This window comes from Rutidosis leptorrhynchoides, chromosome 4, assembly GCF_046630445.1.
Source record: "Rutidosis leptorrhynchoides isolate AG116_Rl617_1_P2 chromosome 4, CSIRO_AGI_Rlap_v1, whole genome shotgun sequence".
NCBI classification, from domain to species: domain Eukaryota; kingdom Viridiplantae; phylum Streptophyta; class Magnoliopsida; order Asterales; family Asteraceae; genus Rutidosis; species Rutidosis leptorrhynchoides.
Window position 1 is genome coordinate 547,826,004 of NC_092336.1, and position 72,089 is coordinate 547,898,092.

The 72,089-nt window shown below is 35.3% G+C and overlaps 1 pseudogene; it reads left to right on the forward strand.

Moving 5' to 3' along the window:
* The first annotated feature begins 3,017 nt into the window (after window positions 1-3,017).
* On the forward strand, window positions 3,018-28,316 carry LOC139845179 (cysteine-rich receptor-like protein kinase 26; annotated as a pseudogene).
* Window positions 28,317-72,089: the final 43,773 nt, after the last annotated feature.

A 72,089-nucleotide genomic window follows, 5' to 3' on the forward strand; every position in this document is an offset into this window, starting at 1 on the left:
GGAAAAATACAACGAAGATCTGAGATAATCATCCACAATTCTTAATTCAATCGTCTAAAACTAGATCACGATTTCGGAGATGATTTATTTAATTTGAATCAAAATTTTGTTTTGTTATTTATTCGTTAATACATTTTGAATTTTAAAAATTTGAATCCCCTATAAAACATTTGGTTTAATGTTCATCATAGACTTAATAATAGTTCGTTAGTACATTTTGAAAGTTTAAAATTTCAAGCCCCTAAAAAACATTTGGTTTAATGTTCATCTAAACATAATAATAATTTTTTAATTCATATATTTAATTTTATAGCTTAAATAATTAGACCCTTCAAAAATCCCGCGAAACCGCGGGTCTTTAACTAGTGCATACTAAAACTAAATAAAGGAAAATATATCATGTGTGGTCTTCTTTTGTTTCCCAAGCATTAACCTTTTTCTATGCGAAGAAAAATATACAACTAACCACAACCTTTGTACGATAACATATAACAGGGCTAGTCCAGCAACATCAGTGTCAAGAAAACCTGCTGCTGGAAGGACATTCGGTGTTGATAGTAGAAAAAAGAAATAAGTGTGCCGTTGGTCCCTCCATTTTACCCCAAAAAGCTAACAGTGTCCCTCAAGTTTTTTTTTGGCTTTCAGCGTCCCTCTATTATCAATTTTTTTGATTACGCGTCCCTCCGTCGACTTTCTGTTAAAAAAATCCGTTAAGTCATGCCATGTGCCTTGCATGTGAGGGTAATTTCGTCTTTTTACTCTTTTCTTCACTAAAATTGAGGGACCACCAGTGCAAAAATTCTTATAATTTAGTGAAGAAATTTGAGTGAAGAAAAGAGTAAAAAATCGGGGGATGCTGTTAGCTTTTTGGGGTAAAATGGAGGGACCAACGGCACAATTATTTCTAGAAAAAAAGTTGGAAGTAAATATTTATTTATTGTATGATGAATCCACTGCAGTTATTAGTTAATAATGTTTCAGTATCTAGAATCATTACTAGATAGGTGATCTGAATGTACCTGATATGATGTACACACATTTCTGCAATGTACGTGATATGTGTTAATAGAGGATATTTCCGATATGTTAAACTTTCAAGTATACTTAAAATACATAAGTGAATAATATAGTTATGCTTACTACATTAGATTAGTCATGTTGATATGTTATTAATTAATTAATCATATAAATGACATCAATTAGTAGTAGGTAAAATGGACGTTTTGTTATTCGTGAATGGTTGTTTCCAACCCAAGGTTTAGGAGCGTTGTGAAATCCATAATAAAGTGTAAGCGGAGGTATGCAAAACCTGGCTTCGTTAGCGTTACAATTTCGTTGGGTTTAAAAATGTTGGCTTAAATTAGTGTAGCTATTGAGAATGCTAGTCTGATCGATCGATCACAAATAAAATTCTTAGAGGCTGCCATTTTTGAAGATCGGTTGAGATCGAATACACATTCAGAATACATTCAAACACTGTACAATACTTTTTACTTGCACTGTTTTCTTGACTAGAACGTTATATTACTCTTTTATATGACTGTCAATTGGGTCGGGTCAAAATGGCTTCGGGTTCAAATGGGATCATTCTTAAAAGTATACATTTTCAATAATCAATAATTGCACATGGTCATTCTTTATTAGGGATCTATTCAGATCCTGTTCCACAAAAATGCGAGATTACTTTTCTTCATTCTACTAGTAATCCGCTTGAAAATTCAAACTTGAATCTCTTAAAATAATACAGTTACATTCGTCATTGATAATTATACAGCTCACAGTTGTAGTATCAGGTTCTGTTTCTTAATCAATATTCCAGAGGTTTAATCATATGTTAGAACAGTCCAACAGGTTTAATGATCAGAAAATGTAAAAGTTCACTGGTCGAATTGATGCTTGTAGCGGGTTTCACAAAATGTTATTACAGTTCAACGGGTTTAACAATTACTCGCATATTAGTATATCACACAATCTAATAATTTATGAATAATTTACCCAATGGACCCTTATAGAATACGCGGGTATGGAAGTTTTCTAAGATGGAAAGAAATTAATAAAGGCTCTCCTGATTGACATATTTCCAAATTTGAATCGATAATTAGTTGATGTGTTCAATTTTTATATACTCTCTACGTCATCCCGATTTAATTGTAAAAAAAATAAGTATTGTATAAAATATCATTATTAAACTCTGTTTTTTTAATCAATTTAACAATTTATTCCTTACTTTTTAATTATATTCTCGTCTCCTACATTTATACATTATGAGTATAAAATATTTTTATCTATTTATATAAAAGTAGATAATCAATTTATACAACTTGAAATAAATATTACTCCGTGGATAATTGAACTGGAACAAAGTGAGTTTTTTTTTTTTTCAAACATATTGAATCAAGGGTGCAGATATTCGACTTCAAACCTCTATCCAAATGCTAAACCAAATTAAAATCGAAAAGCTTAAAAGGTTGAATTATTGACAGAAGTATTGATGGATGGATGGATGGATGGATGGATGGATGGTTATCAGATGATGAGATTTTAAATGAAAAAAGAAAATTAACAAAAAAAGGCAGCTTACATTTTTCTTCACTAATGGAGTAATATAAGTTTTGTCACTTGTCAGTTGTCACTAAGTACTTTGTTGACAATGACTTTAAAACTTGAGAGTACGTAGGCAAGTCAGTAAGTCACTCTCATCCTAACTTTGAAACCGCCTAATCAAGTAGCATGTGGTTACACATACGAAACAAACTTTATTCTTTCCTAGGAAATAAGGAGATAAAAGACAAAATAAAATATTACTAAGTTAAAGACAATTATTTTATGTCAAGGTTTGGCTGCTCGAGAAAGTCTATACGCTGAGTCAGTCGTTCCTAAAGTTATCTATATTGAAATTTGGTACGCGTTCCTACACATATGAGTCAACGTGTGTCGAACAGGTTGACTTTTCAAGACTTTTATCTATAAGATATGATGCATACCAAGTCTTCAGTTTTAGTTTCGTACCATTTATTTCCTCGCTCTTGTTTTAGAACTAAAACATGATAACGGTAATTAGAACTACTCTTTTATGGTTGTCTCTCATTTTCATATCCTTATTAATTAGTACTAATACAACTTTAGCTCAACCCTATTGTGGAAGAACCATTGGTAATTTTTCCGAAAACAGTACGTTTGCTAGAAATCTACAAACCACATATTCAAACCTCCCATCAACCAACAACGGTTTTGGTTTCTTCAATTTCTCGACCGGCTCAGGCACGGATGATGTCAGCTCCATGGCCCTATGTCGAGGTGACGTCACTCCAGATGCATGTCGAACTTGCTTGAATGATTCCATTGTAAAAGTTCAACAAGTTTGCCCCAACAAAGTTGAAGTAATAGCTTACTACGCATACTGTTCGTTAAATTACAAGAACGAAACTCTACTAGGAAACACCAAAATAGACTTTTATACGTACAACTCTGTTGTACGTAACGTAACAGATATTTCAGGGTTTAATGGGGCACTGAGACCGTTATTAGAGAGATTGCAAAGTGAGGCTGCGTCTGGTGGTGCGCTACGAAAGTTTGCCACTGGGACCACCAGAGGACCGGATTTTTCAAACATTTATGCGCTTGTGCAATGCACTCCTGACTTATCGACTCAGGAGTGTACTGATTGTGTACAATATTTATTCGATCAGATATCGACTTACTTTTATGGAAAAGCTGTTCTTACAATTCGTGCACCTATCTGTAATTTGCGGTACGGTACACATAAATTTTTCAACGACACTGCTCTAGTAATACTTCCGCCTGCACCATCTTCGCCGCCACCATCAAATTCATCGACATCCTCAGGTGTGCATTAATCATTAATGATGTAGTAAGATTTGTGTATTCTTGTTATGTGCAATTACCGTGACAAACTCACACTTATAATTGTGTTCACAGGTAAAAAGAAAAACACGGTCCGAAATGTGATCATAGCAATCGTTAGTGTGATTGCAGTCATAACAATTGCTTCATGTTGTATCTTCATGAGATTGAGGAACAAGAAGGAACACAAACATCGAGAGAGTAAGAGCGAAGCTAGCATATACGCCTCTCATTAATTATGATCAGCTTCATTCTTTTGTTGAACATCGTTAATATATATAATTGTTTGAGCTGTTATCTCTAACTCGGTCGTTTTTTCCATTCTACTAGCTGAAACATTGGAAATGGGCGTTATTGAATCTTTACAGTACAACTTTAATACAGTGAAAGCTGTAACAAATGACTTTTCAGAAGATAACATGCTTGGACGAGGTGGTTTTGTGGGAGTTTACAAGGTATGTATAAACAATTAGATACATTTAGAAAGTTCTAAGGTTTTCCGTGTTCGGATACCCTAATCCAACCCCATACTCAACTGTACCCAGCCCATTAGGATTACTCCGTGGCTACTTCTAACCTTTCCCTGATCACCCTAAGATTCGAACCTTGAGACCTCTTGCAAGGATGTTAGGGCCCAACCACTCGGCTACCTTGGGATGGTTATATGCAAAAAGTGGATATGTAATTGGTATATTACTTAACTGTTTATAAATATAGGGTGTGCTTGAAGATGGTCGTGAGATAGCAGTAAAGAGGCTTGCAACCGGTTCCGGACAAGGAGATACAGAGTTCAAGAATGAAGTTCTTCTGGTTGCAAAGCTTCAACATAGAAATTTGGTTAGGCTGCTTGGTTTTAGCATAAAAGGAAGCGAACGATTACTTGTTTATGAGTTCTTGCCAAACGCAAGTCTTGATCAATTTCTATTTGGTAAGTTGCATAGTGTAATTCAGCTATGAATGTTGTAACTAATATAAAAGTTATCTACAATGTCACTAATTGCATCAAGTTATGAATAACTTTTCGAATGAAGGACACACAAGTTTGTGACCAACATAACATTTGTAGAAATACTTTAATAAATACTCCGTAGCTGCTAATATAGTAATATATGTAAATATTTAATACTGTTGTTTGTAGATCATGTGAAATGTTGTTGAGAAAAGCGACACCGAATTATAGCAAACCGCTAGTAGTAATTGAAATAACGACAATAATAGGACACCGAGATTTAACGTGAAAAACCCCAATAGGGTAAAAACCACGGGCAAGGAAAGAAACGCTTCACTAATAAGAATAATAGGAATTACACTTCTCTCTAATTACAAGGATAAACATTAATCTTTATATCTCTTGTAATTAGGAGATTACTCACAAATTCTCTATTTCACTCTTTTAGTACATGAAAGAAAGAAATGATTTTGGGATACATAAATGAGCATGCTTATTGTTCTATTTATACTTGAAATGAACCATGCATTCTACCAACTCATTCATGCATTCATACGCATGTATATGTAGATAAACCATGTGGTCAAAACAAATGGTAGGTTGCGTACCAAAAGTGTTAGGTATGTTTTGCCAACTTTGACTAATGAGGAAAGTCATCCACCTACTGATCAACATCCACCAACCATTCCATATTTGACAATCTCCCACTTGAAGATTTGATTGAAGCTCAGTCAGTCTTCACACGATAATCCTTCCTTGCCAATGATGTTGCTTACGTCTCTGCTAGGCCGCATGAGGAACGGCACCAAATAAACTTGTCACGGTTGATTGACTTTGTTAGAAAATCAGCCACATTATTATCAGTATGAATTTTCTGCACATCCACGGTTCATTCTTCCACTTTCTCACGAACGAAGTGATACTGAACTCGTATATGCTTTGTCTTTGAATGAAATGTCGGATTCCTTGCAAGATGCAATGCACTCTGGTTGTCACAAAATAAAGTGATATTCTTTTGTTTGTGCCCGAGTTCCTCCAACAACATCTTCAACCATACTGCCTCTTTCGTAGCGTGAGTAGCTGCTACATATTCTGCTTCTGTCGTTGACGTCGCCACAACTGACTACTGATGTCAAAGCTAATGTATACGAAATAGTTTATATTTTACTAGGAAAAACTATTAAATACGATACAATTTTACACAAGATATTTATTTATTTATAGAATGGATATACTTAAACCTTGCTACAACACTTATAGGCAGTGTACCTAATCGTACAGTAGTGTAGTTTTTAGTAAGTCCGGTTCGTTCCACAGGGAAATCTTTAAACAAAGCTTAACGCTATATTAGTTTACTTTTATAAAAATACAAATATATATATAAGTAATATTATTATTATAAATGGGGGTTTTTACCGTTTAATGACCGGTTTGTCGATTTTAAAACTTTAGTCGCAGTTAAAACCAAATGTAAAATATTAAAAATAAATACAAGACTTAAATTAAAGCGTAAAGTAAATAACGATAATGAAATTGCGAATAATAAAAGTGCGATAAAATAAACTTGCGATAATTAAAGAGTACGATAATTAAAAGTGCAATTAAATAAAATAACAATAAAAATGCGATAATTAGAAGTGCAATTAAATATAAAATAAAGGAAATTAAATATGAAATAAAAGAATTATGCTTATTTAAACTTCCGTAATCATGATGTTTGACGTGTTGATTTTAGTTTTATGCCCATGGGTTAATTGTCCTTTGTCCTGGATTATTTAATATGTCCGTCTGGTTTTTGTCCATAACAGTCCATCAGTCATAAATATAAAGTGCGAGTGTCCTCGTCAAATTATCCTTATACCCGAAGTTAAATATTTCAACTAATTGGGGATTCGAATTGTAACAAGGTTTTAATACTTTGTTTAATGAATACACCAGGTTATCGACTGCGTGTAAACCAAGGTTTTACTACTTTGTTAACAATTATACCAATTACCCTTGAATGTAATTTCACCCCTGTTTTAATTATTCTAGTGGCTATTAATCCATTCCCGTGTCCGGTTAAATGAACGATTATTCGTACATATAAATACCCCGCCCATCGTATCCGATTGAGTGTATATGGTAATTTATAGGGACGCCCAATTGTAAATCTTTATATTAACATTAACAAACTTTCATTTAGTTAAACAAATATAAAGCCCATTAATAGCCCATAGCCTAATTTCCACAAGTGTCGTTCTTTTGTCCAAACCCCAATTATGGTACAAAGCCCAATTACCCAATTTTAGTAATTAGCCCAACATCATGATTACTTCGTTTTAAATAAGCATAATAATAACTTAGCTACGAGACATTAATGTAAAAAGGTTGAACATAACTTACAATGATTAAAAATAGCGTAGCGTTACACGGACAGAATTTCGACTTACACCCTTACAACATTCGCTAACATACCCTTATTATTAGAATTATAATTAAAATTAAAATTAAAATATAAATTATATATATATATATATATATCGTATGAATGAGGAGAAAAAAGATTATGTTTTGCGATCAAAATTCGGTTGGCTTTATAGGCAGAATTTCATTTTGGGGCTCCGCGACTCGCGGTGAAATCCTCTTCAAACTCCGCGAGTTGCGGAGAATGAATTTACAGCTCAGTCCCTTTGGAGTCTTTCTCTGCCGACGGTTTTTATTTATAAATATAATATATATATATAATTAATATAATTAATTATATATTATATTATATTTATATACATAGTTAACTTGTAATTTTTAGTCCGTTGCGTCGAGCGTTAAGAGTTGACTCTGGTCCCGGTTCCGGATTTTCGAACGTCCTTGCGTACAATTTAATATCTTGTACTTTGCGTTTTGAATCTTGTACTCTTGTAATTTCGAGACGTTTTTTTATCAATAATTGAAACCTTTTTTATTGTCTTTTGTACTTTTGAGCTTTTTGGTCGTTTGCGTCTTCAATTCGTCGAATCTGTCTTTTGTCTTCACCTTTTATTATTTAAACGAATATCACTTGTAAATAGAACAATTGCAACTAAAAGCTTGTCTTTCTTGAGGAATAATGCTATGAAATATATGTTCGTTTTTAGCATTATCAAATATTCCCACACTTGAGCGTTGCTTGTCCTCAAGCAATATCGTCTTGAAATACTAGAATCACTTCTTTATTCTTCACACTTTGTACATCAGTGATTTCTATACGGTGGTATGAACAATGGTAGTAACGATATGGTTTACAGTCCCACATGACTATAAAAATTTAGATCCATTAAGGAAATTGGATCTTTATGAAAACATTTGATCTTTTGAAAATTAAATCTAGTTTTTACCCTAGATAAGTTTTTCGGGATAACCCTTTACCGGTGTTTGCAAAATATTTTTGTGGGTTTGGTGGGTTTCAGATTTGAAAATTTTAGCTCAAAACTTATGGTTTTGTGTCACCCACTTGCTAACCTTGTATTTGGAAAGCAACACGTCCAGTTTACTTGTTCCGTATATTACCTTCCGGTAAACTACCGTCCGGTTGTAAAGGAAAGCGTTGAACAAGCAACTGTTAAGGCAATGTCCCCTGACATGCTTTTAATTATGGTCTATAATGTGTCGGACGCAATTACTATCCTTGGTAGGAGCAATAGTAAAGCTCACCCTTATAATTTTTCGGTATGGCACAAGGTCCTGTCTTTGACCATGCTATGCAACCACCGTTCTTACGGTTGACACCCGATTTAGTTCAGGTGACCTAATGAATTCCAGGTGAATTCCTAGGATTTTTCGTTCAATGATAATGAACGCATTAAAAATAGGGTTTTCAGAAAACAAATCGGTTTGTAATTTTGATCAAAATATTTTCTCGTTCAAGCTCGAGTTTAGATATCATTGAATTCCATGAGTTTGTAATTCTCAATCTTTAAGGTCAATCTCTAGGATTGAGTAATATCAGTCTTAAAAGCTGATTTTTAATCTTTAAGGAGATTATCCTTTCTGGGGATCTGATTCATTAGTCTTATCCAGCTAATTTGCATGGTGCCCCCCCATTTTACAAGATAAATCCTTCTCATGGTTAGGATAAATCTGACCACTTGGCGACCCTGTTTAATGCTGAGGTCCGTGGATTTCCTGCTGATTTTAGTGATGACTTTTCTAGATTTTTCGTCAACCTACAGCTGGTCTGGACGACAACTTCTTGACCTAAATCAAGAAGCGCGTGTCTTTTTCGGAAGACTTTACTTCCTTTTAATGATGGAATTGATTCATCGTGTAGATCCATCTCTTCTTTTCTTTCATCGGGTAAAACAGTTTAGTTGAGTCCAAAGCAAAAGTATTTTCAGTTATTTGTTACAGATATATGTGACATATGTTTAAGATAACTTGGTAAATTTTCCCACACTTGGCTTTTATTTTCCTTTTTATCGTCCTCTATTCCATTTTAAATGAATTTTAACATTTTAGTTTGTTTCTCAATTTATGTCCTTTCCGAGGTAACAATAATTTCGGTGTTAAAACCTAGTTTTATCGTTCATAAATATGTATAAACATGATTTTTAGTTCATTTAATTGAAAATTTTAAAAAATTTTACTAGAATTGGGTAGTCAGTATATAAGACTAGGGCTGTTCTTTTTTTATCAGAGAGCACTAGATTCTAATACAACTACTGCTTTACTAGTATTTTTAATGGTAACCAAGTGTTTAAGATAAAAATTTTAAAATCCGAAAGAATTTAACCCCTTCCCACACTTAAGATCTTGCAATGCCCTCATTTGCAAGAAATCAGTAACAATTTAAATTATTGAGGGTGATTTGTGTGAAAATGATTAAATTTTTACCAAAGTTTCCAAATATATTGGCGTTTGTTTGCTGAATGATAAATGGTGCACATCATTTGTTCATTCCGTCTTGTTGTTATTTCACATATATTTTGCATCTTGTCGTCAAAATTAGTTGCTTTTGCTGAACTTAATGCCAGTCTTTGAAAATGCGTTGTTTTACCCTGTTGTGTACATAAGATAAACTTGCAAACATATATACATATTTTTGAAGTTTGGTATATTACCCCACATTCAAAAATTATTAAAATCTAAGAATAAAAGTTAGATAATTATAAAAATGATTACAATATTAACAAAAGTATTAAACGTATCAATCATTACAAATTACAAAATAAAAAAAATAAGTAAACTAAGGATGATATTGGTACCAATAGGGGTTCCAGGCATAACCATAGGTGCTATAGAATGCTTCGGCAGGGTCATACGTAGGATACGGTGGCTGCATCTCTATAGACCAGGGAGGGAAGATGGGTTTCGGTGTAGGAATATAGTTTCTACCTATATGTTGGCAATGAGCTATGATTTGGTTCTGATGAACTTGCCAATCTTCAAATGCTCTCTGTCTAGCATTTTCGTATTCCTGAGAAGCTATAAACCTATGCATTTCTTGCATCTCATTCCCCCCTCCTACATTACCTTGCTGTTGGTTTCTCTCCACCTGTGGATGTCTACCATGTATCGTACTGCGGCGTTATTTCGCCTCTTCAAAACTTTCGCACCATGGTATACATTTAAACCTATAGTATCGCGGGGTTCCGGTTCTTCTACTAATAATCCCCCCCGACTTATATCCACACCGAGATATTCACCAATCAAAGTAATAAAAATACCACCTCCTATTATGCTATGTGGTCGCATCCCCCGAACCATAGCTGATAAATAATAACCCACACAATATGGTATACTTACAGCGCTTTGTGGGTCTCGAATACACATATGGTAAAACAAATCCTGTTCATTTACTTTTTCCTTGTTCTTACCCCTTTGTGTAATCGAATTGGCTAAAAACCTATGAATCACTCTTAATTCGGCTCTATCTATATCCAAATAAGAGTAATTTCCCCCTTTGAAACGGTGATGGCTTGTCATTTGACTCCACACACCGTGTGTATCAAAATTTTCATCTATCTTTCTACCGTTTAGTATCAACCCTCTACAATCGGCAGATGCTAACTCCTCAGGTGTATATATACGTAAAGCCTGAGCCATGTCTAGTAAAGACATGTGGCGCATCGAACCGCCTAACAAAAATCTAATAAAAGAACGATCGGTTAAACTAGCTACCCGATCATTCAACTCTATACTACATAATAATTCTTCACACCATACTTTATATACAGGTCTACGTATGGTGAATAAACGTACCCAGTCATTAAAAGAAGAATTACCATACCTCTGTACAAGTAATTCCCTAATTGGCCCGGCCAATTCTACAGCTTCTAAGGGTCCCCATTCTATGACCCTCGGTACCTCAACAATCTTAGAATGAAGAGTATGCAAACCCCTTTGATATTTTGGATAATCTATCCAAAGTCTGTCAAATCTCAGGTTCGGGTGCAACTCTTCCAAGTGCATATCAGAAAAGGTCATGACTGGATGAGGTATATCCTGCTTGTAGTAGTTATCCACCTCCTGTTGTTCCAAATTCTCAGCAGGAGCATTGCGGGCTTGGGATGAAGATTCACCCCTTTCATTCTGCAAAACACATCAAACACAATTTTTGTGCATCCAAATATGCATTAGTGTCAGCAAAATCATCAATCAAAATAATTACAATGACATTATCAATTTATATCAAACTTTAAGCTTATTTTCATATTTTCATCAAATCTACACTTTTTCAAATAAGCATATACGAAAATGTTCACCAAGTTCATAAGCATTCAACTCAAATAACATGTCAAAATAATCATTACTAGCAATTAAACAAGTCTCAAATGGCATTATCTTTCAAAAATCAAGTTCATGAATTTTTAGACTTGAAAAAGTCCACTTTAATTCTCAAAATCATATTTAGGCTCAAAGTTTGGATCATTTAATTACCTAAACATGTTACACTACTCAATTTAGCAACAATTCATGACAAAAATCGGCCATAACCTGTTTATATCAAAAAGCCCCAAATTGCTCAAGAACACAAACCCTAGATTATTCAAAATTTGAAGTTTAAGGCTTCTAATCATGTTAAACAGCATCAATCTAGGTTATACAAGCATAATACATAAACAATTTAAGCATAATTACACTAAAAAGCATCAAAATCAAATTGGGGAAAAAATTGCTCAAGAATACTAAATTTCGGATTAAATGGTGTTTAGGTGTAGAAATTTACCGTTTTTCTTGAGTAATTCTTAGATAGCATCCTTCTCAACATGATTTTAGCAAAAGATTTGATGATTAACGGTTAAAAATTGTGATTTTTGGGGTGTTTTTGGGTGGTTTTTCGGAGTATTTCGCAGCTGTGTTTTTGAGTTATGGAGTTGGGACTGATCTGTTCCAGCTCTTTATTTTTTTTTCTGTAAATTGGTCCCTCCGCGAGTCGTGGAGATTTAAGCTCCAAACTCCGCGAGTCGCGGAGTTTTTTATTTTTTTTATTTTTTTTATTTTTTTTTTTAATAATCATTAACTTATTAGAACAATTAAGTAATTAATTTTAAAATTTTGTTTCCCTTGTTATTTAGGACGAGGTCGTTTCGGATCGATGTCCTAGTCCGTCCTTTGACAAAATTTTAAAATTTGTCTTTTTGTAGCGATTGTTTTAAAAGCTAAGATTTTTGGGTTTTTTTTAATATTTTTGGCATACTTTAAATCAATAAGATTAAAAATAATGATAATAAAAGTTCTCGTCCCTCCCTTGGGTAAAGCAATTTCGGTTCAAAGACCTAGTCTTCAACTTACGACGAATTTTAAAAATCATATTTTAACTTAATGAGATAAAGTAAATTTTTGTTTTTAAATTCACACAACTTAAATATAAAATTCAAAATTAATATTAAAATTTCACACCAAACTTGAAATTTGAAATGCATAAAATTAAAAATTCATATTTTAAAAATTAAAAATTCACACCAAACTTAATTTAAAAATTCATATTATAAATTCATACCAAACTTATATTAATTTTTCAAATATTTACAATTTTAAATATATTGTTTTTACAAAGTTTACAATATTAATTTAAGATTTAAATATTAATTTTAAAAACATGGTAAAAATAAATTTAAAAATCTTTTTGTCTTTTTATCCCACTTTAATCAATCAAATATTATCAAAAATATGCGCCCCTCTTTTCGGTAAAGTAATTTCGGTTCCAAGACCTAATTTAACTCATGATGAATTTTTGAAATATTTTGGGTTGATTGTTTAAAGATATTTATACCTTAAGAATAAACGTTAAATTTCGCAGTGATGTAATAAATTTTTGAATGATATCAATAATTTCGGTCGCCAAACCTAATTTTATTCAATACCAATTTAATACTTTTTAGCGAACAAATTAGCGTTTATTATCAAAAGGTTAAAAATAAAAATAAAAATAAAAACTGTACAGACATACCTGTGGAATAGATTTCTTAGTGATATGATCTATCTCATTCATAAGATAGTCGGTTTAATTGGTTTTCCATGGCTACATAGGCGTAACCTTGAGCATTCAGTGTCTTTTCTTCTAAACATATGAACGGTCCGTCTCTGCATAAAGTAACAAATTCGGTATTTGAATAGGTTTGATTATTTGAACATTTACCTCCATGTGACCATTTTCCGCATTTGTGACATCGTTCTAGGTGTCGTGCTCTTCTTTTCGCTGCGGATTTTGATTTTCCTTTACCAAATTGTAACTTATTATCTTCGCATCTAGATTCTTTTCTAACTCCGTCCATTCTTTCTCTGATTACTGATACTAATTCACTCGGTAGTATGTCATTATTTCTTTTACTGATCAAAGCGTGTAGCATTAGACCATGGTTTAGTTCACAGGCAGTCTTCATTTCGTAAAAACCTAAAAAAAATAAAAATTCAGAATGGGGGGAGAAGACTAGTTCTTTAGGGTCTGCTAGGGAAAGACCATTCGGGTTCCATTTTCGAGAACTACAAGAAAACAGACAATCTAACTCTAACAGAAATACATATTATCCTTTAAAGACTTGATTCTCCCCACACTTAGTTAGCTGTGGTGTCGAAATTGTGATTAACTTCGTTGTCAACTTCCATCGGACCATGTATGTAATGTTTAACTCTGTGACCATTAACTTTAAATTCAATCCCTTTTGAATTTATTAATTCTATCGTTCCGTATGGGAAAACTCTTTTGACTATGAATGGTCCAGACCATCTTGATTTCAATTTTCCAGGAAATAGCTTGAATCGTGAATTGAAAAGAAGAACTCTGTCTCCTTCTTTAAATTCTTTTGAACTTCTGATTCTTTTATCATGCCATTTCTTCGTTCTTTTTTATAGATTAACGAATTTTCGTATGCTTCATGTCTTAATTCTTCTAATTCGTTTAGTTGACTTAATCGTAGACGTCCAGCTTCATGTAAATCAAGATTACATGTTTTCAAAGCCCAAAATGCTTTGTGTTCAATTTCTACTGGAAGATGACATGCTTTTCCATAAACAAGTCTAAAAGGTGTGGTTCCAATTGGAGTTTTGTAGGCTGTTCTAAAAGCCCAGAGTGCATCCTCCAATTTAATGGACCATTCCTTTGGATTTGATCCTACGGTTTTCTCTAGAATACGTTTTAAAGCTCGGTTAGTATTTTCAACTTGTCCACTTGTTTGTGGATGATATGCGGTGGAGATTTTATGAGTTACTCCATATCTTTTAAGAACTTTCTCAAGTTGATTATTACAGAAATGAGTACCCCGATCACTTATTAAAGCTTTCGGTGTTCCAAACCTTGCAAAAAGACGTTTTAAAAAGTTGACTACAACTCGTGCATCGTTAGTTGGGAGAGCTTGTGCTTCCGCCCATTTAGATACATAATCAATGGCTACGAGTATATATAGATTATTTTGAGATTTTGGAAATGGACCCATAAAGTCAATACCCCAAATGTCAAATACTTCACATACTTGGATGACATTTTGTGGCATTTCATCACGTTGACTTATTTTTCCGGCCCTTTGACAAGCATCACAGGATTTGCAAAGAAGGTGTGCGTCTTTGTAAATTGTAGGCCAATAGAATCCAGCATCATAAACTTTTCTTGCTGTTAGTTGAGGCCCATAATGCCCTCCTGTTGGTCCTGTGTGACAATGGTTTAAAATTTTACTAGCTTCATCTCCAAATACACATCGGCGTATTATTCCATCGGGACAACTTTTAAACAGGTGTGGATCTTCCCAGAAATAGTGTTTTATATCACTGAAGAATTTCTTTCGTCTTTGGTACGATAATCCTTTTTCAAGGAATCCACAAACTAAGTAGTTTGCATAGTCTGCAAACCATGGGATTTCTTTATAATCTATCTTCAATAGATATTCATCAGGAAAGTTGTCTTGTATGGCTGATTCATTTAGAACTTCTAATTCGGGATTTTCAAGACGAGAAAGATGATCAGCGGCGAGATTTTCTGCTCCTCTTTTATCTTGGATTTCAATATCAAACTCTTGTAAGAGTAAGATCCAACGGATTAATCTTGGTTTAGCATCTTGTTTTGAAAATAGGTATCTAAGAGCAGAATGGTCGGTATAGACCACCGTTTTTGCTAGAACGAGATATGATCGAAATTTGTCAAAAGCAAAGACAATAGCAAGGAGTTCTTTTTCAGTAGTTGTATAGTTCGTTTGTGCTCCTTGTAATGTCTTACTAGCATAATATATAGGTTGAAATCGTTTTTCAATCCTTTGTCCTAAAACGGCTCCCATTGCAAAATCACTTGCATCGCACATGAGTTCAAATGGTAGATTCCAATTTGGCGTTATCATGATCGGCGCATTAGTGAGTTTCTCTTTAAGAATATTAAAAGATTTGATACACTCATCTGAAAAGATGAATGGCGCATCCTTTTCTAGGAGTTTATTCATAGGAGTGGCAATCTTAGAAAAATCTTTTATGAAACGTCGGTAAAAACCGGCATGCCCTAGAAAACTCCTAACTCCTCTAACATTGGTGGGATGTGGAAGTTTAGCAATTACATCTACTTTAGCTCTATCCACTTCAATTCCTTCTTTTGAAATTTTATGTCCAAGAACGATGCCTTCTTTAACCATGAAATGGCATTTCTCCCAATTAAGTACTAGATTTGATTTTTCGCATCTAATTAGCATTCGTTCCAGATTAACTAGACATGATTTAAATGTATCACCGAAGACTGAAAAGTCATCCATGAAAACTTCCATGCATTCTTCTATCATGTCGTGAAAAATCGCCATCATACACCTTTGAAAGGTTGCAGGGGCGTTACAAAGTCCAAATGGCATGCGTTTGTAAGCAAAAGTACCATAAGGGCACGTGAATGTGGTTTTCTCTTGGTCCTCGGGTGCTATTGGAATTTGAAAATATCCGGAAAATCCATCTAGAAAACAATAGTAACTATTTCCGGCTAATCTTTCCAACATTTGATCAATGAAAGGTAAGGGAAAGTGATCTTTTCTGGTGGCGTCATTTAATTTTCTATAATCAATACACACACGCCATCCTGTTACAGTCCTAGTAGGAATAAGCTCATTTTTCTCATTTGTAATGACAGTCATGCCACCCTTTTTAGGCACGCATTGAACTGGGCTTACCCATGGACTATCAGAGATTGGATAAATTAAACCTGCATCTAGCAGTTTAATAATCTCTTTCTTAACTACATCTTGCATATTAGGATTTAGTCTTCGTTGGCGTTGCACATACGTTTTATGACCTTCTTCCATAAGGATTTTATGTGTGCAATACGAAGGACTTATTCCTTTAATATCATGAATCTTCCATGCAATGGCTGGTTTATGAGCTTTCAACACAGAAATGAGTTGTGATTTCTCATTTTCAGTAAGAGAAGACGATATTATTACAGGTAATTCAGATTCACCATGTAAATAAGCATATTCCAAATGGTTTGGAAGTGGCTTTAACTCTAATTTCGGGGGTTCTTCTATCGATGATTTGTATCGATATCTGTCTTCTTCTTTTAGCATTTGAATTTCTTCTGTTGTTGGTTCATATCCATTAGCTATAAGTGTAGCTAACATTACAGCTTCATCAATTGGTTCATTACCTTCTCCTAAAGAGCATTCTCCTGTTCCTTGTAATTCTGGAAATTCTTCTAATAATTCTGCATGTGCATCTATAGTTTGAATATAATAACATGTATCATCTGCAGATTGTGGTTGTTGCATTGCTCTATCAACTGAAAAGGTAACACTCTCATCCTCTATACTTAAGGTCAGTTTCTTACCGAACACGTCTATCATTGCTTTAGCCGTGTTTAAGAATGGTCTTCCTAATATGAGAGGAACTTGAGAATCTTCTTCCATGTCCAAAACAACAAAATCTACTGGAAATACTAAAGTACCAACTTTAACTAGCATGTTCTCCATTATCCCTCTAGGATATTTTATTGATCTATCGGCTAGTTGTATGCTTATTCTGGTTGGTTTTAATTCTCCAAGGTCTAGTTTAGCATATAGTGAATACGGCATTAAATTTATACTAGCACCTAAATCTGCTAATGCTTCTATTGAACTAAGACTACCCAGAAAACATGGAATTGTGAAACTTCCTGGATCAGATAGTTTTTCTGGTATCTTATTCAACAGCACTGCTGAACAATTAGCATTCATAGTAACAGCCGAGAGTTCTTCCATTTTCTTTCTATTTGAGATTAGATCTTTCAAGAATTTAGCATATCTAGGCATTCCTGAAATCACATCAATGAAAGGAAGATTTACATTTATCTGTTTAAACATATCCAAGAATTTGGATTGCTCGGCTTCAAGTTTTTCTTTCTTCATTTTGCTCGGATAAGGAAGTGGTGGTTGATATGGTTTAACATAAGGTTTATCCTTAGCTGTGTTATCTTCATTAATCTTTTCAACTACCGGTTCTTTTTCCTTATCTTGATCAGGTTGTGGTTCTTGTGGAGTAGGAATGGCTTCATCAGAAGTTACAGGTATTTCAGGTGGTTTAAGTGTTGTGCCACTTCTTGTGGTAATGGCTTTAGCTGTTTCATTTCGGGGGTTAGCATTTGTATCGCTCGGTAAACTTCCCGGTTTTCTTTCACCTATTAACCTTGCTAGGTTACTTACTTCTTGTTCTAGATTTTGAATAGAAGCTTGTTGATTTCTAAATGCTTGAGCATTTTGTTCATTGGTTTGTTTCTGAGATGTGAAAAACTGCGTTTGAGTTTCAACTAGCTTTGTCATCATATCTTCTAAATTCGGCTTTTTATCATCGGTTTGTTGTGGTGGTTTGTTTTGAAAATTCGGTCTTTGCTGGTTGTAAGTATTATTGGATACTTGTTGATTGCTAGGACCTTGTTGGTTGTTGTATGGAATATTTCGGTTATAATTTTGGTTTTGATTGTAAATCGGTCTTGGCGGTTGATAATTATTCTGATAATTATTTCCAGGCCTTTGGTTTATGTATGAAATATTCTCTCTTTGTTCCATTGTTAATTCAATACTGAGACAATCTTTTGTCAAATGTGGTCCTCCACACTGCTCACAACTAATTCGTATTGAGTGAATATCCTTAGTCATCTTTTCTATTCGTCTCTCCACAGCATCTATCTTTGCGGAAATGGAATCTAAGTCATGGCTAGAATCGGCTCTAGCTGCTTTAGATGATCTAACGATATCTTTTTCTTGGTGCCACTCATGTGAGTGGGAAGCAGTGTTATCAATAATTTTGTAAGCATCAGTTTCGGTTTTCTTCATAATAGAACCACCAGCTGCTATATCTATGTCTTTCCTTGTAGTGATGTCGCATCCTTGGTAGAATATTTGTACTATTTGACAGGTGTCTAAACCATGTTGCGGACATCCTCTTAATAAATTCCATATCTTGTCCACGCCTCATATAGAGTTTCATTTGGTTTCTGTGTGAACGTAACAATTTCTGCTTGAAGTCTTACGGCTTTAGATGCAGGAAAGAATTGTTTAAGAAATTTGTCAACTAAAACATCCCATGTATCGATCGCCCCTTCAGGTAACGATTCCAACCAATCTTTGGCTTCTCCCTTTAAAGTCCAGGGAAATAACATGAGATATATCTGTTCATCCTCCACTTCTCGGATTTTAAATAGTGTGCAGATCCTATTAAAGGTACGTAGATGTTCATTTGGATCTTCCTTCGGCGCACCACTAAATTGGCATTGATTAGTCACCATGTGTAGAATTTGTCCTTTGATTTCATAATCTGGTGCATTAATGTCTGGATGAGTAATTGCGTGACCTTGGCCAGTGCGTTTAGCTCTCATTCGGTCTTCCATACTTAAAGGTTCCAGATTCTCCATAATTGAATTTGTTGAATCGGTATCACTAGATGATTCTGATTTAATGGTTCGTTCCTCAACAATCTCTGTTTGAATGATTGGTGGCTCAGGAGGAAAGTTTAGTGGTTCAGGATCTACGAACCGTTCCTGAATATTCTCCGGATTCTCAATTGTGAGGTTGGGTTCAAAAAATGGATTATCGGAAATTTGAACTGAAGTACTTGGTCTACTGGATGACGATTCTAAAGAAAAATCAACGGCGGTTATATTTGCTAAATGTCTTGATCTAGTTACAGGTGGTGAACGTACAAAAGGTGGTGAACGTCTTGCTCGGTGCATTCACTGAATATCCTATTAGTTTTAAAAAGGAAGAAAAATTATAATAAGTTATCCAATCAATAGACTTTTCTGATTTTGCCCACGTTTCGAATAGCCAAAAGATGCAGCAGAGGGGCAGGATTCGTTTGGTCTCAATATAATTGAGGACTGTTTGGCTCCAATAACCCGGTCCACGTACAAATCCAACTATTACTACGAACCAGAAAATTTTGATGTCTATCAATTTAACCACTTAAAATAAATTTTCGTAATTTTAAGAAAATTTAGATAAGAAGTAGAAAAAATTCTAAGTCCTAAAAACTAGAATGGCGAGAAATAAGAAAGAAAAAGAGTTCGTCGGAAAAAAAAAATCGAAAAAGAAAAATGGTTGAAAAATAAAAGGTGACGAAAAAAATAAAAGAAACTTATAAAACTTAAAAATACTTGACTAACCTAATCTTATTACTACAACTAACTTAAAATTATAATCGCAAATTGAAATTACTAACTGGAATGATAATTGATACATAGTAAAAGGTGTCTAAAAATATTAAAGCTTACAGGAAAAACTAAATCCCAAATGGAAATAACTTAAAAAGAAACTAAAACTTAAAAAGGCGTCGCAAAATTCTAAAGCACCTAAATCTTAGTCTAAAGAAAAAGCACTTAAGGAATTCTACGGCAAAGCCTAAAAATCTAGGAGTAAAAATGACTATAGCAAAAACTATGTTTAAAATTAAATATGAGCTAAAAATACAAATATTACGCTAAAACGATTAAAAAGGGACAAAATATAAAAATATACAAAAAGTTGTAAAAAGTACAATTTTTATAAAAATATTATTTTTATATTATTTATTTAATAAAACTACTAATTTTACAATTTAATTAAACTAATTTAACTAAAATATATAAATTAAATAAAAAGTAAAAGTAATTATAATAATAATAATTAGTTAGGGTTATAATAATAATAATTAATAATTAACCGTAATTAATGCTGAATTAGGGCTTCTGTCGGCGTGTCAGGTTATCTCCGCGAGTCGCGGTATTTATTGCATCAAACCCCGCGAGTCGCGGGGTTCAGAATTTCAACTGACAGGTTTAATTTCAACGCGTTTTTCTTTATTTATTTATTTATTTTATTTTTTCTGTTTTTATATAAATAAAAGATATTTAAATAAAACTTATATTTTTTATAAACTAAAATAAAAATAAAGAAACTTAATCAACTTAAATATTTAAAAAAATCTTAAAAATACTTATATTTTTGTTTTTCTTTTTATATTTTTGAATAATTAAAACGTATTTTTACAAAAACGAATTTTAATAAAAGTTAACTAAAAATCTTTTTTTTTTCTATTAGCGTTGCGCTTCCGGCGTTTAGAAAGTTCCCCGGCAGCGGCGCCAAAAATACTTGATGTCAAAGCTAAGGTATACGAAATAGTTTATATTTTACTAGGAAAAACTATTAAATACGATACAATTTTACACAAGATATTTATTTATTTATAGAATGGATATACTTAAACCTTGCTACAACACTTATAGGCAGTGTACCTAATCGTACAGTAGTGTAGTTTTTAGTAAGTCCGGTTCGTTCCACAGGGAAATCTTTAAACAAAGCTTAACGCTATATTAGTTTACTTTTATAAAAATACAAATATATATATAAGTAATATTATTATTATAAAGGGGGGTTTTTACCGTTTAATGACCGGTTTGTCGATTTTAAAACTTTAGTCGCAGTTAAAACCAAATGTAAAATATTAAAAATAAATACAAGACTTAAATTAAAGCGTAAAGTAAATAACGATAATGAAATTGCGAATAATAAAAGTGCGATAAAATAAACTTGCGATAATTAAAGAGTACGATAATTAAAAGTGCAATTAAATAAAATAACAATAAAAATGCGATAATTAGAAATGCAATTAAATATAAAATAAAGGAAATTAAATATGAAATAAAAGAATTATGCTTATTTAAACTTCCGTAATCATGATGTTTGACGTGTTGATTTTAGTTTTATGCCCATGGGTTAATTGTCCTTTGTCCTAGATTATTTAATATGTCCGTCTGGTTTTTGTCCATAACAGTCCATCAGTCATAAATATAAAGTGCGAGTGTCCTCGTCAAATTATCCTTATACCCGAAGTTAAATATTTCAACTAATTGGGGATTCGAATTGTAACAAGGTTTTAATACTTTGTTTAATGAATACACCAGGTTATCGACTGCGTGTAAACCAAGGTTTTACTACTTTGTTAACAATTACACCAATTACCCTTGAATGTAATTTCACCCCTGTTTTAATTATTCTAGTGGCTATTAATCCATTCCCGTGTTCGGTTAAATAAACGATTATTCGTACATATAAATACCCCGCCCATCGTGTCCGATTGAGTGTATATGGTAATTTATAGGGACGCCCAATTGTAAATCTTTATATTAACATTAACAAACTTTCATTTAGTTAAACAAATATAAAGCCCATTAATAGCCCATAGCCTAATTTCCACAAGTGTCGTTCTTTTGTCCAAACCCCAATTATGGTACAAAGCCCAATTACCCAATTTTAGTAATTAGCCCAACATCATGATTACTTCGTTTTAAATAAGCATAATAATAACTTAGCTACGAGACATTAATGTAAAAAGGTTGAACATAACTTACAATGATTAAAAATAGCGTAGCGTTACACGGACAGAATTTCGACCTACACCCTTACAACATTCGCTAACATACCCTTATTATTAGAATTATAATTAAAATTAAAATTAAAATATAAATTATATATATATATATATATATCGTATGAATGAGGAGAAAAAAGATTATGTTTTGCGATCAAAATTCGGTTGGCTTTATAGGCAGAATTTCATTTTGGGGCTCCGCGACTCGCGGTGAAATCCTCTTCAAACTCCGCGAGTCGCGGAGAATGAATTTACAGCTCAGTCCCTTTGGAGTCTTTCTCTGCCGACGGTTTTTATTTATAAATATAATATATATATAATTAATATAATTAATTATATATTATATTATATTTATATACATAGTTAACTTGTAATTTTTAGTCCGTTGCGTCGAGCGTTAAGAGTTGACTCTGGTCCCGGTTCCGGATTTTCGAACGTCCTTGCGTACAATTTAATATCTTGTACTTTGCGTTTTGAATCTTGTACTCTTGTAATTTCGAGACTTTTTTTATCAATAATTGAAACCTTTTTTATTGTCTTTTGTACTTTTGAGCTTTTTGGTCGTTTGCGTCTTCAATTCGTCGAATCTGTCTTTTGTCTTCACCTTTTATTATTTAAACGAATATCACTTGTAAATAGAACAATTGCAACTAAAAGCTTGTCTTTCTTGAGGAATAATGCTATGAAATATATGTTCGTTTTTAGCATTATCAACTACAGTTTTGAAACTCAGCGTACTATTCCACCACAAAGTGTGAAAACATATGCAGTGGTAGATTTACTTTTATCGATATCACTTGCATAATCTGAATCAACATACCCTTTGACAATAAATTTCGGTTCCCCATAACATAATGCAACATCTAAGGTTCCCTTGATGTATTTAAGGATCCTCTTTACCGCATTCCAATGCTCTTTACCAGGATTCGCCATGTACCGACTAACTACTCCCACTGCATGTGCAATGTCTGGTCTTGTACATATCATTGCGAACATTAAACTTTCCACTGCTGATGCATACGGTACGCGAGACATCTCTTTCCTCTCGTATTCACTGCTAGGACACATAACGGAGGATAACTTGAGATTAGTAGGAAGTGGGGTTGAGATTGGCTTACTATCTTGCATATTGAAGCGCCGCAAGACTTTCTTCAAATAATTCTTTTGAGAAAGCCAAATCTTCCTATTATCTCTGTCTCGGTGAATTTGCATCCCTGGAATCTTGTTTGCGGCACCCAAGTCTTTCATTTCAAACTCCCTAGCCAATTGAGCCTTCAGCTTATTAATACGATCTTTGTTGGGGCCTGCAACCAACATGTCGTCTACATATAACAGCAAAATGACAAAATCATTGTCCCCAAACCTCTTGAAATATGCACAAGGGTCTGCATAAAGTCTGTTATATTCAAGGCTCATTATGAAAGAATCAAATCTCTTATACCAACATCTCGGCGCATGTTTGAGACCATACAGAGATTTCTTTAACCTGCAAACCAAGTTCTTTTTTCCTTGTAGTTCAAAACCTTCAGGTTGAAGCATATAAATTTCTTCTTCAAGATTTCCATGAAGAAATGCAGTTTTCACATCTAGCTGCCCTAGATGCAAATCAAATGTAGCACACATCGCTAGAACTACTCGAATTGTTGTAAGTCGAACCACAGGAGAAAATATTTCATTAAAGTCCGTACCTTCTTTCTGAGCATATCCTTTAACCACCAGTCTTGCATGATACCGCTCCACTTGATCAACGCCATTTCACTTGATCTTATATACCCATTTATTTCCAATAGGTTTTCTACCTTTCGGCAATGGCACAAGTTCCCATGTTTGATTTTTATGAAGAGCTTCAATTTCTTCCTGCATATCCGTCATCTACTGAGATGCATCTGAATAATTCAGTGCCTCGCGAAGAGTTGTTGGCTCTCCTTCCTCTGTTAGAAGACAATATGCAACATTGCTTTCCATAATATAATCCGAGTGCCACCCTGGACGTTTTCGTTCCCGATTAGAAGTACGAGTTGCTGGAGCTTCATCAACGACTACTTGATTTTCATCGTGCTCTAGTACTGCTTCAGAAGAATCTTTATGAAATTCATTTCCAACCTGTATCGGTGTAGTTTCTTTTGAAGTGCTAACATCTTCAAGATCTTTGTCTTCCGTAAAGTCAACATCTCTGCTAATGACTACTTTGTGGGCTGTGGGATCCCACAAACGATACCCCTTAACTCCATCAGCATACCCCAAGAACAAACACTTTCTGGACTTTGGATCCAACTTTGTTGTTTCTTTAGAATTGTACATTGCGTACACAGGACTTCCAAATACATGAAGGTCAGAATAATCAACTGGTTTTCCAGTCCACATTTTCATCGGCTATTTTAACTCAATTGCAGTTGATGGTGACCGATTTATCACGTAACAGGCAGTACTTACTGCTTCTGCCCAGAATGATTTCCCCAAGCTTGCAGTTGCCAACATCGCCCTTGTTCTATCTAACAAGGTTCTGTTCATCCGCTCCTCCACTCCGTTTTGTTGAGGAGTGTATGTCGTCGTGAACTTCCTTTTGATACCTTCTTGTTTGCAGAACTTATCAAATTCATCACCAGTGTATTCTCCTCCATTATCAGTCCTTAAACACTTGATCTTTTTACCAGATTCAAGTTCAACCCGCGCTTTGTAAACTTTGAAAACTTCAAACACATCCGCCTTTCTCTTGATTGGGTACACCCAACATCTCCTAGTGTAATCATCAATAAATGATACAAAATACTTTGCTCCTCCTAGGGATTGAACTGGTGCTTGCCACACATCAGAGTGAACCAATTCTAGAATTAATTTACTTCTAGAATTTGATGTGTTAAACTTCAGGAGATGCTGCTTGCTGATTACACAATGCTCACAGAAAGGTAGCGATACCTTTGTAAGACCAGGAATAAGATTTCTTTCAACAAGAATCTTCATACCTTGCTCAGACATGTGTCCAAGCTTTTGATGCCATGTCATAACAACTTTATCACTTGAACTATTCGAAGCAACAGATGCTTCCGATTCCTGTACCGTCTCGCCTTTCAGAATGTATAAATTAGCACCCACCTTTTCTCCTTTCATAAGTACATCCGCGCCTTTCTTGATTATCATGATCTTCTCATGTATCACCATCTTACAACCAAGATCATCTAATTGTCCTAAAGACAATAAGTTCTTCTTTAAACCCTCCACGTGTCGTACACCATGAATAGTACGAATTGTACCGTCATGCATCTTCAGAATGATATCTCCAATCCCAATGATCTTTAGTTCATGCTCATTGCAACTGTATACAGATCCTCCTGAGATACGTTCATATTGTTTGAACCATTCTCTTCTAGGGGTCATGTGAAAAGTAGCTCCCGAGTCAAATAACCAGACATCAACAAATGTCTTTCTGCCTTCATTTGCTACCACTGGTTCACTAATCAAAGCAGTCCCATCTTCTGAAATGCTTGCAATATTTCCTTGAGGATTAGAGTTATTTAAACTCCGGCAATCCTTCTTCAGATGACATTTCTTGCCACAATTGTAGCATGTATAGGTCTTCTTCTTTTTAGACTACGCTTTACCATGATTGTGACTCCCACTTGGGCCACGTTCCGTTGATCTCCCTCCTGACACCAATAAGGCCTCCACTTGTCATGAGCCGGCCTGTTTGTCTTCCTTGTTATTGCACCGATTTTCTTCTTCTAGAATAGCAGCCGCAACTTCTTCATAGACTAGATACTCCGAGAGAACATTATTGGTTAAGTTAATAATGAGTTGATCATACGAGTCAGGTAGACTCTGAAGTAAAAGTTCAGCACGTTCTTTTGGCTCTATATTAAAACTTAATGAAGCGAGTTGAGAAAATAGAGTATTCAAAGAATTAATGTGCTCATTAACTGAAGTAGATTCATTCATGCGTAGCGCATAAAGTTTCCTCTTAAGGAATATCTTGTTGTGGAGTGATTTGGTCTCGTACAATTTTACGAGGTGATCCCAAATCTCTTTCGCCGTCTTCTTTTCTTCTATGCTAGACAAAATGCCATCTGCTAGTGCCAGATGAAGATTTGCGATAGCCTGGCCGTCCATCTCTTCCCATTTTTCATCAGTGACTTCAGCGGAACGTCCACTGATGGCTGCCAAACACTTATCCTTTCTCAGGATAGCTTTCATCTTTAGTTTCCATAACGAGAAGTTACTCCCGTTGAACTTTTCAATTTCAAATTTTGTAGACATTGCTATAATCACAATCTTCTTTTCGACAATACTATTTTTCTGAGAAATAGTACGCGGGAACTTTTATCGAGTGAAATTAATCTTACTTATTTTCTGATGTGGACGATCCACTCCTGTGGCAACCACAGAGCATACGATAAGTAAATTAATACACACTAGATATTAGAACCTTAGCTCTTGATACCACTTGTTGAGAAAAGCGACACCGAATTATAGCAAACCGCTAGTAATAATTGAAATAACGACAATAATAGAACACCGAGATTTAACGTGGAAAACCCCAGTAGGGTAAAAATCACGGGAAAGGAAAGAAACGCTTCACTAATAAGAATAATAAGAATTACACTTCTCTCTAATTACAAGGATAAACATTAATCTTTATATCTCTTGTAATTAGGAGATTACTCACAAACTCTCTATTTCACTCTTTTAGTACCTGAAAGAAAGAAATGATTTTGGGATCCATAAATGAGCATGCTTATGGTTCTATTTATACTTGAAATGAACCATGCATTCTACCTACCCATTCATGCATTCATACGCATGTATATGTAGATAAACCATGTGGTCAAAACAAATGGTAGGTTGCCTGCCAACTTTGACTAATGAGGAAAGTCATCCACCTACTGATCAACATCCACCAACCATTCCATATTTGACAAATGTTTGCGTCTTGATTGGAGAAAGCGATTTACGATCATCAAAGGTGTTGCCAAGTGTCTTTTATATCTTCATGAAGATTCCCGTCTAAGGATAATTCATCGTGATATGAAAGCTAGTAATGTTTTGCTAGATGCAGAGATAAACCCAAAAATCGCAGATTTTGGTATGGCAAAGGTTGTTTAAACCTGAAGAAACTCATGGTGACACAAGTAGAATAGTTGGAACCTAGTAAGTACAATATCTTTAGACGAATTCATTACAAAATATGTTGGAGTTGGTATAGCTATAATTGATGAACACTTCAATTCTAACACTACATTTAAATTGTGATTGGAACCAGACCAATTAAGGAAGGCCTTAGTGTTTACAACATTTTTCAATAAACAATTTATGATTACATCCCCGTAAGACTTTTCGTTCTTTTTAACGGCATAAGATTTTCTGTGGTTAATAAATGCTTTCTTATAGTGGTTATATGGCTCCGGAATAGGTCATGGAAGGCCAGTTCTCGGTGAAATCCGACATCTTTAGCTTTGGGGTATTAGTATTAGAGCTCGTAACGGGTCAAAAGAATCGATCTTTTCAAATTGGAGACAACATTGAAGATCTTCTTAGCTTTGTAAGTATCCACATCTATCATGTTAGTGATTTAGTATAAGTAAGGTATGTGGTTATTAGACGAGCCTTATTGCAGATGACATCCAACATCAAATGGTGTGGGTGGTAACTCTGACTCATTTGACATCAAACGGGTCGACTGATAATTTGACCCAGGCATCTAACCAGTCGGGTGGTAATTCTGACCCATTTTACTATACACAAGTTTCCCACCAACACAGCAGACTCTGAAAATGTTTATACACCAATGAAATGATCAGATAGATTTATATGCTAGAAATATATTTTGTTAATACTATGTTTCATTGTATAGCATGAATGCTGAAAGCAAATTTGTTATTACATTCAGGCATGGAAAAGCTGGAAAAATGGGAGGGCACAAGATCTGATAGATTCTAGATTGAATATGGGATCAGGTTCAATACACGACATCGTTAGAAGTATAAACATCGGGTTATTATGCGTTCAAGAAAATGTTATCAATAGGCCAACCATGGCTTCAGTTATTCTTATGATTAATAGTAGCTTATCTGTCACGCTTCCTGTACCATTAGAACCAACATTTTTCAGGCATAGTAACATTCATCCTGCAATGCCGCTATCTATAACAATAGAGTCAGAGTCAGGATCGTCTCAGTTATCAGTTAATGAGGTTTCAAAATCCGAGATCGTTGCTAGATAGATAGGTGTTCTGAATTCACTTGAGATATGTTACACACATTTGTTCAATGTATTCGATTGATATGCTAAAAAATTGTTGATGTTTTAATTTTTAAGTGTACTTTTTTGTATAACTTGTTAGGATATTAGGACCCAAACAACGCAAGTAATTCTACAAGATTACTTGGCTAGTAGTGATTCCAACAAGATCACTCAAACCCACTTAATGAACGAAAGATAATAAATGCGTAAATGTAAAGAACGACACAAGATATAACGTGGTTATATGCAATCGTTGTGATTGCTTTAGTCCACGGACCAACTAGAGATTGTATATTTACTGAATATTTGAGTGGTGTGTTACAATTGCATACAATGAGTTCTATATATAGAGAAAACAAGAACACCATGAAACTTCAACTTGATCTTCAAGTGTGCTAGCAATCATGAAAGATAAACCAACTAGCCATGATTTCCACCTTGTATTGGCATGATCACAGCCCTAATTTTAGGTGTAAAGTGATCAACTTTGCACCTAAAGTGAAAGGAGGCCAAAGCATGCTCGGATGTAAAGGTTGCAACTTGCCAAATTGCTGACAGAGGGGCGATGCTCCGCATCTCTACAGTTTCAAATGTCCAACAGATTCAAATCGCGATGCAGACTCAAGTGACAGCTCCAGAAGCGCCGCATCTGGATCTGTGTAAGACCAGTGTATTTATTGTAAATAGTGTATATATGTTAACAAAGTGACGGGGTACGTTTTATATTTAAAAAGGAGCAAGGAATCAGAATTTGCCCAGGTGCGCGCTGCGCGGCCTGGGGGCGCACCGCGCAAGTACGCACAGACAGCTCCTTTTGTTTTGTTTTATTATAAATGAGGGCATTTTGGTAAAAACACATTAAGGCCGGATTTAATGCTTGGGATCTGATATTGGAGTGTCATTTACTCCAAAATCCACCAACCTTATCCCTCCAATTCAATTTTAGAGAGAGAGTGATTATAGAGTGAGAAAGCTCACTTTGAAGGAGAAGAAGTTGCTCTCGAGTTTTATCGCAAGCTTTAAAGTTGTTCATCTCGTCATTTGCTACGTTTTGATAGTTGTGGTATGTCCTAACTTTAATTTCTTACTTTGATTTTGTGTATGGGTTAGGGTTTGTGTTGAAGATGAACACTAAGACCCATTTGTATGTAAATTGGGTGTTCTTGAGTAAATTGGGTCATGTAGACTCGATAATGGGTTAGCTAGGGTTTTAAAAGTGATAATTGTTGTTAATGAACCCTAATTGGCTAATAAATTGTTAGAACACTTTAATGATGTGTAAATGAGTGTTATTTGGGTGTAGATGACCCAAATGGGTGTATTGACTTTTAATTGGGTCAAATGGGTCAAAATAGACCAAGGTTGGTTAAGGTTAGTGATTAGTGTTAAAACCTAGTGATTTAATGTGTATGAAGGCCTTGAGTGCCAAGGGTTAGGGTTTTTGGTGAAGATGACCCAATTTAGGGTTAAGTGTTCAAATGGGTCGAGATGACCTAGGAATGGTGTGTAATGTGGGTTTGGATCAAATTGATTGATTTATCATATGCTTGTGAATTAGGTACGTTACCTTGGAGTTCAAGCTTGGTCTAATAATCACCAAAGGCATAAGGTGAGTGGAATAATTATGCGTTCATGTATATGGCGTATTTATTTGTAAATGTTATGGTATGAACCACGTGCCGGTAGTACCATAACATGTGTGTGATGTGGATTGTGAGTGTGAACCACGTGCCGGTAGCACTATGATGATAATGATGTGAACCACGTGCCGGTAGCATCGAGTGTGAACCACGTGCTGGTAGCACTATAAAATGAGGCGTGAACCACGTTCCGGTAGCGTCGAAGTGTGAACCATGTGCCGGTAGCACTATAAACGAGTGAGACTCAAATGCGTATGGTGTGAACCACATGCCGGTAGCACCATAGCGTTATGGTTAACCATATTGTGTTGTGATTGTATAGTATATATATATATATTGTGATGAGTACATGCTAATGTGGTTTTGGGATGGTGTACGACTTGTTAGTATTTACGAGTATGTTGATATACTAATTGTGTTACAAGTTCGTATGAGGTATTTGGTATTGTGAATGCGGATAGATAGGTTATATATATGTATGTATAATTATTGCATTCACTAAGCTTTGCTTACCCTCTCGTTGTTTACCATTTTATAGGTTCCGGTGTGGATAAAGGTAAGGGCATTGCTTTGGTTTAGAGATCCCGTCGTTGACTAGGGATGCTTTTGGGACGCGTTGAGTTTTGGAGTTTGACCGATAGATGGGTAGTTTAATCCCAAACGCCATGCTCGTAGTGTAGTTTGGAACTTAAACTTTTGTGGTCGAAACTCTTGTAATTTGTATTAACTTGGTATTTTGGGTTGTGTGGGCCCCTCTTGTGAAACTTCATTTTTATGTTTGAAACGTACTAGTTTTACTTATATGAACGCGTGACTAAAAGCGTTTTGGCTAAAAATGCCGGGAACCACTCGATCTTTTTCGCATTTAAAGACTTTTGGGACAGACCACTTCGGCGCGCCGCGCGGCCTTCCTGGCGCGCCGCGCCAGTTGCTGGACAGTTAATTTTTTTTAATTTTGTATTTTCACGTGGTTTGTTCGCGGGTTGGTTTGGGATGTTTCAAGTGGTATCAGAGCATGGCCTAAGGTATTTAGGTGACTTGAGATAGGCGCCTAGACTTAGACTTTTTGTGTGCGCATTTTGTGCGGGACTTGTAGGACTTTGGGTCGGACCGGGACTTGGTTAGTGCATAGGTTTATGTGAACTAATCATGCGTTATTTGTTGGTGTTGTGTAGCAATCATCAAGCGAGATGGACGTTGTACTAGCGAGTTAACGCGACGTGCTCGCGTAGTAATGACTAGCTACCATTACTACGGGTGCAAATCGTGTCAAACAAGCAATGTACGATGATTGTTGAGCGAGATGGGGCAGTGTGGGGCGTGTGTATATTTATGTGTTGTGTGTTTTTGTTTCGACGTTTAATCTCTTCCGTTTTATAGAATGAAGATGCGAAACGGACATGACACCGAACATGATAATGGGGGTACAAGTGAGGACCCCGAGTTCACGGCCAAGGTTGAGGCCATCTTTAAACGCCAAAAGGCGGAGTTTCTCGTAGATGTTAAGAAGATGTTTCTAGACACGATTGACGAATAAGTCGTCGATATGGTTAAGGAACAAATTAAGATTGTTCTTCAAGAAGAAAATGTGGGGAGGCGAGACTTTTTCTTTAAGAACTTCAAGGATGCTCAACCTCCTACCTTTGAGGGCGAACGAGACCCACTCAAGAGTGCCCGATTCATCTCCGATATGGAGGGGGCTTTTCGTACTTGTGAGTGCCCTCCCGATAAAAAGACTAGGTATGGTTGTAGCATGTTAAGGGGTGATGTGAAATTGTGGTGGGATGCAAAGATCCAGCTTTATGGTGAAGAACAATGTATGGACTTCACTTGGGATGAATTTAAAGCGGAGTTCTTCGATGAGTACCGAACTTCGGCCGATCTTACAAGGCTTAAGGATGAGCTACGTACCTTGAGGCAAGGGTCGATGGACTTGAACACTCTCAAATCCGTGTTTTTGTCCAAGACTCAATTTTGCCCGGAGTATGTCGGGAATGACAAGATGTTGAAGGAAGATTTCTATCGAACTTTGAATGATAGTTATCAAGAAAAGATTAGTGTGAATGTGGTGAAGAGCTTCGATGAATTGTTTAATATGGCGAAGGGTTTTGAAGCACTTGTGTTGAGAAAGAGAAAGTTTGAAGGTTCAAGTCATTCGAATTTTTCAAACAAGAAGTCAAAGAAAGGCACCGAAAGCGTGAATAGTGTAAAGAAGAGTACTTCCGGGAATTTCGGGCCCACGTGTTTCAATTGTAAACAAAGGGGACACATGGCCCGTGAATGTACCAATGGCCCGAACAAATTTACTTGCTTTAATTGTGGTAATGAAGGACACAAGAAGACGGAGTGTCCCGACTTGAATAATGATAAGGTTAAGCGGATCGAGAAGGTGGCGGGTACGGCTAGGGGTCGTAATTATTTGATGACCAATGAAGAGGCTAAACAATCCAATGAAGTCGTTTCAGGTACTTTCATGGTTAATTCTATTCCGGCACGGATACTTTTTAATAGTGGTGCTAATTTTTCTTTCGTATCTCCAAGATTTGTGCCTAAGTTAAATAAACCGCTAGTAAAGTTGAGTCGTCCGATAGAAGTTGAAATAGCGGATGGCAAAACGGCGCTAGTGGTTGATGTGTGTAAAAGTTGTAATGTTGTGTTTGGTGCCGAAAGTTTTGAAATTGATCTTATCCCGATGACCTTGGGTGATTTTGATGTTGTCGTTGGTATGGATTGGCTCGATCGTTATAGTGCCGATATCGCATGCCACGATAAGTTTATTCGTGTGAAGACCCCAAGTGGGGGAGAGATGATTATTCATGGTGATAAGCGAAGGAGACCGGTGCCGATATGCACTTTTGCACGGGCATGTCGTCACGTTGTTACCGGTGGTGTGGCTTTCCTTGCTCATGTTGTCGATACTCGTAATGATCCACCACCTATTCGTGAAATTCCAGTGGTTAATGAGTTTGAAGATGTTTTTCCGGATGAGTTACCGGGTGTTCTGGCGGAAAGACAAGTTGAGTTTCGCATTGAGTTGGTTCCGGGGGCTACCCCCATTGCTAAAACTCCTTATCGTTTAGCACCAACGGAAATGCAAGAGTTGTTGAATCAAATTCAAGAGTTGCTTGAGAAAGGTTTTATTCGACCGAGTGCTTCGCCATGGGGCGCTTCGGTTTTATTTGTGAAGAAGAAAGATGGTAGTATGCGTATGTGCATCGATTACCGTGAGTTGAATAAAGTGACGATCAAGAATCATTATCCGTTACCTAGGATTGACGATTTGTTTGATCAACTTCAAGGTGCAACACATTTCTCTAAGATCGACCTACGGTCCGGCTATCATCAAATGCGGGTCCGTGAGGAAGACATTGAGAAAACGGCTTTCCGAACGCGTTATGGGCATTTTGAGTTTGTGGTGATGCCTTTTGGTCTTACGAATGCACCGGCGGAATTCATGGATCTTATGAACCGAGTGTGACAACCTATGTTGGACAAGTCGGTTATTGTGTTCATTGACGACATACTAGTCTACTCAAAAAGTATGCACGAACATGAACGTCACTTGCGTGAAGTTTTAAAGACGCTAAGAAAAGAGAAGTTGTATGTAAAGTTCTCTAAATTTGAATTTTGGCTAAGGGAGGTTCAATTCCTTGGTCATATTGTGAAAGAAAGCGGTATCCAAGTAGATCTGGGGAAGATCGAGACGGTGAAAGGTTGGGGACGACCGACTACGCCTACGGAAATCCGAAGTTTTCTCGGATTGGCCGGTTATTATCGTCGGTTTATCCAAGACTTTTCTAAGATTGCTTCTCCGTTAACGAAATTGACAAGAAAGAGTGCTAATTTTAATTGGGATAACGAGCAAGAAATTGCTTTTCAATTGTTGAAAGAGAAGTTGTGTCAAGCTCCGGTGTTAGTGTTGCCGGAAGGTGTTGAAGATATGGTGGTTTATTGTGATGCTTTCTTAAATGGGCTCGGGTGTGTTCTTATGCAAAGGGGTAAAGTCATCGCTTATGCCTCTCGTCAATTAAAGGAACACGAAACGAGATACCCGACTCATGATCTCGAGATGGCGGCGGTCGTGCATGCGTTGAAAATTTGGCGCCATTACTTGTATGGTGTCAAGTGTACGATATATTCGGATCATAAGAATTTGAAACATCTTTTCACTCAAAGAGATTTGAATTATCGGCAACGTAGATGGATGGATGTGGTGAAAGACTATGATTGTGAGATACTTTATCATCCGGGTAAGGCTAATGTGGTTGCGGACGCGTTAAGTCGAAAGACTCAACATCCGGCGATACGTGTAGCATCGTTACGTTTGATTATTACAAATGATTTTCTTGAGAAGCTTGGTGAGATTCAAATCGAGGCTTATGTTCACAATAAACATGCGGAACGAATTGTGGGCCAATCGGAGTTCATTACCATGGGCCCGTGGGGTTTATTGTCTTTCCAAGGAAGGGTGTGGGTGCCTAAGATGGGTGATTATCGACGGGTGCTACTTGATGAAGCACATAAGTCAAGATATTCCATTCATCCGGGCGCGACGAAAATGTATCATGACTTGAAGAAAGATTATTGGTGGCCGGGCATGAAGCGCGATGTTGTAAAATATGTTGAACAATGTGTTACTTGTTTGCAAGTAAAGGCCGAGCACCAAAAGCCGTATGGTAAGTTGCAACCGTTAGAAATCCCGAAATGGAAATGGGAGCACATTACCATGGATTTCATAACAAAATTACCTAAGACGGCGAGAACTCAATATGATACGATTTGGGTGATTGTGGACCGGTTGACGAAAAGTGCTTTGTTTCTTCCTATTAAAGAAGCAATATTGTCGGAGGCCTTGGCTAAGTTGTTTAACAAGGAAGTGGTCTCGCGACATGGCGTTCCTATATCTATTATTTCGGATCGAGATACCCGTTTTACATCTCGGTTTTGGGAGAAGTTTCATGAAGATATGGGTACACAATTAAAGTTGAGCATGGCGTACCATCCTCAAACGGACGGTCAAACCGAACGTACGAACCAAACTTTGGAAGATATGCTACGGGCGTGCATTATTGACTTCGGTGGTAGTTGGGATGAGCACTTGCCTTTGGTGGAATTCTCGTACAATAATAGTTATCATACTAGTATTGGAATGCCACCATATGAGATGCTTTATGGGCGTAGGTGTCGAACTCCCGTTTGTTGGGGAGAAGTGGGTCAAAGGGAAATCGGGAGTACCAATTTGGTTTTGGAGATGAATAACAAGATCGATATTATTCGGGAACATTTGAAAAAGGCTCAAGATAGACAAAAGTCGTATGCCGACAAACGTAGACGAACGATCGAATTTCAAGAAGGCGACATGGTAATGCTTAAGGTTTCGCCATGGAAGGGTATTATTCGATTTCGAAAACGAGGAAAGTTGGCTCCTTGGTTTATTGGGCCGTTCAAGGTTTTAGCTCGTGTTGGTGAAGTTGCATATCGATTGGAATTACCCGAAGAGCTTGCGGGGATCCATAACACGTTTCATGTTTCCCATCTTCGTAAGTGTCTTGCGGATGATTCTTCATGGATGCCATTAGACGAAATTGAGCTAAACAATAAGTTGTAGTATGTGGAAGAGCCGATTGCTATACTCGATGAGAAGGTCAAAAGGTTGAGGCGTAAAGAGGTTAGGACCTATAAGGTTCAATGGCGACGGAATAAGGGTTCCGAGTTTACATGGGAACCCGAAGAGTTTGTGTTGGTTTATCTTCCCGCTTGTCATGCGGCTTGGATTGCGAGGACGCAATCCGAATAAGTGGGGGAGAGTTGTAAGACCCGTGTATTTATTGTAAATAGTGTATATATGTTAACAAAGTGACGGGGTACGTTTTATATTTAAAAAGGAGCAAGGAATCAGAATTTGCCCAGGTGCGCGCCGCGCGGCCTAGGGGCGCGCCGCGCAAGTACGCGCAGACAGCTCCTTTTGTTTTGTTTTATTATAAATGAGGGCATTTTGGTAAAAACACATTAAGGCCAGATTTAATGCTTGGGATCTGATATTGGAGTGTCATTTACTCCAAAATCCACCAACCTTATCCCTCCAATTCAATTTTAGAGAGAGAGTGATTGTAGAGTGAGAAAGCTCACTTTGAAGGAGAAGAAGTTGCTCTCGAGTTTTATCGCAAGCTTTAAAGTTGTTCATCTCGTCATTTGCTACGTTTTGATAGTTGTGGTATGTCCTAACTTTAATTTCTTACTTTGATTTTGTGTATGGGTTAGGGTTTGTGTTGAAGATGAACACTAAGACCCATTTGTAGGTAAATTGGGTGTTCTTGAGTAAATTGGGTCATGTAGACTCAATAATGGGTTAGCTAGGGTTTTAAAAGTGATAATTGTTATTAATGAACCCTAATTGGCTAATAAATTGTTAGAACACTTTAATGATGTGTAAATGGGTGTTATTTGGGTGTAGATGACCCAAATGGGTGTATTGACTTTTAATTGGGTCAAATGGGTCAAAATAGACCAAGGTTGGTTAAGGTTAGTGATTAGTGTTAAAACCTAGTGATTTAATGTGTATGAAGGCCTTGAGTGCCAAGGGTTAGGGTTTTTGGTGAAGATGACCCAATTTAGGGTTAAGTGTCCAAATGGGTCGAGATGACCTAGGAATGGTGTGTAATGTGGGTTTGGATCAAATTGATTGATTTATCATATGCTTGTGAATTAGGTACATTACCTTGGAGTTCAAGCTTGGTCTAATAATCACCAAAGGCGTAAGGTGAGTTGAATAATTATGCGTTCATGTATATGGCGTATTTATTTATAAATGTTATGGTATGAACCACGTGCCGGTAGTACCATAACATGTGTGTGATGTGGATTGTGAGTGTGAACCACGTGCCGGTAGCACTATGATGATAATGATGTGAACCACGTGCCGGTAGCATCGAGTGTGAACCACGTGCCGGTAGCACTATAAAATGAGGCGTGAACCACGTGCCGGTAGCGTCGAAGTGTGAACCATGTGCCGGTAGCACTATAAACGAGTGAGACTCAAATGCGTATGGTGTGAACCACATGCCGGTAGCACCATAGCGTTATGGTTAACCATATTGTGTTGTGATTGTATAGTATATATATATATATATATATTGTGATGAGTACATGCTAATGTGGTTTTGGGATGGTGTACGACTTGTTAGTATTTACGAGTATGTTGATATACTAATTGTGTTACAAGTTCGTATGAGGTATTTGGTATTGTGAATGCGGATAGATAGGTTATATATATGTATGTATAATTATTGCATTCACTAAGCTTTGCTTACCCTCTCGTTGTTTACCATTTTATAGGTTCCGGTGTGGATAAAGGTAAGGGCATTGCTTTGGTTTAGAGATCCCGTCGTTGACTAGGGATGCTTTTGGGACGCGTTGAGTTTTGGAGTTTGACCGATAGATGGGTAGTTTAATCCCAAACGCCATGCTCGTAGTGTAGTTTGGAACTTAAACTTTTGTGGTCGAAACTCTTGTAATTTGTATTAACTTGGTATTTTGGGTCGTGTGGGCCCCACTTGTGAAACTTCATTTTTATGTTTGAAACATACTAGTTTTACTTATATGAACGCGTGACTAAAAGCGTTTTGGCTAAAAATACCGGGAACCACTCGATCTTTTTCGCATTTAAAGACTTTTGGGACAGACCACTTCGGCGCGGCGCGCGGCCTTCCTGGCGCGCCGCGCCAGTTGCTGGACAGTTAAATTTTTTTTTATTTTGTATTTTCATGTGGTTTGTTCGCGGGTTGGTTTGGGATGTTACAATCTGGATGCGCCGCATCTGACCCCTTTGATGCGCCATTTCAACTCAATGCTCCTCATCTAAAACCTTCGGACAATTTTGCTCTATGAATGCGCCGCATCCATGTCATGATGCGCCGCATCGATGCTCAGAACCATGTTTCTTGTTGTTTAAACGTCTCCATACTTCAACAAATCTCCCACTTGGAGACTTTGAACAAAACTCCAATCATATCAATGAACTAACCAAGAACATTAAACCACCTTCGATTACCGCCAAATACCATTTGGGACACGCATGCTCGACACATACTTCGGATGAGTAGACTTTCGATAAAAGGTCTTCAATACTACTTGTTAAACTTGTAACACCATTCAAATCTCTAGTTGGGGTCTTCTCTCATCAAGTAATGAGAAGACCAATTGAGGTAATGCAAAACCTCAATTTCTCCGTCGTAACCACCTTAGTAAACATATTGGCAGGATTCTTCATACCAAGGATTTTCTCCAAGAATAAAGTGCCATCATTTATATGTTGTCAAATAAAATGATACATTATCTTGATGTGTTTCGTACGACTATGAAACACCGGATTCTTCCCAAGATGAACCGCACTTTGATTATCACAATACAAGACGCAATAGTGTTGTCTTTTACCCAACTCGCCTAAGAAGTTCTTCAACCACACTAGCTCTTTAGAAGCTTCCGCAATAGCCATGTATTCAGCTTCAGTGGTTGACAAAGCAACACTCTTTTGTAATCGAGATAACCAACTAATTGTTGTCTTCCCCATTGTGAAAACATAACCCATAGTGCTTTTTCCCGAATCATCACATCCACCCAAATCAGCATCCGCATAACCTCTAAGTATGAGATTGTTTTTAGAGAAACACAATCCCATATTAGAAGTATCTTTCAAATAACGAAGCAACCATTTGACTGCTTTCCAATGCTCTTTCCCCGGATTAGACATATAACGACTTACAACTCCCACTGCTTGAGCAATGTTAGGTCTTGTACAAACCATGGCATACATAATACTACCCACGGCCAATGCATATGGAACCTTTTCCATATCCATTTTGTCTTTTACCATCTTTGGTGATTGACTTTTAGATAATTTTAAGGTGCTTCCCAAAGGCATAGAACGAGCCTTTGAATCTTCCATGTTGAACCTCTCTACTACTTTCTCAATATATTTGGATTGAGACAAGTATAGAGTACCCTTCACACGATCACGCACAATACTCATGCCAAGTATTTGCTTAGCACCACCAAGATCCTTCATCTCGAATTCTCGGGAAAGTAATCCCTTCAACTTGTTAATTTCGGACATGTTAGAACCTGCAAGCAACATGTCATCAACATACAACAATAAGATTATGTAAGAAGACTTGAATTTCTTTAAGTAGCAACAGTGATCCGCTTCACATCTTAAGAAACCAATCTTCTTCATAAACTCGTCAAACTTTAAGTACCATTGTCGAGGTGCTTGCTTCAATCCATACAAACTTTTCTTTAGCTTACAAACCCACTTCTCTTTACCCTTTACCTCAAAGCCCTCGGGTTGCCTCATGTAGATCTCTTCAACAAGATCACCATGTAAGAATGCAGTTTTTACAACTAGTTGCTCAAGATGTAAGTCTTCGGATGCAACCATAGAAAGTACCAAACGGATAGTAGTCATTTTAACTACCGGTGAAAATATCTCTTTGTAGTCAACCCCTTCCTTTTGTTGAAAGCCTTTGACTACCAAACGAGCCTTGTACCTTCTCTTGCCATCTAACTCATCCTTGATTCTATACACCCATTTGCTTTGTGATGCCCTTTTATCATGAGGTAACTTCACTAGTGACCAAGTCTTGTTCTTCTCAAGTGATCCCATCTCTTCTTTCATGGAAAGCTCCCATTGTATGGATTCTTTTGTTTTTCTTGCCTCAATGTAACTTTCGGGTTCACCATTCTCGGTATAGAGCAAGTAGTTTGCTGATGGAGAATACCTAGGATTAGGTTTGGGCACTCTAGTCGAGCGTCTTGGTGTAGGAGTAACCGGAATGGTTGGACCGATTTCATTTGTGTCCTCCTCATCACTAGAACTCGCACTATGTTCGAAATCATCACCACTTTCCGAATTATCCCCATCATTAGCATTTTCCGACGCCTCACCGTTTGTTGGCAATTCATTGTTTCCCGTACTCCCACTAGAACCTGCAAGATCATCAATAGAAACATCGTCAAAAGTAACATGACCCGGTTTAGGACTCCCCGTTTTCGGTTTGCCATAGACCGAATCTTCATCAAAAGTAACATCGCGTGAACGAATTACTTTTCTAGCCTCGCTGTCCCAACAACGATAGCCCATTTCATCCGACCCGTAGCCTATGAAAATACACTTCTTTGACTTAGATTCAAGCTTGTCTTTATCCGCATCTTTGGTCTTCACATATGCATTACACCCAAAGATCCTAAGGTGACCATAACTCACCTTCTTACCTTGCCATTCTTCCTCGGGAATTCGGAAACCCAACGGTGTTGAGGGTCCCCTATTTATCAAATAAGCCGCCGTATTAACCGCATCCGCCCAAAACATTTTAGGCAAATCGGCATGTAGTCTCATACTCTTAGCCCTTTCATTTAACGTACAATTCATACGTTCGGCGACCCCATTGTGTTCCAGTGTCTCCGGTACCGTTTTCAACATTCTAATACCGAGCTTTGCACAATGGTCTTTAAACTCAAGACTACCATATTCTCCTCCATTATCCGACTTCAAGCACTTGACCTTCAAGTTAGTCTCATTTTCTACCATAGCTTTTCACTTCACAAAAGTATTAAATACATCAGATTTAGCTTTAAGAAAATAAACTCATACCTTTCGAGTGGAGTCATCAATGAAGGTGACATAATAGCGAGAACCTCCATGTGATTCAACATTGGTTGGACCAAACACATCCGTATGAACGAGCTCTAATTTCTCCAATTTAGGTGCATTCCCCGATTTCCCAAAAGTCACCTTCTTTTGCTTCCCATATACACATGGTTCGCAAAACCCAAGTTCTAGCTTTTTCAAATCCGGAATTTTCCCACTCGAAACAAGCATCTTCATACCCTTCTCACTCATATGCCCGAGTCTTCGGTGCCATAGAGTTGATTCGGACTCAACATTAACCGTAACAATCACCGTGTCTTCATCAAACACTTCAACCATATAAAGAGTTCCCTTTTTATGTCTACGAGCCACTACACAACTACCCTTAACCACCTTCCATTGGCGGTTTTCAAAAGTAACCGCGTTACCTTCATCATCTAATTTACCAACCGAAATAAGTTTCCTTTTCAATTTAGGAATGTACCTTACGTTCTTCAAAGTCCAATTAGAACCAAGAGTAGTCTTCAAAACAACATCTCCAATGCCCTGTATGTTGAGTTGCTTGTTGTCCGCCAATCTCACCTTGCCTTGATATGAACGAAAATTCTTCATCATGTTTTTGACATGAGTAGCATGAAACGAAGCTCCCGAATCCAAAATCCAAGACTCCATAGAATTTTCAACACTACACAAAAGTGCATCATCACTTTCCCCTTCGGCCAAGTTTACACCTTTCGCGGAACCATTTTTGCAATTTCTTTGAAAGTGCTCTTTTTGATTGCAACCCCAATAAGTAACTTCACTTCTATCTTTCGATGAATTCCTCCTCTTAGACTTCTTTCTACCCTTCTTCTCACCGCGTTCAAATTTCCTACCCCGGTTGTCGGTACTTAACAAAGAACCGGACGTTGATTCTCCCGAGTTTCTCCTACGAGTATCTTCACCAAGAATCAAATCCCTTATAGCTTCAAACGCTAGCTTAGTAGTTCCCGTAGAGCTACTAACCGCGGTAACCATACCCGACCAACTTTCTGGTAATGATGAAAGCAAGATAAGTGCTTTTAGTTTATCATCAAACTTAATATCTACCGATTCAAGCCTTGAAACGATATTATTAAATTCATTGATATGATCCGTTGCACTCGTACCTTCCTTCATCTTAGTATTAAACAATTGATGCATGAGAAATACCTTATTTGCAGCGGTAGGTTTCTCATACATGTTAGAGAGTGCTTTCAAGCAAGCAAACGTCGTCTTCTCATTCACAATGTTATATGCAACGTTCTTAGCAAGTGAAAGACGAATAGCCCCCAAAGCTTGACGATACAACAGCGTCCAATCGGCATTGTTCATGCTTTCGGGCTTGGTCTCTAACAATGGTTGGTGTAGCTTCTTTTGATACAAGTAATCTTCAATTTGCATCTTCCAAAAGCCAAAGTCTCTCCCATCGAATCGGTCGATTCTAAACTTTCCGTCTTCCGCCATTGTTCCCTTAACGAAACCTTGTGCTCTAGATACCAGTTGTTAGGATATTATGACCCAAACAACGCAAGTAATTCTACAAGATTACTTGCCTAGTAGTGATTCCAACAAGATCACTCAAACCCACTTAATGAACGAAAGATAATAAATGCGAAAATGTAAAGAACGACACAAGATATAAGGTGGTTATATGCAATCGTTGTGATTGCTTTAGCCCACGGACCAACTAGAGATTGTATATTTACTGAATATTTGAGAGTGGTGTGTTACAATTGCATACAATAAGTTCTATATATAGAGAAAACAAGAACACCATGAAACTTCAACTTGATCTTCAAGTGTGCTAGCAATCATGAAAGATAAACCAACTAGCCATGTTTTTCAACTTGTATTGGCATGATCACAGCCCTAATTTTAGGTGTAAAGTGATCAACTTTGCACCTAAAGTGAAAGGAGGCCAAAGCATGCTCGGATGTAAAGGTTGCAACTTGCCAAATTGCTGACAGAGGGGCGATGCTCCGCATCTGAAAGAGATGCGCCGCATCTCTACAGTTTCAAATGTCCAACAGATTCAAATCGCGATGCAGACTCAAGTGACAGCTCAAGATGCGCCGCATCTGGATCTGGATGCGCCGCATCTGACCCCTTTGATGCGTCATTTCAGCTCAATGCTCCGCATCTAAAACCTTCAGACAATTTTGCTCTATGAATGCGCTGCATCCATGTCATGATGCGCCGCATCGATGCTCAGAACCATGTTTCTTGTTGTTTAAACGTCTCCATACTCCAACATAACTAGCTAATGCAATTGAAAGATGGAGTATATTGAAGTAAAATGATAAAGAAAACACATATCGTGTAGCACTCATTTTACATTTGAGGATCAAATCATATGAGCACTAAAATTACATTACATTGCTTTTATCAGTGTCCTGCCCTAGCCTAGTGACCACTTGCTCCAAGAGTCACGTCTCTCAACCGAAAGACAAAGACGTTCTTTAACCCAGTGTTAGTTGTGCGCCATTGATGCGGCGTCAGGGGACGTTTTACGACTTTCCGGTGACAAAATACTCGAGTGAGTGGCAGTAGGTATTTTCTAACCAACTAAAATTCAGCACATCATATATTTATTATTAATTTATTTATATTTTCACCCAACTTCTAGTTGTCTTGCTTTGTTGTTATGTTTTTGTCAGTTTCTTGGTTTTATCTTTTGCGGTTCAGGGAGGCTCGGTTTAGATAGCAAGTATGTAGGGCCTTTAAGTAGTCGAGATTTCTATCCTGGAGCCTCCCCTTTTGGGTTTGTTTGTTGCACGTGCTCTCTTGTGCTTTGTTATAAAAGTTTTTGGTCTTATCGAAAAAAATTAACAATCGCCATTAGTTAACTTCACTTTCAGAAAACCACTTTTTTCCAAGAAAATATTGCAAAATCTGACTCCGCATCAGAGCTAGAGAGTCACGACAAGAACAACAACAACAACAACAACAACAACAAAAAATTTGATTTTACAACAACTCTATTTTATACTAACAATAGAAATAGAAATAGAAGCTTCAACTATTCAAATTTACGCATCCAATTGATTATCAACATCAACATTCAACATCACTATCAAACAAAACAATATTACGAAAAATATCCTCATCTACTACAATCGAAGTAGCAACACACATAGTAAAACCAAAATTCTTTCCTCGATAAATTACCCTGAATGAGAGATGCCAATTGTGACGTACTTGCCCAAATCAAGTGTTCTTTCCCAGGGTTTGCCTTCCCATGCCCTGTCAGCAACTGTAACAACTGTATACAAGATGACTGATGGTGCCAAACCAATCGCCAATTTTTTCATAAAAGGCCACCATGACCACTCACTTACTCCCTCCTCCTTTTTCTTTTCTCCTCCTCCTCCTGCTCTTCGATTCACTTCAATAAACAACAACAAGTATTCTTCAACATGTTACTTAATAATTAATTAATTACAAACTAAAAAAAACAAAAAACAAAAAAAACAACACACCAGAATCATCATCAGGAGGAGGATTTGGATTTCTTGGTACTGAATTCATGCTTGGAGCAACATATCTATTAAATCCACCACTACCATATGAAGAAGAAACAGACAGAGTGAGCAGACCACAAACTATATAAGTAAGTAAATTACATACATACATATTATTTATCATTAAATTGTTACTCAAAGAACTATAATTAAGTAAATTAAACGAGTATATAATTTTTATCATTAAGGATGTACAACAAAATTGATCACCTGGCAAAACATCTGAGAAGCCGAGGATTTCTTGCCATTTCTGAATACATAATATAAAACTTAACCACACCGGCATCAGCATCTTCTTGAAGATTTCTTGCAAAGTCTGAATACACGTTCGGGATACAATTTCTGTAAACATAAACCACCAGATATAAACTTTTAAGGTATACATTCTTTTTTTAAGATATAAATTTTATTTATCAGATTATTAATAGAAATTAATCACCTACGAAACTCTGGTTCCTCAAGAGGAGTTTGGAGACGCTGACAATTATGCATAAAAAATAAAAATATATATATATGAGATCATTGAAGCATAAATAAACAAGAAACAAGAATTAATAACGATGGATAATTAAGAGATTTTAAATAATTACCTCGGCACTCATAATTGACAAAGATTGATTCGTGATAATTCAATCAATTGATCCTTCGGGTCGATCACAGTAACTTGAGAATCTAATCAATTAATAGTCAAAAGGCATATAAATACGTGTGAGAGGGGAAAAGAGGAGAAGTTAGGGTTTCGTTATCTTGTTTGTTTTTTGGGCTTCCGGGTCAGCCCGTCGTTTCTCTGTATGTATTGTTGTCATATCTATTGTCCACTATATTATTTTTTTTTTTTTTTTTTTTTCCCGAAAGGCAGCAGATTTTATTAAAATTCAAACATAAATACATCGTTTGCCAAAAGGCATATCACAAGACAAGAATATGGACAATACTCAACGCACGACGACTAAGATGCTAAGGAATCAACCTAGCCAACTATAAACAAACTAGAAAAAGCTAAACTAGCAAAGCTTGAGGATTATGAAGCCAAATGTGCTAGTCGATATTCTTGTCTTTGCATCTTTTCGCAATTCACTCGAAACTCTTAACTTGAATATCGCTTAAAGCCACCAGTGGATTCCAACAAATATTTTTAAAAATCTTTTGGTTCCTATTTTTTCCAAATGAGGTAACCGCAAACCCATTCCACCGCTTGCCAAATCTTCGCACCAACATCCGAAACATGTTGACCCAAAATTCTCGAAAATAATTCACCCATACTAAGGTTATATGGACCATTTAAGCACCACCAATTAAGTACCTTAGACCAAATGTCGAACACAAGTTTGCAAAAAATAAGAGAATGTTCAATCGTCTCCACACTATCGTCACAAACCGGGCACCGAGTTGAGCGAAGGTCGATACCCCGTTTATCCAATTCCGTTATGACCGGTAAACGCCTTTTTCTCGCACGCCACACAAATACCTCCACTTTCTTTGGGACAAGATTGTTACGCAATGTCTCAAAGGTGTTAGTAACCGCGTGAATTAATTTGGAAGTAACCGCCTCCAAAAGCACTCTAGTTGTGAATCGCCCACTTGAACATCCAAGCCACCACCATGAGTCAGGGACGTCGCCCAAGGGAGAATGCGAATTGATAAGCCTATTCAAAAACTCACCAAGAGTGCGCCCAAGTAGCGGCCTGGCCCAGCACCAATGACCAACCCAACTCGAATCAGCATATGAAATTCTGTCTTGGACAGAAGCATCAATGTTGGATTCAACCCGGGCTAGTCGCTTGAACCTATCTCGAATTACAAAATCACCAAGCCATTTCTCGACCCAAAATGAAGTAGACGCACCATTTCCCAACTTTTTGCAAAAAGAGTTCACAAATGAAACACCAATGGAATCAATATAGCAACCTGTTTTGATAACACCACACCAAGCCGAAGAAGAAGTAAAATTTTTAAAATTAAAGCATGAAAGAAGACCACCCGAAGGGCCATAGATACTCTTGATAACTTTAACCCACAAGGAAGTGGATTCAGTATGAAACCTCCACCACCACTTGCCGATTAAATCTAAATTTTGACATTTTAAAGAACCCAAATTTAACCCGCCCGAATCGAAAAGGAGGAGAATCTCCTCCCATTTTAACCAACAAATTTTTGACCCGGACCCCGACCCGCCCCACAAAAAAGGAACGTCTTACACTCTCAAGTTTTTTGATAACGCAAGGCGGGGCTCGGAAAAGTGAGAAGTAATACAGCGGGATACTATTAAGAACCGATTTGACGAGGGTCACACGTCCACCAAATGACATCGCACATGCTTTTCAATCCGAGAGTCTTTTTTCAATTTTCTCAATCGCCGGATCCCAACTAGTTGATTTATTCATGTTTGCCCCAACGGGAAGCCCAAGATAAGTAAACGGAAAGGACCCCGATTTACACCTGAATTTACTAGCCATCTCTTCAATCTCACTAGTGGACACACCTACACCATAGAGATTACTTTTGTGGAGGTTTACTTTTAGACCGGAAGTTAATCCGAAGCATTTAAGGATTTTCATAAGATTGAGCATATTTCCTTCACTCCAAGACCCGAAAAAAGATGGTGTCGTCCGCATATTGAAGATGCGAAATCGGAACTTTATCACAACCAATTTCAACTCCTGAAAAAAGACTTTTATGGGCCGTCGCCTTTGATAATAAGTTTAGCCCTTCCGCCGCAATAATGAAAAGAAATGGTGAAAGAGGGTCGCCTTGTCGCACTCCCCTTTGAAGGGTGAATTCTTCCGTAGGGGACCCGTTAACGAGAATGGAGATAGACACCGATTTGAGGCATGCGTGGATCCACTTTCTCCATTTCAACCCAAAACCATATGCTCCATTACCTCCAACAAAAACTCTCAGCTCAAACAATCAAATGCTTTCTCGAAATCAACTTTAAAGATTAGGCTCTTCTCATGTTTATTCTTTAGGTAGTCAACTGTCTCATTTGCGATTAGTGCCCCATCAAGGATATTTCTTCCTTTAATGAAAGCACTTTGTTCGAAGCCAACTGTGATGACCCGGAAATTTCTGACCAAATTTAAACTTAATGATTAACGTTTCCGACACGATAAGCAAAGTCTGTAAAACCGAATCTCAAAATTTTTGAACTATTCAGGTACCCTTCGGTTGTTCTCAACGATTCGCAAACCATTATATGTAAATAGATACATATATATACTATAACTTGAAAATGTAACAAAGTTTTAATTGCATGATACCGTACATTAAACTTATTGGGTTATATATCTATTTGAATATATATGATAAGTTGGTATATTAATTGTTAAGAATTATTTATATGAATAACTTGCGATGTGTATTTAAAACGTGTTTATGAATATTGAAAATATATATTAACTTGGTCATAAAACGATTTGATATTATATATATATATATATATATATATATATATATATATATATATATATATATATATATATAAATCATCGTCTCGCTATTTGTCAATATATATATATATATATATATATATATATATTGACAAATAGCGAGACGATGATTTATAGAAGTAAATGACCAAAACACTCAAATGTATAAGTTATATCTCGAGTGGTATAGTTTATGGATAATTTAAGTCTATATTTTGACAAAGGTACGAGTCACGAAACGTAAAGTACAAGTTTTCTCAGTGTACGAAAGGACGTTCGAAAAACCGGAACCGGGACATAAGTCGAGTGATGACGTACGACTTATCGGAACAAAAATTACAAATCAACTATGCACGTAAATTTAATATAACTAGTTTTTTGGCCCGCGCTTTCGCTGCGGGTTGGTTTTGGAAGGGAAAAAAATTAATGTAGCTACAGTAGCGGGTATTCGGGTCGGGTTGGTGGAGCGGGTCAAGGGATCTGGATGGTATTGGGTGGGTGTTGGGCAAATCATGTTTTGGGGAGAAAAAAAAAAGAGTTACTATTCACGCATGGTGTCAACCAATCACGTGGTGACACCATTTACCACAATTTATATATATATATATATATATATATATATATATATATATATATATATATATATAAGCGTTTGGTTAACCGCGCGTTCCTGCGGTAATTAAATAGTGTACATTACACATGATGAAATGTTGTACCTGTGTATTATAGAAATAAAATTATATATTAAGCTTTACATTACAGTTCGTTGTACATATTTAGTATTCGTTACATACTCATTCTTCATACCATAAATTAGTGTGATGGTGACCACAGACGTTATGCGTGTTTTAAAAGACCATAATGACCGTCTCGCTCGTTGCTATTGACGGGGTACCTACATAATCACAAAGCCAATCATTAACATGGGAAACCAAGAAACTGTAGTTGTAGATAGTAAAATCGACGGAAGTGACTAATCAAAGTAGATCAACCATTTTCCAATGAAGAAAAAAATTCAAATAAAACAATTCAAGTCAAGATCTCACATTTAAATGATACCTTAATCAACATCTAAAGCATGCATCTCAGGCTGTAAATTCCAAATTATGTCTTGATGGCATTAATAATTGTAAATGAAGAAGAAGATTCCGAGTGTGATGAGGTTGCAGCGAGTGATGAAATAGATGAATTCGACACCAACATGTACAATGAAGGTGTTACAACTTTCACTTATGAAGATGTTGATATGAAAACCAAATTTCAAGATTATTCTTTCAAGCCAGCCACCGAAGTCCGTCAAAACCGGTTAATTTTCGTCTTCAATGTTGTAGACTCGAGGACGAGTCTTTTCGAAGAAGGGGAGAATGATGCTGATTTAAGTGAATGTGTTGTTGGATTAATCTTGGGCCAAAGAAGCCCAATTAATGAAACGTTGCCAGAATATGTTTAAACATTTGGGCCATGGTTTAAAAGATGGAATATTGATCCAGGCATTACGTAAGGATAAAGAAAGGAGGATTAGAAGTTGTCAAACTAGTCTCCTAAAATTTATGAGTTTATTTTCATGTTTATCTTTTACGCGTCTATCCGTATCTTTTATTTTATTGTTTGGGGTCAGACTATATATATGATAGTCATTAGCTTTTAAAGGCAGTTTTTTATTATTATTATTTGAGTTAAGAAAATAAACCGTGAAGGTTTTTCTTGTTTCTTCAACCGAGAAAGTTGCAAGTTCAGCAATTATATTTTTGGTGTGTAATATCCAATTATATTTTGCTCTTTGTATTGGTGAGTAATATCCAATACTATTTATCCTATTCTATTTAGCCATCGATCCTTTATTCCGCATTATGTGGTATCAGATTTCAGGCATGGCTAAACAAGCTGCGATCGAGAAATTGAATCGCAAGATTCAAGATTTGGAAGACATGCAAAATCTCTTGCGTCATATAGAGATGAAGCTTGAAAATCCAAAATTTTTAGGAGAGACTCAACCGGATGACTTTGTTGATTCGGTTGATCTAGATTTTAATATGGAGTATCTTCCCGAACCTTTTTGTGGCAGAAGATACCAAGCCTATCTATGACACTGAGGAAGAAGAAGATTCCGAGTGTGATGAGGTTGCTGAAAGGACCCGTCCTAATCCATCCGGACAAAGTCCATATCGATTACAACTGATTCCCAATAGTTGGTTACATCGCGAGGTACTCGACCTCTATATGATACATTTTACAAACATTGCATTCATTTTTAAAAGACAGACTTGCTTTATATCGAAAATTCATGACATGCAAATCATTTCATAATATATTCAACTATAATTGACTAAATAATAATCTTGATGAACTCGACGACTTGAATGCAACGTCTTTTGAAATATGTCATGAATGACCCCAAGTAATATCTTTTAAATGAGCAATTGTACAGCGGAAGACTTCTTTCATACCTGAGAATAAACATGCTTTCAAGTGTCAACCAAAAGGTTGGTGAGTTCATTAGTTTATCGTAAACAATCATTTCATAATTTTAATAGACCACAAGATTTGCATTTCTCATAAATATACGTCCCATGCATAGAGACAAAAATATCATTCATATGGATTGAACACCTGGTAACCGACATTCACAAATTGCATATAAGAATATCCCCATCATTCCGGGATCCTCCTTCGGACATGATATAAATTTCGAAGTACTAAAGCATCCGGTACTTTGGATGGGGCTTGTTGGGCCCGATAGATCTATCTTTAGAGTTCGCGTCAATTAGGGTGTCTGTTCCCTAATTCTTAGATTACCAGACTTAATAAAAAGGGGCATATTCAGTTCGATCATTCAACCATAGAACGTAATTTCAATTACTTGTGTCTATTTCGTAAAACAGTTATAAAAACAGCGCATGTATTCTCAGTCCCAAAAATATATATTGCAAAAGCATTTAAAAAGGGATTAATGAAACTCACACATATAAATATTGTAAAACAGTTAATAAAACATTGCATGTATTCTCAGCCCAAAAATGTAATAAGTAAATGGGAGCAAATGAAACTCACAGTACAATATTTTGTAGTAAAAATATGCATACGACGGAACTGAACAATGCAGGGTTGGCCTCGGATTCACGAACCTATTATTCAATCATGTATATTAATACATGTAATGGTATTTGAACAAATATATATATTATTAGTGATTTTATTTGTTATTTTATATCGTGTGTTTTATTAATATGTTAATTAGATATATTTATCTTTATATATTAATATTTATACATATAGTTATACTAATACATATATATCTATATAATTATGTTGTTAAATCAAAATTTGTTATTTGTAAATATTTATGTAAATAATTTTATTATGTTTGTAGTAATAATAATACTGTAATAATAATAATATTAATGATAATAATAATAATGATAATAAAAATAATAAAATTATATATAAAATCATGTTATTGAAAATAATAATAAAGATAGTAATAATGATAACAATAATGATAGTTTTAATAATAATGATAATAATAATAATTCTAATAATGATAATAATATTAATTGTATTAATGATAGTAATAATAATAGTTACCATAATAACACTTAACCAATAATAATAATAATAACAATAATAACAATAATAATAATAATAATAATAATAATAATAATAATAATAATAATAATAATAATAATAATAATAATAATAATAATAATAATAATAATAATAATAATAATGAATATAACTTAACTACCTCAAAAGCTTTTCCCAAAAACAAAATGCCCCAGACAGGACTCGAACCCGCAACCTCTCGTTCAACGAACACCCACTTAAACCATCACACCATTTACTTGTTTCTATTTTTAAACCCGCTAATTTACTTATTATTAGGTATGAATTCTGTGTATCTTCTATCCTCATCAACTTAAACATAAATTTCCTTCATCATCAATTTATTATTAATCAAACCATCATCATCTTAATTATTATCATCTTCGGTTTATGTTTTCATGTATCATTATCAATATTATTATTTATGTACCATTCACCTCATAACCGCAACCATTATCACTCGTGTATCACCGTCGTCCTCATCATCAATATCTAATTATCTTCATCTCTTAATCATTCCCGTTATCATTTGAACCGAATTATCTAACATCTTAAAAACTTAGTTTAAGAACAAGTGTATTTAGCTATGTGAGTCTGGTTCGAAAGCAGAAACAACCAAAATAATTCGATCAAATAGTTGGGTTCTTGAGTTGGTTCTTGACCCATCAAAGGCCCGACGATCAAAAGGCCCGAGAATCAGTCCATTTACAAACTATAAACCGAAGTCCAAAGGATATAAATATTACGGCCCACCATGGAAACCATTGCTCAGTTTGATAAAAAAATTATATAGAATGAGCTTTAAAAATTTTCATTTCTGTCGGTCATAACTTCCACTTTACCCCGCATGTATATAAAAAAAATCGATGCATAATTATATTGGTATATCCAAGTTGTCAAAGTTTATATTGTGGACCTATTCTTCTCCAAACCTTTCATTAATTTACACGACAGATGTATGAACGAAAATATAGTTCACAGCGGCAGCAGTTAAGTGGTTTCAAGGTGAGGGTTTGGTGGTGGTTCCCGTCAATAAAATAGAACATGAAGATGAAGGTGGTTTTGGTGTGTTTGTCGCTCAAGAAAGCAAGGTGGTGGCTTATGAGCGTCGAAGGTTCTTGTCAAAATAGAAAAGAAACAGAAATATAGCCGAGGTGTTGGAGGATTTCAGTTTTTGAGGATAGAGAGAGATAAAGAGAGAGACGTGGTGGGTAGTGATGGTTCAATGGAGAGGAAAAAAAGAAAGAAGATGGTAGCATATAAGAAACAAGCGGTTTGTTGTGATCGGACTAGAAAACTGAGAGTGGTGGTATTCGATTTAATCAACGTGAAACGAAGACATAAATTGTAGCAATCTTGTTGTCTTGATCGAGCAAGAAATAATCAAATATGTTGTTGGTGTTGGGTTTGTTCTAAAATAGAAATAGAACTTAGTTGGTGGTTTTGGGTTTCAATCGAATGGGTGTCTAGTGATGGTGGGTTCGATGCTCGAGTGGTGTTACGGGTGTGGTGGCGATGTGAGTCGAACAAACAAGACAGAGAATAACCGGATTTGCAACCATGATAGGTTTAAGGAAGGTGATGGTTTTCGATGGTGTCTTGCTACGGAATGATGATATTGGAGATGATAACGGATGGTGAGTTGTAATGGTGTTGGGTTCATCGTGTAGCAGTATCCCGAACCAGAAACATCATCAAAACAATAGTCTTCAATGGTTTCTTGAACAAATCATGTAGAAAGTAAAAGTAGTGGTAGTAATGTGAGTGTGGTTATTGTTATATGTTGATATGCATAAGTATATGTAAAATCTAAATATAATCAAGCAAGTAATAGTTGGAGGTGAGCTGTACTCCCACAAGAAAAATATCATAAATAAATATTAAAGTAAACAAGAGAAGGAACGTGTGAGAATAGTTAGCCGCCCACAGTTTTAAATTACGGAGTGCTATCGTGCTCCGTTGTTAATCAGTGGTGGATAAAAGTCTCCGGAAAAATCCCAAATTTTACAGTAATTATCTATATTTATATATTTTGATCATTATGGTATAAAATTCGATCATTAATTTATTAAATAAAAAATAACTCACTGTCCACGCCCGATCCTGGGTAAAATATAAAAAGTGTTAAAATTTAATAACTAGGTCCTAAATACATTTTTAGTAAGCCTAAAATTTATAGAACTCATTTTTGAATCACCGTTTATTTTAAAATCATATAATTTTGAATTAAACTTCTATAAATAATAATCAAAACGTCCAACGAGTATTACAATCATTAAATAATTATATTTAATATACTCTATACATATATTTATATTTATTTTTGTATGTATACATATTTATTTACAAATAATGGTTCGTGAATCGTCGAGAATGGTCAAAGGTTAATTGAATGTATAACAATAGTTCAAAATTTTGAGATTCAATTTAATAGAGTTTGCTTATCGTGTCGGAAATATATAAAGGTTAAGTTTAAATTTGGTCGGAAATTCCCGGGTCATCACAGTACCTACCCGTTAAAGAAATTTCGTCCCGAAATTTGAGTGAGGTGGTCATGGCTAACAATAAGAATGTTTTCATGACGAATATGAGTTGAAAATTAGAGTTTATCACTATTTAGTAATATGGATAAAACAATTCATTTATGTGAAGAGTACGAGTGAAGCTATCGCAAAAGAGTGAAATGAAGAAATAGAGATTCGTCATAGCTTTTGACGTAGTCACGTTTGATTTCCGAGATTCAAGGGATTTATAGAAAATCTTCGGAATCTATAAGATTTGATTCTTCGAGATTTAAGGGATTTTGGATCTCTATAATTAAATACTGTGATCTGCTTCGATTACTCTGTCTGATATTTCCATTATAAATCAAACTCTTTCGTTCCATTATTCTCACCATTCCTATACTTTCTTTCTTAGTCCATACATCCAAAAGATTATGAAATGCTTAATCCCTTTCTAATCCTTGATGTTTTCTTAATCATCATTTCTGTCATCCTTCCTTTCAATCTTCCACCAGAAGAATCTGTTTACTCCTACTATTACCTTGGGGTAATACTATTCTTAATTATACCATGTCTTTATATTGTTATTCGTATTAATATCCACGGTTTGTAACCTCCGTGTTGTTATTGGGCTTTATATTTTCTCTTTTATTTTGGAGCTTTGTCCCTTCGTTTCTTCTTCTTGCGATTAAACACCGCTTGTAATGGTTCAGAATTCGCAGATATAAACTTCGGAATGAATATTGTTAATGTTCTAAGAAGGAAATCGTAATGGCATGATTTGATTTGTCAAATTATCAGAATCACGGAGAATAGAACTATCAAGAATATATTTTCTTGATATGTTCGGAGGTGAAGTAGAATGAACGAGTCGTGTAACATGGCACATGATGACGTTATGATCTGTGAATCATCACGTTCCATTAGAAACTCAGCATGACTTACTGTAATATAATCACGTTGATCAAGTGTCATTATATTATATTAACTCATGCATCAATTCCCAACACTACTTCAAAAACATTCATAATTTAAATTCGAATTTTAAAGAATTTTAGAAACTAAAGTAGTTTCCTTTATGATGTAATATAGATAGCACGAAGAGATAAATAATTTTGGACGAGAATATTTATGAAAATATCTTCAGAAATATCGAAGATATTTATGATGATATTTTGGAATTTCTAAGTTCGATGGTTGATGAAGAAGATTTTCCGCAAGACTTTAACATGACTTCGGAGCAAGATATTCTCTAAAGATTTCAACGGATCCAGAATTATCTGGATTCTTTGAATATAGGGTATGGTCCTTGCATTTGTCCCTGGTCTCCTTCGTGGTTAGCTCAATCCGTTTTTCAGTTCCAACTTTTCTGAGCTTTTCCAACATACTATTCTTTATCATTATACTTCCGACGATTAAGGTCATTTACGGTTGTCTACAGTTTCTGCTGCTTCATTCAGCTTTTTCAACATTCAGAGTATTGGTTTGTAGACTGGGTGCTGTTCAGAATTTCAGAATGAAAGACCATAATTCTAAAAAGTAATTATTATACATATAACTGTTGGTGTAGATATGTTGTGCATTTTCAATGTACTGATTGTTGATTCCCGATAATTGGTATAGCAGTTCTCGTCACAAGATGTGGATTAGTATATGATAGGGTTTCAATGAATAAATATAATAATTTGTCAGATAGATTTAAGCCAAGAAGCAACGAGGTTGCTGGTACGTCTACTGGTAATATGGTGGAATATAAAAGAATTCTCCGGTATCAACAGGGTAATTGCATATGTATCAGGATTATAGTAAGACTACTTCGATGAAAAGTCAAAGTTGACTTGCTGGAGCTGTGACAAAATAGGCTAATTTGGAGAGAGATTGTAAAGTTATTTTCGGTAATAATAACGCTAAAGGAATCAGTACATCTACGTGTTAAACGTTTACTCAGTTTCCGAGAGTTTTCAGGTGCCTAACTATACGTATCAATCTCTTCTTTCGTAAATGAAGTGCGGTTGGTTCTTTTTCTCGATTGAGGTGTTTTCAAGAATCATGAAAGATTTGAACGTAGATTGGAATCGTCAAGATACAAATGAGGTTTAAGATGAAATCAAGTAGCAAACTTGAAGAATTGTTCAGTTTCATATGTTATAGTCAATATTTTAATTCATTTTAATTGTTCAATGTTGGTAGTCCACAGTTGATAGTCTACAGTTAGCAATTCAATAATTCATATATAGTTTAATATATAATATTCGAATTAATTAATACGTATCGTGACCCGTATTCGTCTCAGACTCGATCACAACTCAAAGTATATATATTATTATAGAATCAACCTCAACCCTGTATAGAGAACTCGATCATTACTGCATATAGAGTGTCTATGGTGATTCCAAATAATATATATAGATGCGTCGATATGATATGTCAAAACTTTGTATACGTGTCCCGATATTTAAAGTGCATAAAATAAATAACAGAAATTAAATGACGATAAATAAAGTGCGTAAAGTAAATGACAGAAATTAAATGACGATAAATAAAATTTTGAGAATATAAATTGCGATAATTAAATTGCGGTAAATAAAATATAATCAGTTAGCTAGGAACAATTAGTTAGGAACAGTTAGCGTGGATTATTAACAAAATTTCTCATAGTTAAATTGTTTGTTTCTAAAAATTTTTATTTTGTCCAATGTTTTCTTCATTATGCCACTTGTCGAATTCTGATAGGTCAAAATCCAAATATGAAATTTGAATGGAAATGGTTATTCTGTGGTGAACGGATACGTATATCTGTGGATGTAAGTAGGATAGTAAATGACTGTTGAAACAGATTCGAAAACGTACAATGTAACTTATTAATGTGATATTTAAATATTCCTCGGGTATTACCTACCCGTTAAAATATTTTCACCATTAACAGTTTGTACAAGAGAATTTTTAATTACAATCTTTATGAAAACATATATACATATATATTTTCTTCAGATGTATTCATGGATTTAATGAGTTAATATAATATTAAACTCATTTGCTTTTCGGTTGGAACTAGAATAAATAATCTCCAAAACTTTAGAGATTACATATTCGCCATGTCGAACGAATATAATTCAGGTAGAACGATACGTAGAACGAAGATCATACTCAAAGTACAGATGATGATATTGAAGCATGGATTGTTGATGGTACTGTTGGTGTCGGTGATGTTGTTGAAGCTGGTACGTTTTGCACCATATTCTCCGAATTGATTATTCGAGCGCGAAGTTCGTTGACTTATTACTCCAGGATGATTGTCGGTCGGAACGAGCGAATGAATAAGGTTCAGAATTGTGGATAGAATATAATCTTGTCGAGTTACCCTGGAAATGAGACTGAAAATGGTGTTTCGAACAGGTTCGCCGGTAAACGCTTCAGGTTCATTGTCAAGAAGTGAATTCGGTTGGTGGAAGGGATTGCCTTCTGCGCGTTTCCATTAATTAAGTCGACTACGAACTCATCAGATGAATTGGGGATGGATGATTGGTTGATTCATTCTGGTGACACTGCTTTTGGAGCTTAGGTGAAACTCCATATCGGAATAGCTATCGGAATTCGAGGAATTTGAACTGGTTGAGGGATTCATCTCGTACGATCAGATGAATGATTTTCGATAAGAAATAGATTGTAGATTAGTATCCTGCAATATATAATTTACATATGTATATATAATACTAAAATCCCATAATTTACAGAGGAATCTACGGAAGCTGTCAGGCAAAGGTAGCAATAACAGATACGCTAAGATATGAATTTATCTATACACTGTCTGTGCAATAGAGGCAGTAAGACATGTCTAGACTAAGAATGATACGCAGGTAATTTCCGACAAGAAGTGATAAGCAAAACTTTTGACATGCAGACACGGTCGAAGTCCAGACTCACTAATGCATCTAAACAACTATCAGTTAGACCCACTAATGCAGACATGGTTCGCTAAGACCACCGCTCTGATACCAACTGAAAGGACCCGTCCTAATCCATCCGGACAAAGTCCATATCGATTACAACTGATTCCCAATACTTGGTTACATCGCGAGGTACTCGACCTCTATATGATACATTTTACAAACATTGCATTCATTTTTAAAAGACATACTTGCTTTATATCGAAAATTCATGACTTGCAAATCATTTCATAATATATTTAACTATAATTGACTAAATAATAATCTTGATGAACTCGACGACTTGAATGCAACGTCTTTTGAAATATGTCATGAATGACCCCAAGTAATATCTTTTAAATGAGCAATTGTATAGCGGAAGACTTCTTTCATACCTGAGAATAAACATGCTTTCAAGTGTCAACCAAAAGGTTGGTGAGTTCATTAGTTTATCGTAAACAATCATTTCATAATTTTAATAGACCACAAGATTTGAATTTCTCATAAATATACGTCCCATGCATAGAGACAAAAATATCATTCATATGGATTGAACACCTGGTAACCGACATTCACAAATTGCATATAAGAATATCCCCATCATTCCGGGATCCTCCTTCGGACATGATATAAATTTCGAAGTACTAAAGCATCCGGTACTTTGGATGGGGCTTGTTGGGCCCGATAGATCTATCTTTAGAGTTCGCGTCAATTAGGGTGTCTGTTCCCTAATTCTTAGATTACCAGACTTAATAAAAAGGGGCATATTCAGTTCGATCATTCAACCATAGAACGTAATTTCAATTACTTGTGTCTATTTCGTAAAACAGTTATAAAAACAGCGCATGTATTCTCAGTCCCAAAAATATATATTGCAAAATCATTTAAAAAGGGATTAATGAAACTCACACATATAAATATTGTAAAACAGTTAATAAAACATTGCATGTATTCTCAGCCCAAAAATGTAATAAGTAAAAGGGAGCAAATGAAACTCACAGTACAATATTTTGTAGTAAAAATATGCATACGACGGAACTGAACAATGCAGGGTTGGCCTCGGATTCATGAACCTATTATTCAATCATGTATATTAATACATGTAATGGTATTTGAACAAATATATATATTATTAGTGATTTTATTTGTTATTTTATATCGTGTGTTTTATTAATATGTTAATTAGATATATTTATCTTTATATATTAATATTTATACATATAGTTATACTAATACATATATATCTATATAATTATGTTGTTAAATCAAAATTTGTTATTTGTAAATATTTATGTAAATAATTTTATTATGTTTGTAGTAATAATAATACTGTAATAATAATAATAATATTAATGATAATAATAATAATGATAATAAAAATAATAAAATTATATATAAAATCATGTTATTGAAAATAATAATAATGATAGTAATAATGATAACAATAATGATAGTTTTAATAATAATGATAATAATAATAATTCTAATAATGATAATAATATTAATTGTATTAATGATAGTAATAATAATAGTTACCATAATAACACTTAACCAATAATAATAATAATAACAATAATAATAATAATAATAATAATAATAATAATAATAATAATAATAATAATAATAATAATAATAATAATAATAATAATAATAATAATAATAATAATAATAATAATAATAATAATAATAATAATAATAATAATAATGAATATAACTTAACTACCTCAAAAGCTTTTTCCAAAAACAAAATGCCCCAGACAGGACTCGAACCCGCAACCTCTCGTTCAACGAACACCCACTTAAACCATCACACCATTTACTTGTTTCTATTTTTAAACCCGCTAATTTACTTATTATTAGGTATGAATTCTGTGTATCTTCTATCCTCATCAACTTAAACATAAATTTCCTTCATCATCAATTTATTATTAATCAAACCATCATCATCTTAATTATTATCATCTTCGGTTTATGTTTTCATGTATCATTATCAATATTATTATTTATGTACCATTCACCTCATAACCGCAACCATTATCACTCGTGTATCACCGTCGTCCTCATCATCAATATCTAATTATCTTCATCTCTTAATCATTCCCGTTATCATTTGAACCGAATTATCTAACATCTTAAAAACTTAGTTTAAGAACAAGTGTATTTGGCTATGTGAGTCTGGTTCGAAAGCAGAAACAACCAAAATAATTCGATCAAATAGTTGGGTTCTTGAGTTGGTTCTTGACCCATCAAAGGCCCGACGATCAAAAGGCCCGAGAATCAGTCCATTTACAAACTATAAACCGAAGTCCAAAGGATATAAATATTACGGCCCACCATGGAAACCATTGCTCAGTTTGATAAAAAAAATTATATAGAATGAGCTTTAAAAATTTTCATTTCTGTCGGTCATAACTTCCACTTTACCCCACATGTATATAAAAAAAATCGATGCATAATTATATTGGTATATCCAAGTTGTCAAAGTTTATATTGTGGACCTATTCTTCTCCAAACCTTTCATTAATTTACACGATAGATGTATGAACGAAAATATAGTTCACAGCGGCAGCAGTTAAGTGGTTTCAAGGTGAGGGTTTGGTGGTGGTTCCCGTCAATAAAATAGAACATGAAGATGAAGGTGGTTTTGGTGTGTTTGTCGCTCAAGAAAGCAAGGTGGTGGCTTATGGGCGTCGAAGGTTCTTGTCAAAATAGAAAAGAAACAGAAATATAGCCGAGGTGTTGGAGGATTTCAGTTTTTGAGGATAGAGAGAGATAAAGAGAGAGAGACGTGGTGGGTAGTGATGGTTCAATGGAGAGGAAAAAAAGAAAGAAGATGGTAGCATATAAGAAACAAGCGGTTTGTTGTGATCGGACTAGAAAACTGAGAGTGGTGGTATTCGATTTAATCAACGTGAAACGAAGACATAAATTGTAGCAATCTTGTTGTCTTGATCGAGTAAGAAATAATCAAATATGTTGTTGGTGTTGGGTTTGTTCTAAAATAGAAATAGAACTTAGTTGGTGGTTTTGGGTTTCAATCGAATGGGTGTCTAGTGATGGTGGGTTCGATGCTCGAGTGGTGTTACGGGTGTGGTGGCGATGTGAGTCGAACAAACAAGACAGAGAATAACCGGATTTGCAACCATGATAGGTTTAAGGAAGGTGATGGTTTTCGATGGTGTCTTGCTACAGAATGATGATATTGGAGATGATAACGGATGGTGAGTTGTAATGGTGTTGGGTTCATCGTGTAGCAGTATCCCGAACCAGAAACATCATCAAAACAATAGTCTTCAATGGTTTCTTGAACAAATCATGTAGAAAGTAAAAGTAGTGGTAGTAATGTGAGTGTGGTTATTGTTATATGTTGATATGCATAAGTATATGTAAAATCTAAATATAATCAAGCAAGTAATAGTTGGAGGTGAGCTGTACTCCCACAAGCAAAATATCATAAATAAATATTAAAGTAAACAAGAGAAGGAACGTGTGAGAATAGTTAGCCGCCCACAGTTTTAAATTACGGAGTGCTATCGTGCTCCGTTGTTAATCAGTGGTGGATAAAAGTCTCCGGAAAAATCCCAAATTTTACAGTAATTATCTATATTTATATATTTTGATCATTATGGTATAAAATTCGATCATTAATTTATTAAATAAAAAATAACTCACTGTCCACGCCCGATCCTGGGTAAAATATAAAAAGTGTTAAAATTTAATAACTAGGTCCTAAATACATTTTTAGTAAGCCTAAAATTTATAGAACTCATTTTTGAATCACCGTTTATTTTAAAATCATATAATTTTGAATTAAACTTCTCTAAATAATAATCAAAACGTCCAACGAGTATTACAATCATTAAATAATTATATTTAATATACTCTATACATATATTTATATTTATTTTTGTATGTATACATATTTATTTACAAATAATGGTTCGTGAATCGTCGAGAATGGTCAAATGTTAATTGAATGTATAACAATAGTTCAAAATTTTGAGATTCAATTTAATAGAGTTTGCTTATCGTGTCGGAAATATATAAAGGTTAAGTTTAAATTTGGTCAGAAATTCCCGGGTCATCACAGTACCTACCCGTTAAAGAAATTTCTTCCCGAAATTTGAGTGAGGTGGTCATGGCTAACAATAAGAATGTTTTCATGACGAATATGAGTTGAAAATTAGAGTTTATCACTATTTAGTAATATGGATAAAACAATTCATTTATGTGAAGAGTACGAGTGAAGCTATCGCAAAAGAGTGAAATGAAGAAATAGAGATTCGTCATAGCTTTTGACGTAGTCACGTTTGATTTCCGGGATTCAAGGGATTTATAGAAAATCTTCGGAATCTATAAGATTTGATTCTTCGAGATTTAAGGGATTTTGGATCTCTATAATTAAATACTGTGATCTGCTTCGATTACTCTGTCTGATATTTCCATTATAAATCAAACTCTTTCGTTCCATTATTCTCACCATTCCTATACTTTCTTTCTTAGTCCATACATCCAAAAGATTATGAAATGCTTAATCCCTTTCTAATCCTTGATGTTTTCTTAATCATCATTTCTGTCATCCTTCCTTTCAATCTTCCACCAGAAGAATCTGTTTACTCCTACTATTACCTTGGGGTAATACTATTCTTAATTATACCATGTCTTTATATTGTTATTCGTATTAATATCCACGGTTTGTAACCTCCGTGTTGTTATTGGGCTTTATATTTTCTCTTTTATTTTGGAGCTTTGTCCCTTCGTTTCTTCTTCTTGCGATTAAACACCGCTTGTAATGGTTTAGAATTCGCAGATATAAACTTCGGAATGAATATTGTTAATGTTCTAAGAAGGAAATCGTAATGGCATGATTTGATTTGTCAAATTATCAGAATCACGGAGAATAGAACTATCAAGAATATATTTTCTTGATATGTTCGGAGGTGAAGTAGAATGAACGAGTCGTGTAACATGGCACATGATGACGTTATGATCTGTGAATCATCACGTTCCATTAGAAACTCAGCATGACTTACTGTAATATAATCACGTTGATCAAGTGTCATTATATTATATTAACTCATGCATCAATTCCCAACACTACTTCAAAAACATTCATAATTTAAATTCGAATTTTAAATAATTTTAGAAACTAAAGTAGTTTCCTTTATGATGTAATATAGATAGCACGAAGAGATAAATAATTTCGGACGAGAATATTTATGAAAATATCTTCAGAAATATCGAAGATATTTATGATGATATTTTGGAATTTCTAAGTTCGATGGTTGATGAAGAAGATTTTCCGCAAGACTTTAACATGACTTCGGAGCAAGATATTCTCTAAAGATTTCAACGGATCCAGAATTATCTGGATTCTTTGAATATAGGGTATGGTCCTTGCATTTGTCCCTGGTCTCCTTCGTGGTTAGCTCAATCCGTTTTTCAGTTCCAACTTTTCTGAGCTTTTCCAACATACTATTCTTTATCATTATACTTCCGACGATTAAGGTCATTTACGGTTGTCTACAGTTTCTGCTGCTTCATTCAGCTTTTTCAACATTCAGAGTATTGGTTTGTAGACTGGGTGCTGTTCAGAATTTCAGAATGAAAGACCATAATTCTAAAAAGTAATTATTATACATATAACTGTTGGTGTAGATATGTTGTGCGTTTTCAATGTACTGATTGTTGATTCCCGATAATTGGTATGGCAGTTCTCGTCACAAGATGTGGATGAGTATATGATAGGGTTTCAATGAATAAATATAATAATTTGTCAGATAGATTTAAGCCAAGAATCAACGAGGTTGCTGGTACGTCTACTGGTAATATGGTGGAATATAAAAGAATTCTCCAGTATCAACAGGGTAATTGCATATGTATCAGGATTATAGTAAGACTACTTCGATGAAAAGTCAAAGTTGACTTGCTGGAGCTGTGACAAAATAGGCTAATTTGGAGAGAGATTGTAAAGTTATTTTCGGTAATAATAACGCTAAAGGAATCAGTACATCTACGTGTTAAACGTTTACTCAGTTTCTGAGAGTTTTCAGGTGCCTAACTATACGTATCAATCTCTTCTTTCGTAAATGAAGTGCGGTTGGTTCTTCTTCTCGATTGAGGTGTTTTCAAGAATCATGAAAGATTTGAACGTAGATTGGAATCGTCAAGATACAAATGAGGTTTAAGATGAAATCAAGTGGCAAACTTGAAGAATTGTTCAGTTTCATATGTTATAGTCAATATTTTAATTCATTTTAATTGTTCAATGTTGGTAGTCCACAGTTGATAGTCTACAGTTAGCAATTCAATAATTCATATATAGTTTAATATATAATATTCGAATTAATTAATACGTATCGTGACCCGTATTCGTCTCAGACTCGATCACAACTCAAAGTATATATATTATTATAGAATCAACCTCAACCCTGTATAGAGAACTCGATCATTACTGCATATAGAGTGTCTATGGTGATTCCAAATAATATATATAGATGCGTCGATATGATATGTCAAAACTTTGTATACGTGTCCCGATATTTAAAGTGCGTAAAATAAATAACAGAAATTAAATGACGATAAATAAAGTGCGTAAAGTAAATGACAGAAATTAAATGACGATAAATAAAATTTTGAGAATATAAATTGCGATAATTAAATTGCGGTAAATAAAATGTAATCAGTTAGCTAGGAACAATTAGTTAGGAACAGTTAGCGTGGATTATTAACAAAATTTCTCATAGTTAAATTGTTTGTTTCTAAAAATTTTTATTTTGTCCAATGTTTTCTTCATTATGCCACTTGTCGAATTCTGATAGGTCAAAATCCAAATATGAAATTTGAATGGAAATGGTTATTCTGTGGTGAACGGATACGTATATCTGTGGATGTAAGTAGGATAGTAAATGACTGTTGAAACAGATTCGAAAAACGTACAATGTAACTTATTAATGTGATATTTAAATATTCCTCGGGTATTACCTACCCGTTAAAATATTTTCACCATTAACAGTTTATACAAGAGAATTTTTAATTACAATCTTTATGAAAACATATATACATATATATTTTCTTCAGATGTATTCATGGATTTAACGAGTTAATATAATATTAAACTCATTTGCTTTTCGGTTGGAACTAGAATAAATAATCTCCAAAACTTTAGAGATTACATATTCGCCATGTCGAACGAATATAATTCAGGTAGAACGATACGTAGAATGAAGATCATACTCAAAGTACAGATATGTCAATGAAGGTGTTACAACTTTCACTTATGAAGATGTTGATATGAAAACCAAATTTCAAGATTATTCTTTCAAGCCAGCCACCGAAGTCCGTCAAAACCGGTTAATTTTCGTCTTCAATGTTGTAGACTCGAGGACAAGTCTTTTCGAAGAAGGGGAGAATGTTGCAGATTTAAGTGAATGTTTTGTTGGATTAATCTTGGGCCAAAGAAGCCCAATTAGTGAAACGTTGCCAGAATATGTTTTAACATTAGGGCCATGGTTTAAAAGATGGAATATTGATCCAGGCATTACGTAAGGATAAAGAAAGGAGGATTAGAATTTGTCAAACTAGTCTCCTAAAATTTATGAGTTTATTTTCATGTTTATCTTTTACGCGTCTATCCGTATCTTTTATTTTATTGTTTGGGGTCAGACTATATATATGATAGTCGTTAGCTTTTAAAGGCAGTTTTTTTTATTATTATTATTTGAGTTAAGAAAATAAACCTTGAAGGTTTTTCTTGTTTCTTCAACCGAGAAGGTTGCAAGTTCAGCAATTATATTTTTGGTGTGTAATATCCAATTATATTTTGCTCTTTGTATTGGTGAGTAATATCCAATACTATTTATCCTATTCTATTTAGCCATCGATACTTCATTCCGCATTATGTGGTATCAGATTTCAGACATGGCTAAACAAGCTGAGATCGAGAAATTGAATCGCAAGATTCAAGATTTGGAAGACATGCAAAATCTCTTGTGTCATATAGAGATGAAGCTTGAAAATCCAAAATTTTTAGGAGAGACTCAACCGGATGACTTTGTTGATTCGGTTGATCTAGTTTTTAATATGGAGTATCTTCCCGAACCTTTTGTGGCGGAAGATAACAAGCCTATCTATGACACTGAGGAAGAAGAAGATTCCGAGTGTGATGAGGTTGCAGCGAGTGATGAAATAGATGAATTCGACACCAACATGTACAATGAAGGTGTTACAACTTTCACTTATGAAGATGTTGATATGAAAACCAAATTTCAAGATTATTCTTTCAAGCCAGCCACCGAAGTCCGTCAAAACCGGTTAATTTTCGTCTTCAATGTTGTAGACTCGAGGACGAGTCTTTTCAAAGAAGGGGAGAATGTTGCAGATTTAAGTGAATGTGTTGTTGGATTAATCTTGGGCCAAAGAAGCCCAATTAGTGAAACGTTGCCAGAATATGTTTTAACATTTGGGCCATGGTTTAAAAGATGGAATATTGATCCAGGCATTACGTAAGGATAAAGAAAGGAGGATTAGAATTTGTCAAACTAGTCTCCTAAAATTTATGAGTTTATTTTCATGTTTATCTTTTACGCGTCTATCCGTATCTTTTATTTTATTGTTTGGGGTCAGACTATATATATGATAGTCGTTAGCTTTTAAAGGCAGTTTTTTATTATTATTATTTGAGTTAAGAAAATAAACCGTGAAGGTTTTTCTTGTTTCTTCAACCGAGAAGGTTGCAAGTTCAGCAATTATATTTTTGGTGTGTAATATCCAATTATATTTTGCTCTTTGTATTGGTGAGTAATATCCAATACTATTTATCCTATTCTATTTAGCCATCGATCCTTCATTCCGCATTATGTGGTATCAGATTTCAGGCATGGCTAAACAAGCTGAGATCGAGAAATTGAATCGCAAGATTCAAGATTTGGAAGACATACAAAATCTCTTGCGTCATATAGAGATGAAGCTTGAAAATCCAAAATTTTTAGGAGAGACTCAACCGGATGACTTTGTTGATTCGGTTGATCTAGTTTTTAATATGGAGTATCTTCCCGAACCTTTTGTGGCAGAAGATACCAAGCCTATCTATGACACTGAGGAAGAAGAAGATTCCGAGTGTGATGAGGTTGCAGCGAGTGATGAAATAGATGAATTCGACACCAATATGTACAATGAAGGTGTTACAACTTTCACTTATGAAGATGTTGATATGAAAACCAAATTTCAAGATTATTCTTTCAAGGGCAGCTACCGAAGTCCGTCAAAACCGGTTAATTTTCGTCTTCAATGTTGTAGACTCGAGGACGAGTCTTTTCGAAGAAGGGGAGAATGTTGCAGATTTAAGTGAATGTGTTGTTGGATTAATCTTGGGCTAAAGAAGCCCAATTAGTGAAACGTTGCCAGAATATGTTTTAACATTTGGGCCATGGTTTAAAAGATGGAATATTGATCCAGGCATTACGTAAGGATAAAGAAAGGAGGATTAGAATTTGTCAAACTAGTCTCCTAAAATTTATGAGTTTATTTTCATGTTTATCTTTTACGCGTCTATCCGTATCTTTTATTTTATTGTTTGGGGTCAGACTATATATATGATAGTCGTTAGCTTTTAAAGGCAGTTTTTTATTATGATTATTATTTGAGTTAAGAAAATAAACCGTGAAGGTTTTTCTTGTTTCTTCAAACGAGAAGGTTGCAAGTTCAGCAATTATATTTTTGGTGTGTAATATCCAATTGTATTTTGCTCTTTGTATTGGTGAGTAATATCCAATACTATTTATCCTATTCTATTTAGCCATCGATCCTTCATTCCGCATTATGTGGTATCAGATTTCAGACATGGCTAAACAAGCTGAGATCGAGAAATTGAATCGCAAGATTCAAGATTTGGAAGACATGCAAAATCTCTTGCGTCATATAGAGATGAAGCTTGAAAATCCAAAATTTTTAGGAGAGACTCAACCGGATGACTTTGTTGATTCGGTTGATCTAGTTTTTAATATGGAGTATCTTCCTGAACCTTTTGTGGCGGAAGATACCAAGCCTATCTATGACACTGAGGAAGAAGAAGATTCCGAGTGTGATGAGGTTGCAGCGAGTGATGAAATAGATGAATTCGACACCAACATGTACAATGAAGGTGTTACAACTTTCACTTATGAAGATGTTGATATGAAAACCAAATTTCAAGATTATTCTTTCAAGCCAGCCACCGAAGTCCGTCAAAACCGGTTAATTTTCGTCTTCAATGTTGTAGACTCGAGGACGAGTCTTTTCGAAGAAGGGGAGAATGTTGCAGATTTAAGTGACTGTGTTGTTGGATTAATCTTGGGCCAAAGAAGCCCAATTAGTGAAACGTTGCCAGAATATGTTTTAACATTTGGGCCATGGTTTAAAAGATGGAATATTGATCCAGGCATTACGTAAGGATAAAGAAAGGAGGATTAGAATTTGTCAAACTAGTCTCCTAAAATTTATGAGTTTATTTTCATGTTTATCTTTTACGCGTCTATCCGTATCTTTTATTTTATTGTTTGGGGTCAGACTATATATATGATAGTCGTTAGCTTTTAAAGGCAGTTTTTTATTATTATTATTATTTGAGTTAAGAAAATAAACCGTGAAGGTTTTTCTTGTTTCTTCAACCGAGAAGGTTGCAAGTTCAGCAATTATATTTTTGGTGTGTAATATCCAATTATATTTTGCTCTTTGTATTGGTGAGTAATATCCAATACTATTTATCCTATTCTATTTAGCCATCGATCCTATATTCCGCATTATGTGGTATCAGATTTCAGGCATGGCTAAACAAGCTGAGATCGAGAAATTGAATCGCAAGATTCAAGATTTGGAAGACATGCAAAATCTCTTGCGTCATATAGAGATGAAGCTTGAAAATCCAAAAATTTTAGGAGAGACTCAACCGGATGACTTTGTTGATTCGGTTGATCTAGTTTTTAATATGGAGTATCTTCCCGAACCTTTTGTGGTGGAAGATAACAAGCCTATCTATGACACTGAGGAAGAAGAAGATTCCGAGTGTGATAAGGTTGCAGCGAGTGATGAAATAGATGAATTCGACACCAACATGTACAATGAAGGTGTTACAACTTTCACTTATGAAAATGTTGATATGAAAACCAAATTTCAAGATTATTCTTTCAAGCCAGCCACCGAAGTCCATCAAAACCGGTTAATTTTCGTCTTCAATGTTGTAGACTCGAGGACGAGTCTTTTCGAAGAAGGGAGAATGATGCTGATTTAAGTGAATGTGTTGTTGGATTAATCTTGGGCCAAAGAAGCCTAATTAGTGAAACGTTGCCAGAATATGTTTTAACATTTGGGCCATGGTTTAAAAGATGGAATATTGATCCAGGCATTACGTAAGGATAAAGAAAGGAGGATTAGAAGTTGTCAAACTAGTCTCCTAAAATTTATGAGTTTATTTTCATGTTTATCTTTTACGCGTCTATCCATATCTTTTATTTTATTGTTTGGGGTCAGACTATATATATGATAGTCGTTAGCTTTTAAAGGCAGTTTTTTTTATTATTATTTGAGTTAAGAAAATAAACCGTGAAGGTTTTTCTTGTTTCTTCAACCGAGAAGGTTGCAAGTTTAGCAATTATATTTTTGGTGTGTAATATCCAATTATATTTTGCTCTTTGTATTGGTGAGTAATATCCAATACTATTTATCCTATTCTATTTAGCCATTGATCCTTCATTCCGCATTATGTGGTATCAGATTTCAGGCATGGCTAAACAAGCTGAGATCGAGAAATTGAATCGCAAGATTCAAGATTTGGAAGACATGCAAAATCCCTTGCGTCATATAGAGATGAAGCTTGAAAATCCAAAATTTTAGGAGAGACTCAACCGGATGACTTTGTTGATTCGGTTGATCTAGTTTTTAATATGGAGTATCTTCCCGAACCTTTTGTGGCGGAAGATACCAAGCCTATCTATGACACTGAGGAAGAAGAAGATTCCGAGTGTGATGAGGTTGCAGCGAGTGATGAAATAGATGAATTCGACACCAACATGTACAATGAAGGTGTTACAACTTTCACTTATGAAGATGTTGATATGAAAACCAAATTTCAAGATTATTCTTTCAAGCCAGCCACCGAAGTCCGTCAAAACAGGTTAATTTTCGTCTTCAATGTTGTAGACTCGAGGACGAGTCTTTTCGAAGCAGGGGAGAATGATGCAGATTTAAGTGAATGTGTTGTTGGATTAATCTTGGGCCAAAGAAGCCCAATTAGTGAAACGTTGCTAGAATATGTTTTAACATTTGGGCCATGGTTTAAAAGATGGAATATTGATCCCGGCATTACGTAAGGATAAAGAAAGGAGGATTAGAAGTTGTCAAACTAGTCTCCTAAAATTTATGAGTTTATTTTCATGTTTAACTTTTACGCGTCTATCCGTATCTTTTATTTTATTGTTTGGGGTCAGACTATATATGTGATAGTCGTTAGCTTTTAAAGGCAGTTTTTTTTATTATTATTTGAGTTAAGAAAATAAACCGTGAAGGTTTTTTTTGTTTCTTCAACCGAGAAGGTTGCAAGTTTAGCAATTATATTTTTGGTGTGTAATATCCAATTATATTTTGCTCTTTGTATTGGTGAGTAATATCCAATACTATTTATCCTATTCTATTTAGCCATCGATCCTTCATTCCGCATTATGTGTTAACAGATTTCAGGCATGGCTAAACAAGCTGAGATCGAGAAATTGAATCGCAAGATTCAAGATTTGGAAGACATGCAAAATCTCTTGCGTCATATAGAGATGAAGCTTGAAAATCCAAAAATTTTAGGAGAGACTCAACCGGATGACTTTGTTGATTTGGTTGATCTAGTTTTTAATATGGAGTATCTTCCCGAAGCTTTTGTGGTGGAAGATACCAAGCCTATCTATGACACTGAGGAAGAAGATTCCGAGTGTGATGAGATTGCGGCGAGTGATGAAATAGATGAATTCGACACCAACATGTACAATGAAGGTGTTACAACTTTCACTTATGAAGATGTTGATATGAAAACCAAATTTCAAGATTATTCTTTCAAGCCAGCCACCGAAGTCCATCAAAACCGGTTAATTTTCGTCTTCAATGTTGTAGACTCGAGGACGAGTCTTTTCAAAGAAGGGGAGAATGATGCTGATTTAAGTGAATGTGTTGTTGGATTAATCTTGGGCCAAAGAAGCCTAATTAGTGAAACGTTGCCAGAATATGTTTTAACATTTGGGCCATGGTTTAAAAGATGGAATATTGATCCAGGCATTACGTAAGGATAAAGAAAGGAGGATTAGAAGTTGTCAAACTAGTCTCCTAAAATTTTTGAGTTTATTTTCATGTTTATCTTTTACGCGTCTATCCGTATCTTTTATTTTATTGTTTGGGGTCAGACTATATATATGATAGTCGTTAGCTTTCAAAGGCATTTTTTTTTATTATTATTTGAGTTAAGAAAATAAACCGTGAAGGTTTTTCTTGTTTCTTCAACCGAGAAGGTTGCAAGTTCAGCAATTATATTTTTGGTGTGTAATATCCAATTATATTTTGCTCTTTGTATTGGTGATTAATATCCAATACTATTTATCCTATTCTATTTAACCATCGAGCCTTCATTCCGCATTATGTGGTATCAAATTTCAGGCATGGCTAAACAAGTTGAGATCGAGAAATTGAATCGCAAGATTCAAGATTTGGAAGACATGCAAAATCTCTTGCGTCATATAGAGATGAAGCTTGAAAATTCAAAATTTTTAGGAGAGACTTAACCGGATGACTTTGTTGATTCGGTTGATCTAGTTTTTAATATGGAGTATCTCCCCGAACCTTTTGTGGCGGAAGATACCAAGCCTATCTATGACACTGAGGAAGAAGAAGATTCCGAGTGTGATGAGGTTGCAGCGAGTGATGAAATAGATGAATTCGACACCAACATGTACAATGAAGGTGTTACAAATTTCACTTATGAAGATGTTGATATGAAAACCAAATTTCAAGATTATTCTTTCAAGCCAGCCACCGAAGTCCGTCAAAACGGTTAATTTTCGTCTTCAATGTTGTAGACTCGAGGACGAGTCTTTTTGAAGAAGGGGAGAATGATGCAGATTTAAGTGAATGTGTTGTTGGATTAATCTTGGGCCAAAGAAGCCCAATTAGTGAAACGTTGCCAGAATATGTTTTAACATTTGGGCCATGGTTTAAAAGATGGAATATTGATCCAGGCATTACGTAAGGATAAAGAAAGGAGGATTAGAATTTGTCAAACTAGTCTCCTAAAATTTATGAGTTTATTTTCATGTTTATCTTTTACGCGTCTATCCGTATCTTTTATTTTATTGTTTGGGGTCAGACTATATATATGATAGTCGTTAGCTTTTAAAGGCAGTTTTTTTTTTTTATTATTTGGGTTAAGAAAATAAACCATGAAGGTTTTTCTTGTTTCT